At 35.2% G+C, this 54,076-nt stretch overlaps 2 protein-coding genes across 3 annotated transcripts; both read right to left on the bottom strand.

Annotated features, from left to right (window-relative positions):
• Positions 1-4,442: 4,442 nt before the first annotated feature.
• On the bottom strand, positions 4,443-8,964 carry LOC146148577 (uncharacterized). Its single transcript, XM_083387089.1, has 3 exons — positions 7,347-8,964; positions 6,952-7,085; positions 4,443-6,629 (listed from the first exon to the last, which is right to left on the bottom strand). Exons 1-3 carry the CDS (start codon positions 7,453-7,455, stop codon positions 5,133-5,135), a joined length of 1,740 nt encoding a protein of 579 aa, XP_083243215.1. The 5' UTR covers positions 7,456-8,964; the 3' UTR covers positions 4,443-5,132.
• Positions 8,965-16,886: 7,922 nt separating this feature from the next.
• LOC146148576 (prolyl 3-hydroxylase 2-like) lies at positions 16,887-35,123 on the bottom strand. 2 transcript variants are annotated; one of them, XM_083386864.1, is made up of 16 exons: positions 35,030-35,123; positions 33,247-33,352; positions 33,078-33,178; positions 31,422-31,552; positions 29,756-29,924; positions 29,466-29,636; positions 29,266-29,394; positions 27,037-27,158; positions 26,625-26,841; positions 26,356-26,480; positions 26,054-26,290; positions 25,145-25,240; positions 24,545-24,695; positions 23,212-23,402; positions 22,267-22,407; positions 16,887-17,843 (listed from the first exon to the last, which is right to left on the bottom strand). In XM_083386864.1, exons 1-16 carry the CDS (start codon positions 35,091-35,093, stop codon positions 17,787-17,789), a joined length of 2,208 nt encoding a protein of 735 aa, XP_083242990.1. In that variant the 5' UTR covers positions 35,094-35,123; the 3' UTR covers positions 16,887-17,786. The 2 variants fall into 2 exon arrangements, with proteins under 2 accessions (XP_083242990.1, XP_083242991.1); XM_083386865.1 differs by having other exon boundaries at positions 26,356-26,477.
• Positions 35,124-54,076: the final 18,953 nt, after the last annotated feature.

Genomic DNA, 54,076 nt, shown 5'->3' with positions numbered 1-54,076 from the left:
CAGTGTTAAGACGAGGCTATGCAACCTTTTGTTTGGACATACCTAATATGCGCATCACAATGAGACCACGGGCCAAACAACATCACAATGAGACCACGGGCATTTCAAATCAGGGAGTTGAATCGGACCCGAACCGGAACTTTATGAACTGGTTTTGGGCCAATTTTTTTCGAAAAGTAACCAAACCGAAACCGTTTTTTTGTAAGCTTTCAAGGAGCCGAAACGGAACTATTTTAAAAATATCCTGAACCTGACACAAAAGTAAACCGACCGGCGTCCACTGAAAAACAGTACCTTTTCTGATTAAAATGTTGTAAGAAAACGCAATAGTATACTAACACGGATATTACCGAACAACTTATACAATCTAAAGCATGAAGGCCTACATTATGGTAGACCCATATATTAAATGTAATTTTGACGCAAGAGCAAATTATAGAAAACTAACTGGCATGAAATCTATAACAGTGTTCTTCAGCTTTACTTCGTTGCATAGCTTTCCGAACTTCATAATCATACCGTGACGACAGAAAATAAGTATGTTTAAGAACTTGCTGTTTTAAGTCAAGCTCGTGCGCGCTAAAGAATTTGAGTATACAAAATTCAAATGAGAGATATTGTGAAAAAAATACGTTAATAGGTTAAAATTTTTAAACGTTTTGTGTAGCGTAGACGTTAAATATTCCTTTAAGGTTCATAAATAAAAAAAATATATATTTTGTTACAGTTGTGACATGCACTACTAATAAACTGATATGTATTCCCTCTGCCTCCAATTCCCTCCATATACATTTTGTCAGTTGTATACCCAGTATAATGCTCGTTGTGTAGGTGCCCCGGTCTATGCGCAGAACGCTATATGAGGCTATAGATCAGTGATTCCCGAACTGTGATTCCCGAAACGCGGCACACTAGTGTGTGTCGACAGATTGTCAAGTGTGCCGCGAAACTTTTTGTAATTTCGATAAAGAGAGTATTTGTATTACCATTAGGCATACACGCAAGCATTTTAGACTTACGCACCAGTGTTCCCTCTAAGGTGCGCAATTGCGCAATTGCGCAGCCAAACCAGACAAATTGCGCAGTAAAATTTGCTTTTGCGCACTTACATCATTCTCAAATTAAAACTAAAATATCTATACTTTTTTGCCACAACACTTTGAGCATTTCGCATTGGTCATTTTTTCGTTGATGTTTGTAGCTAAAAGCAAGTAAACAAATCAAATCCGCATTGACGATTGTGACGTAATAAATTACTTTGTCTAATCGGCTGTGTATGTTTTTTTTCTCACGTCGAATTAAATGTCTACTCAGGAAATTAAAGAAAAAATAAGTTTAGAACAGTGTCAAACACAGCAGTGGAGTGTTTGACAAATAATTCGGGATCATGAAACCGAAGTGCATCTTTTAGGACGAAAATGTTGAACTTTAACACAAATGCAGTTTTTACACGATTTCCGTGAAAATATCGCAGTGGGGTCAATAATGGACCTCAAAAATTGACAAAGTCATCTTGATGAATGCAAATGAGCGAATAGTTCGTAATTCTTGATTGTGCGCTAAAGGCAGCACGCATCCTATTTTTGAAAATTAAACACTTTGTCAATTTAACACAAATATTCGTATATTTTTTCGCGCGACCGCTTTGTTGCATATCCTTGCACACATTTAACTCGATTGCAGTTGCAGTGCAAGTTTGTTGAAAATATGTTTCATAACGTCACGCTTTGTGACGTCATCTTAAAAATGTTCACGCCTCGCCCCAATACAAAAAACAATGATTTGGCGTGGGCCCCTGCCAGCGCAGCCTGAAAATATTCTTGCGCACTACAAAAAATATTTGCGCAGTAGAAAATTTTCTTAGAGGGAACACTGTTACGCACTATTTCCAACGAATTAATAATTTTGAGATATTTACATATAATTTGTCATGTGTTAAAAGTGTGCGAAATGGAAGATTTTTCTAGTGTGCCGCCAGCTAAAAAAGTTTGGGAATCACTGCTATAGATACTTGTAGTGAAACGCATCACCTATTTCAGCCACAAAACAATCACACACGGTTTGAATTTGAAGCTTGTTGCCGAAATCAAGCAAAGGCAAATATGTTGACACAGTTCACGAAGGAGACGGTTTCTACACAAAAAGCAATGTATCAAATACAATTAACTCGTAGTACAATTTCAAGTATTATTATGCTCACCAACTATTTGGGGAAGCGAGAGAATCTGGAGCAATTAGTGTTGAGTTTGGTTTTGTATCACGACTGGGAAATGTTTGCCTATACCCTTTGTATACAGAATACCCGGTTAACGAGCACTAACCATACTGTCTTACGCGAGAGAGGCTTTTTTGAACGGAAACCATATACGTTTGAACGGAAATCATACGAATATTGAACATGTTAAGTTTTAAATTGTCCAAAAGAAGTTAAATATATTACCCATAAAAATAAATTTTAATTTATTTATAAATCATGTATGTGTGGTTGCACGCAGATTATCTCCTGTAACCCTAGGGGAAGGTTGCCCTAGATGGGACGTTGCCTGAGTCGGGACTTGGCGATTACACCAACGTGCCATTAGGTAGCTGAACCGGAACTTTTAAATTGCTCCGAACCGAAAGTGGAACTGAACCAGATTCCGAAAAAATCCTTGAACCCGAACCGTACCTGAACCGGAAAAGTCAAACGGTTTGACTCCCTGGTCTTAACTGTTGTATTAACACTATTTTTGTTGGCGTTAAACTTGTTTTCGACTAACCGTTCGAATTACGTCACAGTACCCTAAAATTGGCGTGATGTTTTTTACTGCGTTAGAATAGGGTAGGGGTCGGGAACCTTTTTAGCTAAGGGAGCCATATAAGCCAAATATTCTTGGTTGTATTTCCATGAGAGCCACATAATACTTGTTTAACATCTAGTTTTGGGTTGACAAAAAACAGTAAATCGAGCAGGGCCGTTTATTTAGTTCTCTTTTAAAGAACAGAACAAGCTATGCAGCAAAAATTAATTAACTAAGTTTGCGCAACTTTAGTTACGAATTTATGTTGAAAGAATGGGGCCTTTTGGATATTAAGAAATTCCATAAAACGGGATAACAGTCTCGAAAAAAAGCGGATTCGCGCGAAAAGCGCCAAAAAAATTGTGTGTTAAAATAGGAAAAATAAAGTTAGGAAAGCCCCGCGTGCAGTTTTATTTGCGATCATGCTGAGAAATAATAGCTTAGATTTTTCTGAAAGCTAGATTCTTTCATCAAAAGAGCCATATGGTGTCACAAAAAGGGCCATACAATGCGTAAAATAGATGTCAGATCATAGCAGCGCTGCGGAGTCGGACTCGGGGAAGACTACATAAAACCACCACTACATAAAACCACCCATACCGAATTTTGAAACTGATAAGGCAGCAAACTGTAAATTTTTAAGGTGGAAGTATGTGGTGGCATATTTTCTATGAACTTTATGAGTGAATTGCTGAATATCCATCTTATTTTAGTTACGTAAATCGGTAAAATACAGGCTGTAGAGTCGAAGTCGGACTCGGGACGCGATGAACTCTCATATTCGGCCAGAGTCGGACACGGATTGTTTTTAACCGACTCCGCAGCCCTGGTTGCCAATGCAAAACCAAACGTAGAAAAATGTTTGGCACGCGAATTGTTGATATTTTGAAATTATTCATAAACTGGCACACTGTATACGAAAGGTTACCGACCCCTGCTATAAAACGACAATTTAGTGTATCGACGGCTAAGTAGCACCTCTCCAAATTGAAACGGTTAAGGCGCACTGTATACGTTTAGCCATACAGTTGTGTAGTCAATGGCTACACACCCTGCTTGCCTATATCATCTTGATATACCAAAATCAACTAAATAAATGCCATTATATAGAGCAAAATGCGAATTATTTTTGTGTCAGGTCTCATAAATTAAAAGTTTTACCAGTCTATATAAAGCCAATGCAATTTTGTCGAACGTTTTGCCTCTGATGTATTTAGACTGGATTTCTGTTGCAAATTTGCGCACAAGTTTGATAACAGCAGATTTCTTATGGTTACTTGTTTTATGAAGTCACGTTTCGACGTAACGTTTCGACGCCATCTCTGAATTGTTTTATAGTCCAACACCAGACGAAAATCCTAAATCCGCCCTTGGCTATTAATAAAATGCATAAACAAATAAATATCCAGTGTTGTATAACTACCAAACATGCCTAAATCACGTTTCTTACAAAAACTGAAAAAAAGTTTTTTTGGCAGAAGTGAAAAAAAAATGGTCTATAGGAAAAACATTTGGTCACCACTGTTCCTATTAAAGTCTGGTCATTAGAAAATAACGAGAACATATTTCGTTTAATTATTTTGATTCCAACAAAAATATATGGATTACTTTTGTTTTTACCAAAAGGAGCACACATTAAAATGTATTACCATGAATTATATACTAGACTATGAATTATATACTAAATTCTAAAACGATGTTATGTTATTTCGCATACAGTCAAGGCACACAAAATAACATCAACAAATTTGTAACGCCCTAAACTAAGGTCTACTAATAAACCTTCAGGCTATGTTCTACGTAGAAAAAATTCGTATTCCAACACGCCTGACTGATTACCATTTGCCGGAATGTAGGTGCCAGAGACAGCTTGCGCTTACGCTTGTAAACGTTTTCTCATTTTAAGAGGATTTGATGGTTTAATCTGCCGTTGACTCTCGTTGGCGCGTCATACATAAATACAAAAACATAAAGGATAGGCCTATAACCACGCGTCCGTAACATTGTAACTACAAATACGGCCAAAGTTGTTGCTTTTCAGTTTAACAACTAAACAATTAAAATACATGCAATTAAAATACATTTAGGTGCATCGTAAAGAGGATTGAATACATTAATTTATTGTCTATAATTACCAAATAGTTGTTCTATTTAGTGAAAAATTATTTATAGTCAGCCTAAAGCTTGGTAACGTTGGTGGCTGACTGAAATGCTCTTATTTTCTCCCTTTAAAATGTTCCATTTTATATTAAAACTAAATCTTAGTTTCAAAATAATGGTCGTCGGCAAGGTAAAATCAGTGTAATGTATTTTCACAGTGGGAATGATATGTTATCATTTAGTACATGTTTGCTATGTTCCGCTGTAAGTTACAAGTCCTTCGATTGCCGCTTTGGTGTCATTTGCAAGCACCAGATCCCGACTGCCACGTTTCATTCCCAAATACTGACTAATATTTGCCTTGAGGGCTGTTTCATAGCCACAAGTTTGCTCGTCGTCGCAACGCACACCATCAGGCGATAACGAACGTTGATTTGAAAGATTATTGTACATTAACCGCATATTAATTTCTCCTACTTTCTCGTTGCAATATTTTGATTCCATTTCTTTTTCAATACACCAACCCGCATCTTCCTGAATATCTTCCAGTTTAGTCTTTCGTCTACGCTTGGAGGAGTGGGGAGAAGAAGAGAGGGATGAAGGAGATGACGATGAAGAGTGTGATGAGGACCGGTGATAAGATCCATTGCCATGAAGGGCATATACGTCTCCTGTGAGACAATAAGGAGAGCTTTGTCGTTCGTTTTGTTTTGTAGGCGCACGGGGCGAATAACGCTGAACAGCACGGTTAGAACTTGTTCTTTTTGAATCTTTTAACTTAGTGGTACTGCTCTTTTTTCGATGGTAAGGACAAGAACATGCAGTTTCCTCATCAAGTTGTTGTGCTTGACTGGTTTTTTTTAAATCTAAAAACGGAGTTGTAGGAGAAAGGGGAATTACTGCAGGTGAATTTACGTGGTGATGTCGTTTGCATTGCACGTGATCAGTATAACACCATTTACATTGGAACTGGTCGCGATAAATTAAAGAATTTCTAGAAGAAGAGTCCCAAGGAGCATCATGGTAGTCACGATGTGATGTTTGTAACTCACTACATTTTCGTTCAATCATGTGATTTTGATACTCTTTACTTTGACTTAAAGCTGGACAATTCGTCCTATCCGTATTGATTTGTCTATCCTGAACTCTATCGCTAACTTTTTCATTTTGGTGGTCCTTTAGTTTAATTGCTACTAATGGTTCGTTCGACTCACAGAACCTATCGTTAGAATTCTGTGATATGTAATCATTTGAAGATGTTGGTTTTTGAAAAGCATTTACCCTTTCTATTGCAAGAATATCTTTCATTTCAGAAATATCTTTAGGTGTTATGTCACGTGCGACGTCCGGTTTAGATTTAATGGATGATGTAGTGCTGATTGGATGCTTTAATATGTTATGAACCGAAACCAGCACATGTGATGAGTAACTCAGCGAAGGAGACGAACATCGATGAAGAACGACCTCTTCAATATCAGTTCGATAGGCCTTCTGGGGGTTATTTTCGCTATTTTGCGACAAAGACGACACAGCTGAAGTTTGTTGTGTACTATGGTCTCCTTCTGGTGCTGCAAAGCAGTGTACACTTTCTCTTTTCGCCTCCATAGTTGAGACAGAGGAAACCACCATCGTGGTTGTTGTAGGTGTACTTCCAGATGCAAATTTTGCCGCAGAGGTTTTGATTTGTGCTTTGTCTTCTACACATGACAGTTGAAGATTGCTTTCGTAAACGTTGCTGTTTTGGGTATTCTATAAAGAAATAAAATAAAAAAAAGTATAGCGAAGGTTAAGGTTTAAGAGTCACTTTTAGCATTCTCATCAATATTAACTTCTAAACCACAGTTTCAACATATTTTTATTTTTATTTTTAACATGGATCATATAGGGTTTTTTTATACACCGAATAAGATGTTGATTCAAGCATGTCAATATTAAAAAAACAGTACATATGTATGTATAATTATTTTGCTTCGAACTATTTAGCAATATTCCAATGCCACATGAAATAACGTTTAAATAAAATCTTCGTTTTTATTAAGTACTATCATTGCTTTAGTCTCGGGAAACTTACCATTTCGGGCTTACATTTTTCGGATCTTCCATATTTCTTTGCAGCATCCTTAATTTTGATTTTGGTATGTAATGACTTTTTTAACTTGCGCGCTTGTTCTTGAGTGGCACTGTCGCGTGATGCCAACGTGGAAGCTTAAAAAAATAACAATGTTTAAATGCCTCGTATATATAAAACCTCAGGATATAATCTATATTTAGCAACTAGTTTACAAAGTAATAAAGGTATAAGTAATGAAAGCAAATTGTTTTACAAGTTAGTTTTTTTTAATTTATTAATCAACTACAACCGGCTTTTAACGTTTAAAATAGTAGTTTTCTGCTTTTTTATTCTTTTAGCAGTCTGGATTTCGGGCAGTTGTAAAGTTAGGCATGCTAGATCGTCTACAAAATTACCTCTGCTTTTAATTATCGGAACGATGTCGACGCACATACAAATGATTAGTGCTGCAAAGGCCCCGACGAGTAACACGACAGCCGTTATGATGACATGCACATGAATCATTTTTATAAAATCATTTGCCTTGTTTTTAATAAATATAGCATGAATACGTCAACCGAACAAGTGTATAGGAAAATTCGTTAAATTGTTTTTGGAAGAGAATAAAAATTTGACGGATACCGTCTTATACTTACGCCATAAGGTCAAACACCTGCTGTTTTCGATCAAACTCGTGCACAAATAGGTGGGCTAGCTTAAATATACTATAAACGCGAAGAAATTGCGTTTATTTGGTTTAAGTTGAGAAAGCGTTAACCTTAGAAGAATAGTTGACGCAATGGGCTAAAAAAAAGTTTAGCACTATACACATCTGAATCGCTGCACCGAAAATACGTAAAAAGTACGCATGAAGCGCAAAAACATTGTCTATACGTTGCGTTCATCTTTCTTTAAAAGTTAGATAGGCGTTACTCACCAAATACGGGCTATGTAGACTTTATATAGTGCATATAAAACATGTATTAATTTTGCGCTGATTGAATTTCTCAGAGTTAATGTCCACACACTGCTATTATACGCTGTGGCAATATAAAAAGTTTAAAATATTACACACGGCGTCTTAATGCTAAAAACATTGGAATGATATAATGTAAAACATATTAAAAATCGCAGAACATTATCGCAATGCGCGAACTATTTGCATTTACATAGTTAAACATTGGGGGGCACACACAGTAAAGAAATACTAAAAAAGCAGCAATGTGTGGCCTGGCGATATGTTTGCTGGCCAATAAAATAAATTTCGATATTTTATTACTTTATTTTGATTTTATCACTGAGCCTAAATTAGGATCACGTGACCATAAAAAATTCGGCGTTGCCCAGGGTAAATGAGTATTTACCAGTGAAATTCCAACTGGTTAAAGACTACTTGCGCTATAATGGCGATGTAAATCAATCACAATTAAAATAACTATTGCATATCGTCACGCTCATAACCAAAGTGCTTAAGTCATTTTTTCCAGATTTTTAGATTTTTTTTAAGTTGAGTGAAATCGACACCTGTATGAAAAAAATCAGTCTTACTGGTTTCAAAAAACAGAAAAATGCCTTATATATATAGTATCAACAACAAATTAGTAAAACATATATGAAAAAGAAGACGTAACACATTGATCAAAAATATATTCGCACATTGCTTGATTTAATGGCATTTATTAGCATCCTTTTGAATTTACCCAATAGCTACATGGCTGAGGCTGCATACAAAACATGTAAAACGTTATTAAAAAGCGCAAAAAAAGTACAATGAGTTACTTTGTAAAACTTTCAATTTAGAGAAGTGTTACCCAGAAATAAATGGTTATATTGCACCGACAGACGTGATATATTCGGGAAAAGCGAGAAAAACTGCAAAAACTAATTTTTTGCAAACCTTTTAAAAAAGGGCGTCATAGTAGGTTACGCGCCTGTTGAGTAAAGTGATTTTCTTAACACGGGCTAGCAAAATTAATACTTACCAAAAAAGATTCCATTTTTATGCATTTAAGCAGGGGCGGGCAACATACGGCCCGCGGGATAGGATTTTGAGCGGCCCGCAGACAGTTTCCGGTTTTACATGATAATGTGGCCCGCGGCCACAGTCTACCGCAAACGCCAATTACATTCTTACTACGTCAAATAATAGTGGTTGTTAGTTTTGTTTTGGGTTAAAATTAGAGGACTCCACCCATAACATCGAAATAAGAACAACATCAACATCACACAGTTCGGAAATAAAACTAACACACAGTCCCGGTACGGAATAAGACCAAAATTTAAAACCAAAGCGGCCAATGCCATGGCCCCCATCGTCCCACACCCTCTCCCCACAGTTTCAGGCGTGATTTTGGTCATAGAGGCCTTATTTCAAAGAATTTAGGACTTATTTCGACAGATTGGTGTCTTATTTAGACGATGTAGTTATTATTCTATCGTAGATATTACTGCGTGTTTGGCTTTATTATGTCGTTGGTGTTAAAACCATGGTATTATTGATTTTTCTGCTTTAGGTATTGTTGATTTTTAGATCTTATTATGTGTTCCAAATTTAGATTTAGAGTTAACGTCAATATTATTCCTTGAATTTTGCCGAGAAACGTAAAGTTTAACAAAGATTGGATGCCGAAGTACTTTTTCAAGTCAGCAATAAAATATCAGTTGTTTACAGGGCAATGAAAGTGTTGCCGTGTTTAAAGAGTACAACATTAGCCGCCATTATGCGAGAAAACATGTAGGCCATGGCAGTACAATTAATATATCGATCAGGAATCCGGCCCGCCAAGTACTTCAGTTTCCCATATCAGGCCCGCCGACTGGAGAAGTTGCCCGTCCCTAGGTAGTTTAAATAGGCGATTCGGGGACTGGTGTTGGCCCCATTTTAACTTTTACCCCTTTCTTTATATTTTGGGCAGGAGAATAATGAACCCAGATTACGTAACTTCAAATGTTCTACATCAGCCGTGACCGACAAGAACGTCACATTTACAAGATTTAATATTTTAATTGCGAATTATTTACGAAGTTTGCGAAATATTTTGTAAAAGTCAAAATGCCAATATTAGACGACGTAATGTTGCTTCCTTTTTAGATTCTGTGCTGAGGATATGCCCCAAAACGTATTGGCTATGGCCGAATACAGTCCTGATCAAGAAAGGCTATCTCCAATATGGGGATAGATCCGTGTTGGACACGGTGCGAAATTACCACATGTAACAGAAATACTAGGCGAAAAAAATACTCACACAAAGTAGGATTTTAGTCATAGTAAAAGGAGCGAAATAAAATTCGTATGTAACGTAAACCTTTGCATTGACATAAATTGTTTACGACAAAGTGTCGTGACCTTTAAACCTGGCTTCTAATGGGTTGGTCTGCATAGCTAAAAGATATGTTGTTAGGTTTTATCAAAACATCAACGAATGGTTTTCTTCATGAAAATAAAACATTTAATTCGTCGAAATAACAATTTGGGTTGTATTTTGAACATTTTATTTCCTTCCATTGGCTTTAAATTGACATTCTAAACCTGTATGAAAACGTTGTCTATCTAAAGGCAAGAACTTCTACGAAGATTCATGCATGTTATAGAATTACCACTGCAGAACGTACTGAAAGAAATGTGTACAAATTGCCTTTGGTTAGGCTTGGCTGACATGCATTTTAGAACAGCGCACAATTCTTTATAATACAAAGTGTTTATTATTTTAAGTTGTAATGAAATCTTACTAAAAACAAACTTGCTTATTTCTCATACTAGTCCTTACAAAACATTCTTCATTTCGTTTTTAATTCTTCCACTAAAGCTTACTGGTGTGCTAGACAACAACGCGAGACAGTGAACTAGCAGATTTTAGGCCGTGGAGAGTTTGTTTTGACCATATACATTCCTAAAGCCAGGAGTCAAAAAAATGCAACGCAAGAGCGACTGTGCTCGTTTTTTGGAACTTTCACTCGTAGGCCATGTAGCAAATATGCATTTTATGCTATAAAAATATGTACAGCCGAACATAGAATCTTACGGTATCCACTATGCTACACTTTATACCCAATTTTGTAAATAGTGTATTATTGGCGTGTAGTGTTCAACTACAAGTCAAAATTTAATAAAATTTGTGCAATAATACAAAACCGATAGTTAAATATGACTTAATTGTATGTTATTTTAGTTATCTTCAAAATATATTTTATCCTTTTTTATTTTAGTACAGGTATCCCCAAGCTTGAGCACCGGGTGTCGATTTTTTGTGGTTTAAAATACGTAATAAATGAATTTGCAATAATTTAGCAAACTTGCAATACTTGGTAAATAAAAATGCACATATTTATGTTTTATTTTATGGGCTATACTAAATAGCTATAGCTTAGCTAAATCTAAGCTTATTGTACAAACCAAAACCAAAATCTGTTTAAAGGGTCGTAAATTCTAAATGAGGAATTACTCGAGTGTGCTAAGTTTATTGCCGCACAGAAAAAAAATATTAAAGCGTCAAAACGCTGGGTTGGTTTTACAGGCTACTAAAGTTGTTTTGATTTGACTTGAAATTATATCTGCCCACTATAGCTTAATTACAAACCTGGCAGCGGTTCTTAAACTGGGGTCCATGGACCACTTAGGGGTCCGTGAAATAGTTTTAGGGGGTCCGCGAAGGCCAAATTGAAATATTGGTATATATTTAGGAAGTAATCATTTTTTCTAAGGAAAGAGTTTAATTAACAATAAAACGTTTTTGCACTGAATGTCTCTATTTCCATTTTCCTTTTCACATTTTGTGGACCGAAAACTCTACAGTCCATTTTTATTGTGACGTCAATTCATGACGTTTAGGGGTCCGCGGTGAAAAAAGTTAAGAACCCCTGTTCTAAGGCAACAACATGCGTTACCAGAATATAAACTCTGAAAATAAAGGCTAAATATCCAGATCTGACTGTAAGAAATTCTGAGTCAATCAGTGTCCAGTATGTCCCTAACGGGAACACAAAGCAACAATACCTAAAGCAGAAAAATCTTTAAAATTATTGAGAAACAACGATATAATATATAACCGAGGGTTGCTTATCCAGCAGTTTTTACAAAACGTTTGTGGGCCGGGGTCCCACCTGTTATCCGTTTCGCCCACAAAATCGCTAAACAAACTTTCAGAAGGGGAGCAGGATTTCAACACGAAATTTTCAGTTGTACTTTATAGCACAAATGCTAGCCGTAGACCTTTTCGTTTGCTGTCATGTAGGCCTACATCAAAAAATAGTTGCAAAAGTAAAGGAAATACGCAAAAGCTATAATCTTTTGTTTTTAAGTATCAGGGTTCGGCGTATAGGAATCGTCAACCCGTTTAAAAGTGAAGATTGCTTACCGGTACTGTTAAAACCACCGCAATAATAGTGATCTTTTGCAAACTATGTCTAAGTTTTGAGTGGGTAAACATACTGTATTTGACGGCCCTTAACCCGTGAATTAAGCCTTAACCCATGACGCCGCTTGACGGTGACCGTTTAAAAGAAGAATTGCTATGACAAATTCGCTGCTAAAGCGCGCTACACTTGACTAAGTCCGCATCACAAACTAGGCTACTAAGTAAGTTAGCGTCTCAACCTATAGCGCAATACTCCAATAGAAGAAGAGACACTTTTTCTGATAAGAGAAAAATACTTTCTTTCTATTTTAAAATAGCGCGAAGCCTCCTTCCTTTTCGGGAAAAAGCAAGATGTGTAGACAATAGACATGGTAGCGTCTTTCAGCGATATTCTTCATACCGGGTCAAACTAGGAAACCGGCCCACTGTAGAGGCTAACCTTATTACTTTTTCGTGCTTTCAAAAGGTCTGTTTTTCGCGTTATTTTGCAGGAGTTAGTTTATTCGTCCAGCCGATTTTATTTTTACCTGAATTATGACGTCACGCAATGGTATACTTTTGTGACGTCATATCTGAAAAAATTGTGACGTCATATCTGAAAAAAATCCATGGCCCTCCCCAAACTGAAATCTTAGATCCGCGCCTGGCTCGGCCTAATCAAATAAAAAAAAACAGAAAAGAAAAACCATTTCCCTACCATAATCAGAATTGAAGTGCAATCAAGATGAGGATATAAAATATTTAACCCATAGCAAAGTTCGAATTCATGACCTTGGCGCTCTACTAACTGAGCTACACAGGCTCAGACAGGAGCAGGTTAAGAACTTTATGGCAATAAACCAGGGTTTCTCAACCGTGGCCCTTGGCCCCCCCTGGGCGGCCACGGAGCTGTTATTGGGGGGCCAAGAGCATAAGTCTGTAGCAATGTCGTGATATTGCAAAACCGTACAACTATGTTCAATTTTTTCAGGTAAACTTAAACTTGTAGTGTTAAACCTTCTTCGACCTATTGTAACGCATTTTTTCTTACATGTTACTACCTGCTGTTCGTGAAAAGTTTTGCAACAGTCGACCTCGAGCTTGCATTTCTTTGTGTCGCCTAATTGGCAAATATTGTTACGTCACTTACAACCAACATTTGTGTTTTTCTAGTTTACTCAGTTTTTCTTTTGAACGTTTAGCCAGCATTTTAATTAGTTTGTAAAGTTAGAATGATAGCAAAACTAATAGCCTACAAGCATACATTTTTTTTCACAAAACGTTTTGGCTTGTAGAGATAGATTTGTTGTTGTTCCATTGATAAATTTTATTGTAAAATTAATGTGTTAAGTCAGACCTGGGCAACATACAGCCCGCGGACCGGATCCGGCCCGTCAAGCGATTTATCCGGCCCGCGGCTTATTTTTGCTAAAATGCATATAAGCAAAATCAAGGGCGAGTTTCTACACGTTTGGTTGTACAGTATCTTAAACACTCTTTCCAGACTTTTTCCCGCAAAACTCTATTTTTAGCCTGTTTTAGATACTAAAATGGAAATTATTTTCTCCTAAGTGCCACGCGATTTTTTGGCATCTTTGCAGACAAAAAGCGTCCACTACTTATGGTGCTGTCTCCAACGAAAGTTTACCAAACTTATTCTAATATTTATATATATTTTGCGCTTCGGTCGAATGTATTCCGTCTTTAAATTATAAATAAATACCAGCAGTTTTCTAAATTCTGAAAAATACCGATTTACATGTTGTCAACCTGTTTTATTTAATGAACCCGATTTATACCGTCTTTGCAATATGGCCATTGTACCGCAAGTAACACATCGGTAACTTAAAACCTTTTTTGTGAGAAATTTTTAAGTATTTTAATCTTAACTTTTGGGTCAACGCGCCTCACACCTTCATAAATTCCAATATATCAACAAGATATGTAGTCTATATTTGTATCTGTGCTCAATGCGTTACTTCCCCTATAAATCGAAATTAAAGTTGGCATTTTAAAACAAATATATTTGCAATTATTTATTGGTTTTCGCGACATCTTTTTTAAATTAAACTTAAATTGCAAATTTTAGCACAACTACAAACGTAATAACAAGTTCGTTAGCTTATTTGTTTTATCCCGTCAGAGTATGACGTCATAGTGCATGTATTTGAGATCTTATGTTTGACCTGGCCCGCTACAGCATTTTAAGTTTCTCATGCGGGACGCGGTTAAAAATAATTGCCAACCCCTGTGTTAAGAATAGTTGAATTGCACATACGGTACTTTCAGAGGTTTACTTTTGAAAATACGTTTTTACATAAAGCTTAAACAAGGTTTTGTATTATCAAATGTCGAAAATTCGCAAATGGTGCGAGAGTTACGTATCTTTTGGCTTTACAAAAGTTAGACGAGACGGCCATAACTGTGCGCAGTGTCTGCACTGCTCGGTAGTGTTGTCAAATGCGACATTACTACCCTGAAAACTTAAAAATTACCGTGATAAAAAGCATCCCCGAAGAAAGAATGATGCCACCGCCATAAATTATAGCTAATTTTTTTATAATCGTGGAGGGCCACCAGGATCAAAAGCCTTTCGAAGGGGACCTCGGGGCATAAAAGATTCAGAACCACTGCAATAAACCAACTGAGTTATTGACTCCACGTAGGTACGCTATATTGTGTGATCAATTTTGTTGTTGAAAGTGTGGTTTATAGGCAGTTTTATTGAATCAGGGACGGGCCTAAGATTTTGCATTTTTTAGGTTTGAACGGCAAAAAGCTATAGTTCAGAAGGCGACGTGGCGCACTCACAAAACGATGCGCACACGGTGATAAAGCAATATTTATCAGGACGAGTTTGGAAAAACGAAAATTTGTTGTCAAGCCATGATCTAGCCCAGGGGTGTTCAAATGATTTCTGCCATGATCCACCACAGCCAAACCTGACAACATGATGATCCACCAAACACGAATAGTAAACATATTGGACACGCTTTAATTTTGATGGTGCTTTATTTATGTAAACGCGAGTTTAATAGTTAATCTTGATTAGTGTTTATTAACCTTTGTAAGTGGGGGCGCACGTGGCGAGCGAAGCGAGCGCGATTTTTTTAGGTATACCGGCATTTCTTTTAAATTTCTTGCAAGTTTTTATTACATTACCGAAAATACAAAATGTTAAAAAATATATGTCCAACAATTTTTAATGCGTTTTCCATTTACGGTAACGAAGCGCTGATCTAGTTCAAAAAAACGCATAAACAAGCCGGACGCAGAACGATGATTCGCGCAAAGTGGGAAAATTTTTCGCACTTACGAGTTAAAATAGTCAAAAAGTATTTGAAATGGACTCGTATCTAGTTTGTCAAAGAGGCGGCGGACCGAATGAATTACATTGGCGGGGCGCATCCGGCCCGCGGGCCGTAGGTTGCCGAGCCCTGCTTTAGACTTTAGGTCTTACAATAGCATCGAATTGTGGCTTTCTGTCGCTGACTGATATCCTCAAACGCTCACAAAGATTAGCATTTGGGAGTCTCGTTCTATGCTTGATTTTTTACAAAATTCATTAACACTGACAATTGGTATTCACATGAAAACACTGTAGAAAGTTTTTTTTTTTAAGACTATTAGAAGATCCGCACAAAACGCTAAAAAGATCCGGATCCGGATCGCGATCCGCCATTTGAACATGACCGATCTAGCCTATTATGGAACAGAAATTCCGTAAAAAGCTGGCGTTAAACACAAAACAGTGTGTTTATCTTATTAAAATTTTTAGTTAAAGAGGTGTATCTATCGTAACGATAGCCATATTGTAAAGACGGTAAAATTTAGTTTAAATGCTATTACTTAGCATAAAATGTTTTTTAGAGTTCGCGAGTGTTCATGGGTATAAAGAAAAGCTAAAAGTACTTCCGGGAAGCGCCATAAATATAAATGTTTCTCTTGTGTTTGGTGTAATTTAAATAGGACCCCGCATATTGTTTAAATCAGGTGTGGCCAAACCGCGGGTCGCATGCGGCTTTCAAGTTGATAATGTATTTTGAGTTTTTTATGTCAGTTTAAACTCTCATGTGCATAGTTTTTACCTATTTATACGACTTTAAAATAAAAAATGTTCGCGCTTTTCGCAATACTTTATGTTCAAGAAATATTGTTAGCATAAAAACGCCGACTTTCTTTAACAACTAAGGGGCTAAGGATTTTTCGTCCCATCCTTGAGTGTGTTTTGCATGATTTAGTTGCATATTTGCGCACGAGACCTTTTTTAAGGCGTTGTAGCAGACCCCCACTGCGCATTCCTCGACGTACGCTTTAGGATTGCACCGAACCGGACAGATTGCCTTTTTACCCTTCGCTCTTTTCCTTTACATGGTATTTAGTAAGTATCAACCTTATTTGCTGAACACGACGCAACAGCAAGCCTCACTCTCACTTTTGCGTCATATTTTTACCATGCTCCCTAAAACAAAGTCACGGAACCCACCCCTGTTAAGGATCTATTCAGTTTTGCGTAGAGTAAGTTTGGCAGTGTGATGTCATTTATTCGAGAAACTTTGCAATGTGAATATCAATTCGCTTATATGTAGCCTGCGCAAAATTGTTAGTGTGCAAGACTAAAAATCTGGCTGAGAAAAAAAAATGTGAGTAAGGAATAAACAGGATATTATTTATTTCAGCACAAGTGTAAGGCGCGTTTAACCAAGAACAAATAGGTCAATAGGTCTGTTACTGGTTGCCAATCCTGGTCTAGATGCTATGTGATATTGCGTAAATCGATAAAACATATTAATATGTAGACTACGTTCGCGAAACTATCTATGTTAAGAATTCCATGGTTTGCATGTCGCCTTTACACTCGGAAGTTTCCATGAATTTTTTGTGAACAGAGCAAATACATATGGGGCATTGGCTTTGCCTGGCCTCGTTCCCAGTTAGGAAAAGGGACTTCGAAACGGATGACTTGCCCCGTAAGTTCGACTCCTGTTATGAAGGTTGTATATTTTCATTTTTGAAATTGGCATGGCTTATTGGCGCTTTTACCTTATACATAAACTAAAGACAATCTCTTATATAGAGCATAAAACAAAATTGAAAATAAACTATAGTATTTACCCAAAGCACGAAAAACTTTAGAACTTTGTGAAGGGATATGGCCTTTTTTGCAGGTAATTCCCACTTATGTAGGCTACATGTAGGAGTATAAAAAAAATATATTTGTAAAAACTCTGCATCAACAAAAAAAATTGAAGGTAAGCGACCACGAGGGAAAGCGAATCTTTGCATGAACAAGTTAGCGACACGTTTAATCGGCAATTAAAATAAACTGCTGTTGAAATAAACTACGTTCGTCAATTTTTAGTAGGCAAGAAATGCTGTCGTTTTATTAGTTGCATCGAACAAGTTGTCGATCAATTTAAATGAGGACGGTGCAATGTTTCCACTACGTGGAAGCGCAAAACAAAAGCATAATACTGCAGTTGGAGTGGTCATCTTCTATTGCAACGACATATCTAACCAAAATTACAGCTCGTCTTTTCCACCGAGGTTGTCTAGTATCTTCTTTGCCAATTTTCGCAACTGAAAATGATAAAACATCAGAAAATGAGTCGGTGATATCGTAAATTTAGTTATAAGCTTGTAGAACTACATTGAAACATCTTTGTCGGATTAGAACTAACATAGACTAACATCTACGTCGGAATATTTTCAACTCTGGAATAACACCATGATTAACTAGAAAAAAATAAAGGCCAGCGCAATAGCAATTTAGGTATACGCATTTTATAAATATTATGGCTTTAGTATTTTTATTGTAATTACTAAGAAAACGTGCGTCTTGTGTTCCTAAAAAAAGTATAGCTAATTAGTTTATTCCAGTAAAATTTGAGGTATATTTTGGTATTTAAATTGGAAAAAAATAAGAACCAGTAAATTAAAATATTATAATTATACAGTTTGACATTATTTGTAATTAACTTGCAAGCAATTAATTTTTATTTAAAAACTGAAATTTATTCTGGAAAAGGCTGATATTTAATTTGAATGATTACTTTGCCCCTTTTTAATATATTTTAACATAAATATAGCTGTGAAAGCATTGGCACCAACTCTGTAGTCACAGACTAGTGACATTATTGTAAACAAATTTCGCTACAAACTTTTATCACGACACAAATCAATAATTCAGAATCCTAATATACATAATTGTTCATTTAATCTTTTTATGACAGGGCTGTGGTGTCGATTAAAAAACAGAGTCCAAATCCGGCAAATTTAAGAATTTTATCGAGTTTCGAGTGCACCCATTTACGTTACTAAAATGGATATAGCCTTCACCTATAAAACAATTCACGTACAGTGGTGTCGTACAACTCAGTAACATGCAATATGGTGGATGGATATGTTGTACTATATATATCATTATATATAATTATTTACAGTTTGCAGCACAATGCTTTAAATTTGGTACAACTGTGAATTAGGCAAGCCTCGGCTAGTTAAAAAAGCATTTGTTTGGTTCCACACGTCGTCATTCATACTAGTAATGAAAAGTGTGGTAAAATTACTTTGAGGAAACGCGATAACATTTGAAGTTATTCTAACTCAGTGTTTGTTAACCGTTTTAAGCCAAGGCGCATTTGGCGAGCGAAGCGACCGCGATTTTTTTTTGGTATACCGCTATTTCTTTTAAATTTATTTTCTTTTAAATTTAGGTTTTTATTATTGCCGAAAATAAAAAAAATATGTCCAATATTTTTAAATACGTTTTCCGCCACGCACTTGGCAACCTTCCACGGCGCAACGGTAAAGAAGCGCTGATCTAGTTGGGAAAGCAGCATCAAAACCTGAAAGAACCGGAGAATGAACATTTGCGCGAAGCGCGAAAATATTTCGCAATTACGTAGTTAATAGTCAAAGTATGTGAGATGGATTCGTGTCTAGTTTGTCAAATAGGCGGCGGGCCGGATGAATTACATCAGCGGGTCGGATCCGGCCCGCCGACCGTAGGTTGCCGACCCCTGCCCTAGCCCATATTGTAGGTTTGGCGCCCCCACAAAAATAGGTTCACAACGCCCCCTTGTAACTCTTTAACTCCCACAAGGGCATTTTTTTCACCACATGTTGGTTTAGTCCAAAGTATAGTCCTATGGCCGGAATTTTTTGGCCGCCCAAAATATTAAGGATTGGCGACACCTGTTGTTTTGGTCCCAATATTATTACCGATTTCGAAAAAGAAACATAGTCAATTTTTTGTAGAAGTTTTAACAATCAGAATGGAGTTCCTTCCATGGAAGAACCAATAAATCAGACGCAACCAGTGTTCCCTCTAAGGTGCGCAACTGCGCAATTGTGCAGCCAAACCCGATAAATTGCGCAGTAAAATTTGCTTTTGCGCACTTACATCATTCTCAAATTGAAACTAAAATATCTTTAATTTTTTGCCACAACACTTTGAGCATTTCGCATTGGTCATTTTTTCGTTGATGTTTGTAGCTAAAAGCAAGTAAACAAATCAAATCCGCATTGACGATTGTGACGTAATAAATTACTTTGTCTAATCGGCTGTGTATGTTTTTTTTCTCACGTCGAATTAAATGTCTACTCAGGAAATTAAAGAAAAAATAAATTTAGAACAGTGCCAAACACAGCAGTAGAGTGTTTGACAAATAATTCGGGATCATGAAACCGAAGTGCATCTTTTAGGACGAAAATGTTGAACTTTAACACAATTGCAGTTTTTACACGATTTCCGTGAAAATATCGCAGTGGGGTCAATAATGGACCTCAAAAATTGACAAAGTCATCTTGATGAATGCAAATGAGCGAATAGTTCGTAATTCTTGATTGTGCGCTAAAGGCAGCACGCATCCTATTTTTGAAAATTAAACACTTTGTCAATTTAACACAAATATTCGTATATTTTTTCGCGCGACCGCTTTGTTGCATATCCTTGCACACATTTAACTCGATTGCAGCTGCAGTGCAAGTTTGTTGAAAATATGTTTCATAACGTCACGCTTTGTGACGTCATCTTAAAAATGTTCACGCCTCGCCCCAATACAAAAAACAATGATTTGGCGTGGGCCCCTGCCAGCGCAGCCTGAAAATATTCTTGCGCACTACAAAAAATATTTGCGCAGTAGAAAATTTTCTTAGAGGGAACACTGGACGCAACGGCTCCGGGCCCTATTCGCGAAAAGGAATATAACATTAAGAATATATGGACGACATTTGATACCAATACATGATACCCTTTGTTAGAAAATAATAGTCACGCATTACCCCATGCAAAATGTTGTAGCAACGCACAATACGCCTTGGGGAAATACAGTAACTCCGCGCTATTCCGCTGTGTAACGTACTAACGTTTAGTTTCTATAAAATTGGTCATATTCCGGTTGGTTTTTACATTTTTTATATGCGTTATTCGCTTGATTATATGCGCATTTGTTTGCTTTACAAAGCGTATAGGTTTTAATACACACAAGGTGTTAGTCCAACTCTAATTATAACTAAGGTTGATGAAAGACACACACACACATGTGTTTTATTACCAACTGTGATCTAGCTCCTCGGAAGCTGCTTTTTGACCAAAGATTATAGCAGTACACCTAAAAGCAGGGTTACCATCTGCTCAGACCAAAAAATAAGCACGCTACGCAAAAAAATAAGCACTCTACTTAAAAAAATACGCGCGTTACTGAAAACCAGGACCAGATCCAGGATTGTGAGGTGAAATCCAAGCTTTCAGGAATAATATCATAAAATAAAATAAAAACTTAAAAACACCTATTTTTGTATGCGCAAAACATAGCTTAAACGAAAAAATGCGTTTATTTGCTTGAAATTGGCAAGTTTATCACTATTATTTAATGCAAGCTTTGTTAACTATTTTGCGTTAGAGCGCACCTGTATACCTTTTAAAACGTGGTACATGGCAGCATGAAACGCCTGCAGCCTGACCCTGCCTGCCTTGTAGTCAAGTTTAGTTCACTTGGCGGAGTTCAGCTCGTAATAAAATTATTCATTGAATGATTTACTGAAATGCTTGTAGCATTTTTGTTGTTGTAACATTGTGTTTTCCATGGCCTCTGGGCTGATTTCGCAATCACAATAGTAGCAATGATCATAGCTCTTTCCCTTTCGACTTCATTTGATATAAGAAAATTCATTTTCATGTTTATCACAAAAAAACGTGCATATGCTGACTCATTCTCTTAATAATATTTTGTCTGTACTGACACACGTATGCCTAGACCTAAAATGTCAGAAAAATGTCCTCACATCAAGCCAAAAGTTTTTTTGATTGCTAAAGCAAACTACCACACTTCTATAGGCTACAATGTACTTTTTAGAAAAAAACATTAAAATCCATTGTTATTATGTAATTTTATGCACTGTTGTTATAATCCGGGTCAAATAACCTGGTAAATGTACATAAATGAAGTCTCTCACTCTTCCGACAATGCAAAAAAAATGATAAAGAATTTTCTAGAAACCAAAATAAGACAAACTAAGCACACACCTCTAAAATAAGCACGTTTCTTAGAAATGAGCACATTGGTGTTTCCTAAGACACTGCACCCAAAAATAATCACAAATCTTAGAAATAAGCATGGTATGGCAACTCTGCCTAAAAGCCATCGCAGACCCGCCGAATCTGTCGAGGGGCTTTTCGATGTAATAAAATCAAGGTTCTATGATATTTTGCACTTACGGCGTTGTTGGCCTTGTTGAGCAATGTACATATACATATATCTTACTTCGCTGTGACAGTTATTATGCGATTGGACCTAGTATTATGCTTTTACACACAAATCCTCTGTGGATATCGTTACACTTTAGATGTTAACGACAGATCATTACACACCCAGTAAGTGAGATACTCTATATTAAACTGTAAAGACGGAAATACTCTATATTAAACTGTAAAGACGATAGAAAGGAACTGCTATAAACTAAAAAAAATGTTATATCAGAGCTAAAGAGGTTCACGCACCCGTTCATTATGCAAAACATCTTTTGTGAACCAAAGGGCCATGGCGCATCTTCTTCCTCTGGTAATAGGTTTCACACCGTGAAGGCATTCCTTTCCCGCACAGAAGCTTACCATTCGACCACATTTTGGCTTCACTTCAAGCTGTCGGATTAAGAAGAGACAGTGTCATAAAGCAGTATAGTTTGAACGGTGAAGGGTAGTTTCGACTTGTGTTTGTTATTATACTGTGCTCATATTTTATTTGCTCGTTCACTGGAACACACTTACACGGCTCAAGTTAGTATATTAATTGGCATATTACCAACGAGCATTGTTTTAATCTAAAAAATGCCAATTTAAAACAAATAAACGAATAGTTTAGCTGGTAGGAGAACATTTTGAGCAATTCGCAAATTGTATGTGTTCATTGGTGGTTCACTTCAGAATCTTGACAGTGCATGCGTACTCGCAATATTATCTTATTTGTACCTCATTTTTAATGAGTGTTATGACTGAATGGTCGAGTTACTTGTTGACCGTAAAATGTGCTCTGCGTGCTTTTAGTATACCACTATTCAAGTTTTCGTTAAAATATAATCAGGGCATTTAATTTCCCGAAAATACGATATTACTTAAAATCATTCTGCGATTACCAAGCTTGAATTTTTTGGAGGTTGTACTTAGGAATTCAAGGGTAGCTTGTTTATTATGATGACATAATTAAGCTGTTTCTCGCGATTGAGGACTCTTTTCTGAAATAACACTGCTTGACAATTTGGCCTTTCAATTGTTCGAACTAATAGTCTTATTCCGAAGGTCTGGCTAAGTACGTGTTTACCCTATGTGCGTCAACAGAGAAGCAGCATAACGCAGCATCGCTTATTTTTGCTTTTCAAAGAAAAAAATAGAACGAAGGGGACAATTGTAACATTCAGCTAGAAAATACACGTATAATATTTTCTAAACCTTTACTCGGCGTGCCGTTGAGTCGGTCATAACAAATTCGCCGCCATCAAACTCGTTGTTGAGGTACAGAATAGCACTATAATCCCGCCAGGTGTAAGCAGGACTAGCTTTAACGCAAGTGCCGTCTTCGTATAAATTGCAGTTATCACCATGGACAGGGTGGCTCATGTCCGCACGATCTGTATTAATCCCTGAAAAAAGCCGAACGACGTATCATACCTTTAAATGTACAAATTAAACTTGTAATAAAAATATAGTACATAAGTAATATGGACATAACATAAGTAATATGGACAATAAGTAAAATACAACGTCCAGTACAAAAAATGTCAAGATTCCGGATAAAATTGAACAGCGTTTATATACTCTACATATACGTAATTATGAATTTGTTTTAATGGTGATTTCAAGTTCCAAATTATTTTTTAACTTTGCCTTTAATAATATCGCAATAGCGAATTATAAAAAAGTATGTTTTACAAATGTATTTTAGTTTAAACGTAAAGTTTAAAAAATATTAACTCAGGCTTGAATGCAGTTAAAACATAAAGTAGAATTTTTTTTTAAACCCTATAATGGTATGAAGGAGCAAAAACAATAACTATTAGTTAACCAAAAACATTTATTTCAAGATAATTAACTAATGCCACTAGAGGCCTTGTAGAATTAAATATAACTAGGGCGATTATTTTTTGACCTAAATAGTGTCTAGGCGCCTTCAGTCTACGACTACGTTATGAAGGGCATTTCTTGGTGTTTTGTTAACGACCGATGGAGCGCAAATCAGTTGAGTTGTGCCTTGTTAATATTTTTGTCATATAATCTCTCCGCTATCTTGATGAATTAAGTGTTCCCTTTACTTACATACAGGTTAGGCTACACGCCTATCTAAAGCAAAAAGTACGAGTCAAACCTAACGCGATAAATGATCATACTACGGCTCAAGGGTTTATTCTCCAGGGTGCGCATATTGCCTTTAATGAACATACACATACATACACAGTTGATGTTGTCGGATGCAATTCAAGAATAAATTTTGATGAATCAGCTCACTAAAAGTTTAGGTAATAAATTCTTGATATTCTCTTAGATTACCGATAATTGATTAAATTATTAAAGTACGACACAAAGTCTCATATTTGACCCGCGTTTGTCGATCCTAACAGTTATCTTGCTCGGGATAAGATTGTTCAGTATTCCGGTCCTTTATTAAAAAAGAACTAGATAGAAAAAAAACACTTAAGATTAAAAGACACATGTGTGACAACACACCTTTTTAAGACTTTTGGTCAAAAATTAATCGACCTACTTATAACAGTTCACAATTAAAAACCTTTTAATGCCGTACGACACACCAAATGAGTATAGTCGAAATACAGCTCTTCTTCAAGTTTGAAATAAGCTTTTACTTGCATTCGTACACGTTCACTAAGATCGTAGTAAAGCTGTGCCGCACCAAGAGGCAATTTACCACCTTCAGCAAGCTGCAAAATAAATATATTTAGTGATACACGCTTGGCCTTTAATATTTCCAAGGTCACGAAATACCGCCATTCGTCCATACATGGATTAAAAATAGCAATAAAATAGAAAAAAGGTGTCCTATTTAAAAATGCAAATGTAAGTATCAGTTCTTGTCACACGTTAGCGATAGGCAAACTTTCAGCATATCGAATTGCAAAATTCAGTAGTAAGAAGCCGCATGATGCGGATTAAAGTGTGGTGAGTTTTCGTGCAACCACGTCAGAGCGGCAGTTTAGCAACCTCTGTCATAAATAAATTCTGAAGAGTAACCACAGTTTAACTATGCTATGTAAAAAGAGTAACCACAGTTTAACTACGCGATGTAAAAAGAGTAACCACAGTTTAACTACGCGATGTAAAATGAGTAACCACAGTTTAACTATACTAAGTAAGTGATTGTATTATTCACCTCTGCAGCTCGATGAACAGTAAGACCTTCGAATCGCTCATGTTTGGTGTGGGGTGATGAAAGACCACGATATCCATCACCAGAAAGACCGGCAGCCTGTAATTGTGGTAACACTTGATAGCATGGTCGCGGCCGTAGTTGTATATCGTTAAACGGGGGTTGATTTCGCCAAAGGAGGTTTAAAGAGGTAGCTTTAAAGACCAAAGGAGAGAAAGCAAATACATTGTACACCATGACTATCTCCAAAAGTACATGTGTTATCATGTTGAAACATTATACTTTAATCAAGGCTCTTAAATTTACCCATAGGTTAGAGTTTACTGTTTGTGAAAGATGAAACAATTTTTAATAAGTTATAATAAACCAATAATAAACTAAATCAATCTGTTTCAATTTTGGTATTGCCCCCAATGCCTATTGTTTTTATGTGAGTTATCAAACAGATCTTACTTTTGGCAATTTGTGTAACAACCTTGCTTCATGAGGTCTTTAACTGAAATCGATTTTATAATCATACATATATGCGAAGACATGTGAACCTTTAAATATATGGGTGTGGGTAATTTTTTTAATAAATCTTAATAATTAAAAATTCCCAGATTGTTCAATGTGGGTTATTTATTGTCTTTTGTAGGTTATATGTAAACCACATTTTATTATTACAGTTACAACCACTTCCTAAAATGCGTGTTGGTGTCAACTCTACCTAAGGAATTAAACTTATTTATTATAACATGATATCTTTTGTTGGTTGTAAATTATGTTTCAAAATTTTAACTTTATTTATGAGCCTTATGCTTCATCATAACAGCACACCAATCAAAAGAATGTGCTGCTTAGTCACAGTAAAACAACTATATATTGTACACTACAAATCAATTTTATTCCACACAAAAAAGTTGCACTTACCAACTCAAGATCTATAAGTTGTTGGCATTCTTTACTACTTGAAAGACCGTCCAAGGCAAATCTTAAACGACCCAGCATCTGTGTAGAGTTGGCTAAGAGCATAGTACTTTCAAATAATATAGGTCCTTCTGGGATAGGTGGCTGTGGAAGAGCATCAGTAATCACAACCATGTGGTTTGAATTGGTTGTGCGGCGCCCAATTGGGGTTGAACTCAAAAAGCTGATATCAACATCATTCTGATCAAAATAAAATTTCCAAATAACAATATTGTTCTCTCATAAACATACACCATCTAACCGACCAGTTGATCTTCCGCTTGTTGTTTTTTCTGCAAGCTTTCCATTCTTATGTTGTGCTGATCTTTCGAAGTAATAATATCTTCTTTTTTTTGCTTGTCAGACTTATATTTTCTAGATGGACTCTCTGCTATTGCAGGAAATATAAAGTAAACTGACACACTTTAACACTAAATACTTAATACAAAGTTATTGTGGCTTTAGAGATGTTATTAGTGCACATTATTTTTAAATTTATTCCAAATTCTACTGACCAGCAATCAAGATTTATTACCTGAATGTAAATCTTCTTTCTTATCACCATTTAAAGTTTTTTCAGTGTGAGCTATGTTAGCTTGGAAAAAGTTATTACTTTGCATTATTTTAGGTAAATCTTCAGCTTGATAAGGATGTAAAATACTTTGATTGTAATCACTGATACCAAAGTTTTGATAAATGTATTGTAGCAATTTCTTTTGTAGGTCAAAGTGGTCCTTAAATTTTACCGCTTCCTGTAGAAAAATGTGACACATTGCCTGGATATCCAAATTTTTATGGTTCGCGAAACATATTTCACAAGGAACACAACCAAAGCAAATTAAAAGAAATTTACTTTACCAAAATATTTTTTTTAGTTTTATAATTGGTAATATTTAAAACTAAAAAAACATCATAATTTCTAAGGTAATGCTTCAACTAATTCTTACCTCAGCAGGCTTAATAGTTGTGTGAGGTGCCAACACCCTTAAATTTGAAATAACTTCTTGATTGTTTGGATGAAATAGCAGATACGCCTTACAAGATATGGCACTGTCATTCAATCTGCCAACTACATAAATCATTCTAGAGAGTTATTTAGACTTGACATGGCACAAAACCAAGTAGGAGCCAATTACAATGCTCTAGAGCAGAGTTTCTCAATGTAAGCAGTACTGACCCCCTGTTGGAGTTAAAAAGTTACAAAGGGAGCTTTTTCTTCATTGGGGGCAGCAAAGCCACTTTAGGATGTTTCAAAAATTGTTTTTATCAAGAATTATACAATGCAAAAACGGTACAAGCTACAGTTTCAATAAAACACCAAGAGTAATATTTTCGCTATAGTGACCACTATACATAAAAATATGGCTGGCAAGCCTGCTTTTTGGGGCCTGACATGTATATTATCATTATTGCACCCTATTGCTGTTGCATGACCCTGGGAATATCGCTTTGTGAATGTGTAAAATTGCTTAAATAAAATCTGATATTATTGAAATGACAGATCCAACCAGAAAATAGATAAAATAAACAACTATGTATTAAGATACTAAATTATTAATTTATGCATAATAATAAATATTTTTAGCGAAATGTTTTGGCATGACCCCATCACTCTGTAGTTTTCGCCATTTCCTTAACTGAGTTAAGTCGCAAAAGTAAAATTTTCTCATAAAATGTGCAGGCCTTGGAAAAAATGCGCTACAGAGTTACTTAAATCAACTTTAGGCCAATATAAACGAGGTTCAGCATTATGCACAGCGTAATAGTCTAGTATTAGTTATGGCAATAGTAACGTTGTATTCTTTGCAGTAAATTATTTGACTGCATAACAGATCAAGTTAGTCAAAAAAGGTAGTACTGACACGCAACAATGTTTTAAAAAACAGGACCGAATGCTGAAGAGCTGAGAAGAGTTTGTTGTGTAGTATTGTATTGTACTCACTATATTGGCAAAAAATAGTTTCGGAAACAACCTGGACATGTATCACAGTTTACACAACGGCTTGAAATGGCTGTTGTTAAGAATGCTAAACATTTGGTAGATTATCGTTTTACTACAATATACACATTACACATGTTAGCAAATTATTTTGCGATTTATTTCTGTGACTGTGGGAAAATCGAGGTTAAACAGTTTAGTAAAAATATAGTTGGATTCAATATTGTGGATTTGTTATTCTAGATTTGAAACCTTAAGTTCTAGTTTCCCTGGAATTCTACTTCGAACATAAGCCATGTGGTTGAAAACGGAAAGAGTAGTTAACTCACCAAATTGGACAGAGTTGGTTAAGTTAATTGTATCATAGTCCAAAAATAAATATTTGCTGAAATCTTTGCAACCTAGCAGGTCTTAAAAGCTAAAAACACCAAGTTTATGTAGAAGACACAATAGCTTATCTTTGCTATGTACTTAGTCACGTTTATTAGAGTGATGTCAGTGTAAAGAAAACGAAATACATAAGTCATACTAAAACAGAAAAATATGGTGAGTGATGGTGCGACCCCAGAAAAATTTTAGGCGACCCTTGAGGGGTCGCGACCCACAGGTTGTAGACCACTCCTCTAGGTTATTTGGGATGCTGATCATGTGAACCCCCAAACCTATAAAACGGTCAAGCTACGAACCTGGCATAAATTCGTCCCCAAATGTGTTTTAATAAGTTTGTGTTACTATAAGCTGACAAGGGGGCACAATTACAAAAACAGAACACTAATCTCCAGTATGCGCTTCAACTTTTTACAATTTTTGTATGTTTTGTTTAGTTTAGGTATGTGGCCATTTTGCATGAAGTAAAACGCCTAACTGATTGAAAGCATTGCTGTAAATTAAAAAAACAACAAGATAAATAAATTTAATGCAGACACATAGTATCATTCAATCATGTTTAAGTAGATTGTATGCACTTGGGACCTTGTAATTACTCAAAATTGGGTCAAAGACAACTATTGTTTAGCAAATAAGAATAAATATTTCTTATAAATAACCAAATAGTTGGCAATTAATAGTTTATTTTTTGTTATTCTACATAAATAGACCAGGGGATGGGGTGTCAAACTGCGGTTTGCGCACCCCAGGAATAAGCACGATAAATTTTGGGGTACATGTATATTTCACTAGCACCATGTTGGTAAGACTAGGGTAGTGTAATATGACAATTAGTTTAAATCCAACTTACGTTTTTTGTAGGCATATAGCATGTAGTAGTAGTGTTTTGGCAAGTAATTAGGTAAAGTAATTAACTTGGATCTTCTTGCTAACTCAGTTGGACAAGAAATACTACATTCAAGAACAGATCTATAGTGATCTGAAATATCAAGTTGCAAATGTTGTTGTAAACTTAGTTGTTGTAACACAATTACCAACTTTCCCAAATACCTATGATTTGATCATAAAAAGTTGGACTAATATCTGGATACTCAGAACCAACATTGAATTCTCCTTCACACAATACTCTACATTTTGCTTCGGCATGGTAAAATAGTTGAAGAGCTAGTTGAAATTTACTAACAGAAGCAGCATAATTTTCATTATTAAAAGCATCAACACCTGTGTCAAAAAGATAATGCTAAATGGGACAAGTGTAAAATGATAGAGGAAGGTTGTTTCAATTATAAATGTTAACAATAACAAACAACAGAAAAAAGAAAGAAAGAAATAAAATAAACCTTGGTCAAATAACACATGAAATAAATTTTCTTCCAGATCGATAAACATTTCAGGTGTTGTGTTTTTGTTATTGTGATAGTATTCCATGTTTGCTTTCATCATCTTATCTTCTGGATTATACAAAGAAAAAGTATGAGTTGCAGTAACAGAATCTGAGTAACGACCATCCTGCAAAATATGAAAGTTAGAAAAATATGACTTGTGTTAATAAAACAAATAAAAAAACTAATCTGCCTAGTGCCATACAAATTTCTATAACATTTTTCAAATATTCCTGGAATCCCCAGGGTTAAACAGCGAATTTACCAGTTAACACGCGCATCTGTAATACGTGCACTTGCTGCTGTGTTCCCACATTTTGTATTTTAAAGAAGAAAACATACAATAGTCATCCAAACTATGTATAACTTTAAGTATGTATTTAGAGACTTTATTAAACATGTGATTCTTGCTTCAAAAACTTGATTGTTTACATTGCGACTAATGCACAAAGGTAATGCAAAACCATCGACTTTGAGTGTAAGCATAGAAGCTGAGGCATTATGGTCAAGCTCTACAAGCAATAGACAAAACCTACTCATCAACATGTTTAACCAGTCCACTGAACTTCTCAATTAAGGAAGCTATATTTTGGTTTAAGGACCAAAAAATAGAAGTCTGGATAAAACATAGTGCTCAAAGTGCCTAATTTATCAACTAAAAAAGTGCACAAAGCATGCTGCGGTAGACCTTTTTTACTTTTAAAAAATAAAAAAAACTGCCTTCTATCTATCCATTTTCTTATAACTATTTACACCTGACACTCGTCTTTGGTTTTTCTGACGCAAGTTTCTCTTCTTCGTAAATAGCTGGAATAAAACTAATTTGGACGTTCACACTGTATATTCAAATGTGGCTTCGGGCATTCATTTAATAAAACTCAAATAAATCTAACTGGGCTCTTTTTTGGCATGCTCAAATAAACCTAATTAGGCAAATATAATATTCCCACTTTTTTGTTTTTTGAACTTTGTAGAAATAAAAATTGGGATCAGAAAGTATAAAATGTAAACATCATTGCAAAATAGTGATTATGTAAATCCCAGGAAACAATTGGCGATGGCGAACATCTGAAGAAAGTGATGAAAATGTTGAACATATGGCAAATTATGCAAAAAATGCACTTAACGGGAATTCTGCTGGGCACTGTGAGGTTGCACAGATCTAAGCAAAGTTTTTCCATTTTAACAAGAGAACTAAGTTACAACATTCGTAGAGAGTAGTTGTGAGACATAGCATACTCTCAGCCACGCCTGACTGGCTGAGTGTTATTTAAATGTTTTTACACTTTAAATTCCTTGTTGAGCTCAAATATTCCAAAAATTTACCACTTTTATTGCCAGCAATAAATTTGGATCTTTATTACTATCAAGTAACTAAAAAAACTAGCATCTCCGAATTTGGACACTTTTGACACTTATACTAAAACAAATTGATCCCTGAATTCGAAAACTTTTCAATGATTAAGTTTTGTGCTACAAAATTTAAATGTTTTTCAAATTTAAATAATTTGATATGTAAAACGGATTGTGCAATCCAAACACCTCTTTATAGAACAAAGATTTTCCATACCTACTTTAAGGAAAAACATAACTTTGCCATTTAAATATCAATGAACCAACTTACACGAAAGTATGCAAACTGTAAATATTTGTAGATATCTCTGTTTTTAAAAGGATGCTTTGCTTCTTCTGAAATCCTTGTAATTGATCTAGCATCTCCGAATTTTGCCTTTTCACAGGATTCAATGCATATTGCTAAACATACCAAAATATAGTGTCACAGTAATGAAGAAAAATGAAAGTGTTTACTTATAAAAGCAAACATTCTTTTTTCAATCATTTTTAAATTGTTAGGTACTGATAAAAAGAAAATACCAATTTCAGAACCAGGGCTGCTCGGCTGGAGCCAAACTCAGAACTCAAAGAAGTAGGTTTATTTACCTGAAGTAGGACCCCAGACTTAACTTAGTTTACTCAAGTCAAGACTACTAGAGTCCTCAGTCTAGCGAGGAGCAAGTTGGGAACCAATAAGGTGGCACATTGTTAATTGTAAAGGTGGAATAGAATGTGGTGAAATATTTTATAATGAATGAGTTATATAATAGCTAGGGATTTTACAGTAGTATCCTAATATATTATAAAAGTATTGTTTTTTTTTAGATGGCATAACAATCATATAAAATATAAACTTTCAGCCAACTTTTAACTTCAGAACAATGAATGTGCTCCCCTGAAATAAAGAGAAAGGCCTTACAAACCTTACATTTTTTTTAATTTTCCAAAATTTAAACTACCCTTAGCAAGGTACATAATATAGAAAAAATCAGAGCATAGTGTTTTAAGCATCAATTTTAAAATCAGCTTCTTAAAGAGTTCGGAATAGAACTTGGAAAACATTTTCAAATACGCTTGTGCTGCAAAATAAAGCCCTGACAGACATAAAAGCGCTAAAAAAAACTATGTTTCATCTAGTGGCAAAATATTTAAAGTCATATTTTGAAGAAATGCTTATCATAGAATGTCCAATTTAGGCAATCTTGTTTTTTGTATTGAAATCTTCAATTGTTTTAACTATAAAGAAGATGATATGAGAACATGGGTGGCCATGGCCATAATTTGACAAGAATAGAAAGAAAGATGGAATAAAGGTTATTTAAATTGAGCACCTGCACAGATGGTAAAAATCCGTGTGGAAATTCCAAGCAATATTGTTTTTTTTATATTTCATTTGTATTTAGACATATACAATTTCAAAATGTTTATTTGGATAAATTTTTTTATATAATTTTAATTGTTGCTTTTTTATCAGGGTGCTGACGTTAATCAACTACCAAGAAAAAAATAGATCTGGGCAAGAAGTTGGTCACATAATGAACATCGATGTAGCAACCAAACTTTTTCTGTTTTTGACAAGCCATTTAAATACTGGAAATTTTTGACCTTATTTAACTTCATTATTACAAAATGAAAACAAAATTGTCATTTAGTTTAAAATTTCAACGAAATTTTGATTAGGTTTGCTTTCCACAATCATTTTCTTTAATTAAGTATTAATACCCATATTTGGGGTTCATTACGGAAATATACTGTAGGACCGAAAAATGTAAATGGAGGAGTAGATCTGGTCGGCGAGCTGTAGTTTGCTGACCCTTGTACCAAATTAAAAATAAAACGTCATTCATATTCCATTGAATAAAAGTGCAAATAAAATAAAAGAATATTAATTTCCTATGTTAATTTAACATAAACATCAGATGTAAAAATGAACACAAAATAATACCTTTTTCAACAATATACTTGTAGCTGAAAATCACTGGTACTTCTTGTGTTATAGAAATTTTACATTGGGAAGAGCAGTTAAACACTCCATCTTGAATATACCTTAATATTAAATTAGTATGAGACAAAACTAATGTCTATGCCTTGAAATATATGGTAATTAAGGATACCTGTAATTTTGAATAGCTTTTTCTAAATAAGAAATGCAACCCTTCCAATTCTCATTCCAATATGCTTCCAGTCCATCAGCATAGAGCTCATCAAAAGTTTTAAACTCTGCAAAGAAAATAGTTGTTAAAAAAACTAACTCCATTTAAGATTACTAACTAACGATTATGTGTGAAACCCATCTTCTTTGTCTAAAAAAGCTACAAAGACTTGAAAAAAAAACACATTTTTTCTGTTTTTGGTAAATCTGCATTTTTAGCAGTACTATGGTAATATCACTTTGACATTTGTGCTGCCTTATATTAACTAACTTAGAGACACAGATCCAGACTATTGTTGTTAAGGACACTACATTCGCCGTTGCGTTTGGCGTTTTTAATGACTTCTTTCTGACAATTCTTATCGACCTAACACCCCTTGTGTCAAAATAGATGGTGTTTTTTATACCTTTTGCTTTTTTTATTATGGGGGGGTTTTATTTCTGGTAAACTTTGTTTCCCTTCACGATGAATCGTCAAAAACACATTTCCAGCTGAAGAGATAAATTAAAACATTTGCGAACCTCTTACCAGTTTTAGCCTCTATTAAAACTCAATTTGCCCCTTTGTCAATCTACAAAGAGAGTTGATCAACTCTTATTGCAAAATTATAGTAATCTACTTTGCTGAATGATTTTGGATGAAAACAAAATATGCAGTCGTAGTAAATACATATAGCGTAATAAAGAACTGTACAGTGTACACTACAGTCAAAGTTTAATCTTGCTTGCTAAAATGAAATGTATACATTTTGAAGTGGTCTCCGCACATTACTTGCATCAATATATTTCACCTCCCAACTAAATGTGTTTTTTACAGTGAAGTAATGCTCAACAATATCATAGAAATCATACTATTATCCAATTTTCTTGATAGGCATTGTTATTATGCTTACAGCAAAGTTATACATCACATAAGCTGTGGTGACACCGCAAATCCATAGCATTAGCTCTGGCCATGAAATCGCCAATTGAAATCAGTCACCCACCAACTTCTTTTACTGTGGAGATATTGTTTTGTTTGACTCTCGTAACTTTATGGATTGTGTCCCAAACTATTCTGCGACAATTGATGGCCTTATCTGGGATGTTTAAGGGTTAGTCTTAGAGAACTTCTCTTTAAAATTGGGAAAATGTGTGTTGTAGAAGCTATATCGACATTAAAAACATGATTTATTTTAAAAGAAAAGTTAAAATGCAAAACATCCTCAACAAGTTGTGAAAAGCACATTTCCTAAAGATGAGAAATTTAAGATCGAGTAGTGGGGATACCCAGAGGTCTTAAAGCGACTTTACATGTATATGCGTTTTTTTGTAATTGCTTGATTTCATTTAGCCATCTTTCAAGTTTGTGTTTTGTTGAAATGTGTACATCAAAAAGTTGTTTTTTAAAGAGAGGGTACGTTTTAATGACAAGGGATTTAAATTTGCTCTTCATTTTAGTTGAAAGAAAAACACAAATCATTGTAGTTGAAGTAGCTTGCTGTTGCATAATGTAGGGAGCCCATCTAAATCATCATCTGTTTTTAGATAATTATTTTTTCTACACTTCTAATTTTTTTTTTTAACAAGAAAATTCTTAAAAAATATTATGTGTTTTCATACTAAACACTGCATTTTCAGTACAAACCAACTTGTTGTGTTGTCTGATTTTCTATTACAATAAAAGTCTCAAGCACTAAAAAATAGAAATATATTTTCTTAAAAGCATACTTTATTGTCAAAATATTAAAAACATTAAAACATACCATTACAATCCACAACTTTCAACAAAAGTAAACTGAATTGAAGTAAAATAACATATTTCAACATCTCATTCTTGGGGAGATGTCTTACAAAGATTTAGCTAAAAAATAGAAACAAACAAAGTTATTCAAAGCAAAATCTAGATACAGTGCTTAATTATAAATTTCTAAACAAAACATTTTTTTTTTCATCTAAAAGTTAAAAAATATCTAATATAACGTTGGGCTGCTTGCTTTTGTTTTTTATATCATCCTAAGTTCACGAAAATTTTTTAATCAAGTATTGGGATTATTTCTTTCTAACAAAGGCTGGAATTCACACATTTAAGACAAACTTTGCTAACATAGTATGTGTTGATACACATACTTCTGTCTATGCTTTTCTTTCTGTCTGTTGAAAGAGAGAAACAAGCCAGACAAAATAAGTTAATCAAGGTTCCCGCTGATGGCAGAAGACTAAAAAAAAGTAATATTTAATGTTTTCCAAAAAGACTTTTCAGTCAAACGAATAGTAAAAACAAGTTAGTTTGTTATAACTGGAACCAGAATTACCATTTCAAAAAATGTTTAACTTATTAGTACATTGTTTTGAATATCGTTTAACTATGACAAATATTCATCCTGCAGTCAAAAATAATTCAAATGCTAAATCTATCAGATATGTCAGCGCTGCATTCCATCTCTCTGAAACCTTTTTGCATCTATGTTTATCTCAAACATTAGCAAAGAAACACAGCATAATTGCACTAACTGTTGTGCAACGATGTTTTGTTTTATAAAGAGCACTTCAAATTCATTAAATAATTTAGCCAAATGATGCTTTCTGCAACTGCAGTATAACCCAATGGTGGAGGCGGCGGGCTCAAAAAAATGTGAACCTTGTTGACCAAATGTGATTTGGCGAAATGTTTACTGAATATGCACATTGCGCAAATGTGCACTTGCACTTTGTGTTGTAGCAGATGTGCTTGTGCCAGGTTGGAATTGGAAAGTTATACGCCTGTTGCACAAATTCCTAAAAAGCTTTGACACTGACAAGATGTCAATAAAACGTCACAACTCACAATGCCTTGCTTCAAATTTACGCCACTAACCGCAGTATATTTTATTTCCTGAAACTAAATGTAACAAACAAAACTCAATGTAATCACAAACGTTTTTGGCTGGGGAGCTCAAGGCGCTAGCGCTAACCCGTACCCCAACCCAAATAATGTTCGTTGTGGTAGGATTCTGGGCCAACGCCAAGCTCAGTAGTCAGATACATAAATACTTAACACCTCCAGTCCCCTAATTATACATGCACCCTGCGCCGATGGGGAGAATTTGGGGTATGCAGAAATCAAAACCTGTGGTCCCGAATGTTTAACTTAGGGAATTCCCCGATTTCTGTATGACATTAATGCATAATGACGTCATAAAACAATGATTGTAATGCTGTCAGTTATAGCGAAAACATAATCAGAAACAGACAATAACGTCCAACTAAAACGAACCTTTTAAAACAAAGCGAAATACGTGCGTCGTCGAACGCAAAGCGAATACAGCTGTAAAACCGCTTAGCAGTGGTTCTCAACCTTTTCATCTTACGGACCGGTAAAACTTCAAAACAAATTTTGCGGACCAGTGGACCTTCAAAAATCAAAATCAACCCAAAATGCAAATATGACAAAAGTATTCAAGTTAAAAGCTAAGAATGGAAACTTCCATTCAATGAGCAATTTGCTGCTGTCTCTTTGATATTGTAGCACTACGGGTCATTTCAGTTTTTTGTTGAATGTGTATAATCAAAAATGTTGCTACTTTTTCACGCATTTTCCCAAACACTCGCTGTCACTCTGAGAACAAAGCATTTGGCTGTTTCACACATGAATAATGTTATATCGTGACACATATTTCCGTTACAGATAAAAGTATTTCACCTGTGTGAACAAGTTGCTGTCACAGTTCCCGGCTGCCAAAAAGGTTCCGGGTTATAAATCATTTCCGCTTTTTCGAGTCGCCTTTTTTCTTTCATGCAAACTTTAAACTTGTATATGCGAAAGCTCATACCAATATAGCCCAGTACGTCCAGCAACCCAGAAGCAAAAAGTCGAGTGGTTGTTTTCTGAGCTAAGGCTTAATACGAAGCAGAAGATGAACAATTCTATTTGAATAAGTTTCTACCTTGAAGTAATAGTGAGGTTGATTGGTCGAGGCAAAAAACGATTAATGAGACTTCATAATTAACCATCATGCTTCAATATTGTAGCATTTCAAGTCATTTGAAATGTTTATCAATTGTGTATTGTCAAAAGTGCTATGATTTCACGCCTTCACTGCACTCAATAATGTCAGCGACATAGCTTACCAAAGCTCCCGGTTTCACCTGTGAACCAACCACCACAAACAGTTCACATGAAACGATATGAGTAGGGCGATTATTTTTTGACCTAAAAATAGGAAATTTTGACCTGAGAAATTAAAATTTTGACAAATTTTGACCTAAAAATAATTTATTAATTTATTTTGACAAAAAATGTACCTGTTAGAAATACATCGATTGAAATAACCTAAGCGCCGTTAATCACGCGTTTTTTATACCGTATATTGCTCTAATGAAGATATAATACGGTTAAAATGAGTTTGAACATAAATCAAAACTAATTTTTTTTGATAAAATTAAACGATAAATTTCAAAACAACTGAACGACGAATTTCAAAAAGCTAACTATAGTTATATGGGCCGAAAATTGTTTTCGGAACATAATTGTTTTTGCCGTTGTTATATGGGCCGAAAATTTATTTTCGGGACATTTCTTGTTTTTGCCGTTTTTTTATATGGGCCGAAAATTTATTTTCGGGACATATCTTGTTTTTGCCGTTATTATATGGGCCGAAAATTTATTTTCGGGACAGCATTTTTTCGGGTGACCAATTACTTCGCGATAAGCTTCGCCTAAGTGTCAAATAGGGTGTATTTACCGCCGCAAATTTAAATGCGAAATCTTAAGGCAGTCTACGCCTCTCTGTTAGCACCTGTCGTGCATCTTGCTCCAACCAGCATACTACCAACATCAGGCCTAAACATCTATCAAAACTTTCGATTTAATAGTTTGCGTATTGAGAACATAATAGTGTTTTTCATATTGTTTAAAACTACAGATTTAAAGCCTGTTTTAACAGTGATTGCTCGGCCCAAGCCATGGTAAAAAATTACCGAGTAAAAGTTTGCAAAAGTATAGCAAACCATAGGCGTTAAACCATTTTTAGTCTTTAAGAGAATAATAATATTTGCTTTTCAAACACGTAAGCTGGTCAAAATTTAATAAAATGACCATACGCATTATCTACGTAAATTCTATTTATCAAATATATGTTTCGATCATTCCCCAAATTCTACGCCATATTTGAACCCCTTTCGCATCAAAGGCATAAGTTAAGTGGGAAGTTTTCGGCCCATATCTGTTTTTGCTTGCAGAAACAAGTTAAGGAAAATAAAAATAAAATATATAATGTAAAGTACACAATACAAAATATTTAAAAAAAATAAATAAAAAAAAAAAATAAAAAAAAATAAAATAAAGTAAAAATTGAAAATAAACACTAAGCCCTGAAAATATATCCCCTGACAAAATATACAACAACCGCACCCCCGTCTAGTTCTTTTTTGGTTTCCTATGGTTTCCTATGGTATGTTTCAGACCGATTTTTGTCCGAAGCTTTATAGAAAAAGTAGACATCGTAGAACCTTCAAATTTTCAGACATGGCGAAGAGTGGTATGTAGGTGCTTTGTAAAAGTTTATGAGGCTGCACCCCCAGGGGCCTTTGCTTGGGGGGTAAAAACCTGAAATATTGCGTTTTAGTACTTTCTAGCTAACGACTGCCATCTAGCAGCAGAAAAACTTTCATACAGAATTCGTTCATATTCGCTTGCTTTGTCCAGCTTGTGAAGTGACGAAGCGACTTACCGCCTGCTGGGCTTTATTGTCCCGCGCGTGAGACTTCACTGTGCGAAGTGGCACGTCCTAAACTGGACTCGTGCGACTTGCATTTTAAAACGAGGCTTCTCTTTAGTAAAATTACTTAATGCTGTTAAGAAACAACTTATTTTACCGCCGCAAATTTAAATGCGAAATCTGGTGGTAACTCTAATCCAACATATCAACACCAGGCCTACACAACTTGAAATTGTGTGTTGATATGTTGGATTGGAGTAACATACTATACAGGTGCAAATAGCAAATATTCTCCAAATACGATTTTTCCAATATTCTTCAAATCGTATATCAACGTATTGTCGCGGTAATACACAAAGAGGTAAGGCCGTGAATAAAGTTTCACCCACCGTACAATTAACGGAGGGAAGCATTGCGAGTAGAGATGTTCAAAGCAGAATATCGGCGAATCATTTATAATGCTTGCTTTCAATGTGGCGTTAGTTTTTTTTCGGGCGACCAATTACTTCGCGATAATCTTCGCCTAATAATTAAGTGTCAATAGGGTGTATTTACCTCCGCAAATTTAAATGCGAAATCTTGAGGCAGTCTACGCCTCTCTGTTAGCACCTGTCGTGCATCTTGCTCCAACCAGCATACTACTAACATCAGGCCTAAACATCTAGCAAAACTTTCGATTTAATAGTTTGCGTATTGAGAACATATAGTGTTTTTTATATTGTTTGAAACTACAGATTTAAGCCTGTTTTAACAGTGATTGGTCGGACCAAGCCATGGTAAAAAATTACCGAGTAAAAGTTTGCAAAAGTATAGCAAACCATAGACGTTAAACCATTTTTAGTCTTTAGGAGAATGATAATATTTGCTTTTCAAACACGTAAGCTGGTCAAAACGTAATAAAATGGCCATACACATTATCTACGTAAATTCTATTTATCAAATATATGTTTCGATCATTCCCCAAAATCTACGCCATATTTGAACCCATTTCGCATCAAAGGCATAAGTTAAGTGGGGAAGTTTTCGGCCCATATCTGTTTTTGCTTGCAGAAACAAGTTAACGAAAATAAAAAAACAAAATATATAATATAAAGTACACAATACAAAATATTAAAAAAAATAAAATAAAATAAAATAAATAAAGTAAAAATTGAAAATAAAAACTAAGCCCTGAAAATATACCCGCTGACAAAATATACAACAACCGCACCCCCGTCTAGTTTTTTTTTGGTTTCATATGGTTTGCTATGGCATGTTTCAGACCGATTTTTGTCCACAGCATTATAGAAAAAGTGAACATCGCAGAACTTTCGAATTTTTAGACATTGCGTAGAGTGGTATGAAGGTGCTATGTAGAGGTTTATGAGGCTGCACCCCTAGGCACCTCCAATTGGGGGACAAAAAACAAAAGTGTTACGTCATCGTTTTAGTTCATAACAGCTATCTACTACTATCTAGCGGCAGAAAAACTTCAATACAGAATGGTTTCATTCACTTGCTTTATTCAGCTCGCGTCGCGACGAGGCGGCTGCTGACATCCCTGCTGTGCCTCATTGTCCTGCGCGTGCAACGTTTTTGTTCGAAGTGGCTTGCCTAGTAAAACTAGGCGCATGCGACTTGCCTTTCATAAAGAGGCCTCTCTAAGTAAAAAAACCTATTGCTCTTACAACACAAAGTATTTTACCACCGCAAATTTAAATGCGAAATCTTGAGGCAGTGGACACATCTCTGTTAGCACCTGTTGTAATTGTTGCACCATTCAAACATATCAACACCAGGCCTAAACAAATATAATTATACAAGGGCCGCAACAACAAAAAGCTTAAGTTTAACGCATTCTTAACGACGACGTTACAAAGCTACGTCATAACTAGGGTTCCTCTTTCTCCCGGATTTTTTCACTCCCGGGAAACGGGATTGAAAAATGAAACTTCCCGGGAATCCCGGGAATCCCGACGAAAAAATTATACATAAAATTACGTCATTTTGACGTTTGTATTTATTTTATTTTAGCTCCAATAATTGAATTAGGCTCATTTATGGGCGTTCTTTCACTTACGTACGTGGAAAGTTATGCAAAAAAACAAAACAAAGAAATACCGCGTACATCAACGCATATTGTTTGTGTTAGGGTGCGGGTTAGCGTTTGGGTGAGGGTGGGTCAAGTATTATTATGTTTATTATTAATAATAACGCTTGACTCACCCAAACGCTAACACGCAGTCCCGCATTCTAACCCAAATAATTTGCGTTGTGGTAAGCGGTAGTTAAAGACCGTTTTTTTTATTAATTTATACGTTCATAACTGAAGGAGCGCCAGACCTTCTCTAATACGAGTCAGGACCCTTATTTGTTTTTATTTAAAAAAGGCGCATGCATGACGCATTTTTTTGTTAGAATAAATGTAATTAGCTTTTTCCGCTGGTAAGCGCAAATAAAACAACTCAGGCAACGACGTTAACGTGTTTGGTAATATTTTTTTTATTATATTAGTCAAAAACGGTAATATTTTTAAAGTTTTGTTAGGTTGCCGAATTCCCAGGATTATAAAAAAAATTTCCCGGGATTCGGGATTGTTAATTCGCGGGAAATCCCGGGAATTTCCCGTCGAAACATTCCCGGAGAGGAACCCTAGTCATAACATGGCGTCATAAATAAATAAATCTTGCGTTTATTGGATTTAAATTGGCAAAACTTTGAATAAATTTATTTTCGGGACATATCTTGTTTTTGCTCGAATTCTTTTATGTTTTTTTTGGTTTGTTTCAGACCGTTTTTTGTCCAGAGTTTTACAGGAAAACTATAATTTGGACAGACTTCAAATGTCCATACAAGATGGTGGCGTATATGTAGATGAGCCTTTAAGGGTTTAGAAGTCTATTTACCCAGGGGCCTTCAGCTGGGGGTAGAAATTGGAAACAAAATATGACGTCATCGTAAAATTGGTTTTAGCTCTGTACCTAGCGGTGGAAATATTTCCTAAAAGAAGGATCTGGTTAAAACGACACCAGTTATACCGACTGTCTCGCGTTAATACGCGACAAAGGGGCACTGTTTAAGCAGCGAAACAGATTCCGCCAAAGGAGTACATTCTGCTTTGGAACGCCAGACACAAATATGTCAATATTTAAAGCCGAAACCTAAACATATTCCCTGCCATTGGCTGATATATGCAATATGAAAACTGTCCATTATGTTTTTATAAGCCTTTAGATTTGTGTATTTTTATTTTTATCATTAATGCATTAGGCAAACCATAATATAATCAATTCTTTGAAACGTATAACGTCACTCTAAAAAACACGTACTACGGTATGTTATGGATTTTACACTAAAAGCTAACATTGTATAACGTTGTAGCCCTAGTACGATTTAGCTCGTTTTAATGGAATCGTTGCGCAATTCTATAAGATTTACAAAAGTCAACATTGTATCTTTTGCGGCCCTTTGTAACAAACTTGCCCATTTTGGTTTAAACGTTTAAAAAACGATTTTCAATTATAAAATTATTTTTTCAAATTTAATGTCACAATAATATGTCAATTGCAGTCTTAGGATTTTAGGAAAATCATTTTTAAAACAAAATTACAATTTATCAGCGTCTTTCATCTATTATGTCACGGCTGGGCGCACAAACGTTTGACGTATTTTTCGCAGCTGCAGTCTTGGGGAGTACTGCTCTGTTGTGAAATGACCTTTGGTTGGCTGCAATATCTTGAAACTGATGCCTGGCCGCACTAAACAGACACCGCGTAACGCAATCTGATTTCTGTTTATTGTCGCGTACAAACTGCAGTGATGTGGTTCTAGTGATCTCCAATGCAGACAGTGGAACGAAAATACGTAATGAATAGCGAAACATAATAATCACACCGAATTAGGCTACGCTTAATCAGAACCGGAACCTTTTACGCGCTTGCGATTACCCAACAACGTTTATTTATTGCTTCATTACGGTAAAAATATAATTATTCGCAAGGATTAGGAAGAATTTCAATTTTGAATTTTAACTGGAAAAAATAATGACACAAAAACTGCAAAATATTTCGCTTGCAATGGTAGAATATATTGGGCAATTATAAAACGAATTCAGTCTTTGGATATAACGCCACAATTTTTTTGTGGTCTTGGAAATTTCGTTTCCTGTTTTAAAAGAACTAAACGAGTTTGCCGAAATCTATTAAGTGGAACATGCACTAAATGTTATATAAATGTACAGAGCAAAATATTTCACTTTTAGCCAAAATACACACTTCAAAGGAGCATTACAATCTCCATTACCAGGTTTATCATTTAAAACGCAAAGGCTGGCATAAGCTATGTTAAAAGTCGAATTATGGACAAGATCCATTATAAGTGTGGTACAACTTTAATATTTGGTACAGCTGTTTGGATTATAATTTCGATAGCCATAATAGGTTGAAAGGAAAATGTTGTGGAAGCTGTCTCGCGCTAATAAGTGACAAAGGGGCACTTTGATTGCAGCGAAACAGATTACGTCAAAGCGTTGTATTTTGCTTTAAAACGCCAGAAGCGAGTACGTCAAACAAATACAGAAAAAACCTAAAAGTCTCCCTGGCCATCGGATGTCATATGCATTTATTGAAACGGTTTAATATGTTACCATAAGCCTTTATATTTCGCAGTAGGCCTATAACCAGTTCATCGGAATGTATAACGTCTTGAAATTGTGTGCGCATTCTAATTTTTTGTCTTAATAAACAAATACGGAATACGGTAAGGAACAGTCTAATGAATTCTAGACAAAAATCTCACAGTTTTAAGAAGAAAATGTAATTTTTGAAAATCCGCAAAATATTTTGTCTATATTGTTAAAAGCAGTCATCTATTTATACGAAGATGATATAAACGAAGATGATATAATGATTTTATATTCACAAGTAAACAAAACAAAATCTGTTGGGAATACTATTTACTAGGGTTGTCATATTTTTTACATAATCTCTGCTAAACAACATGATGGTTTAAGGGGCATAAAAGGGCCGGAAACGTCATTACGTTTTTTGAATTTTTAAGAAACTTGCTGTTGTCACGCGAAACAGACCGCAAACAAGCAGCTCAAGTTAAGTGTTTTTGCGCAAAGCGCAAAAATGTTTTTTTAATTGTTTTTACCATGTTCATTGTTCTTATTTAAAAATGGATTTTGTTAATTGTGCCTTTGAGGGTCTATAATTATTCTGGTACTCATAAAGTTAACCTTTAAAACTTGACATATTCGGTTTTCATCTTCAAAAATTTATGTTTATTATGTAAATTTGGTTAAAATTATGAGCGAGTCCTACTTTTTCGCAATAAAATAGTGAGACGTTAAATTATTTGAAGCTCTCTATGCCTACCTAGCGACAGTAATATCTAGCAATACATCTCCCTTTATTAAGTGGTCGCCAATATGCTAGTTATTTAAATCAAACCGCTAGTAAACCATAAAAATGATATTACGAATCCCTTGTTTGTTTTTCAGGCCTAAACAACCCAAGATTCGGGTGCTTTTGTGGGAAATTAATAAAAAAAGTTGATTTGAATTTAGATAAAAAAAGATGATGAAGAAGGTTGTAGATTTTTGTGGTTTTGGCCCAAGGGTTGGTGTAGCATTTTTTGAAGGGCGTTTGAAAAAAAAAATTAAAATATTGTTTTGTTAATGAAATATTTACTCCCGGGTGGAGAATGTTAGTTTTCTTTAACGTTTATCTTTCGGGGGAATCAAGCATATCTTTTTAATGGATTGCAGTTTTTTTATTAATAGGGGGGAAATAAATTATTTTTTATTTGGTTTGGGGGGAGAGGTTGAATCAATAGGCATTTTTGTTTTGTAAAAATATTTGCATCTACGTCAGAAGTGAAGGCAGGAAATTTTCGGCCCATATTTGTTTTTGCTTGCAGAAACAAGACAATAGAAAGTACAACTTAATGTAAAGCGTAAAACGAATAAACTAAAGTATAATACGTTATACTACAAAAATAAACCTGGTAGAGAGCTCTATTTATAATGACCCAATTATTGAATCACCCATGAAAATAAGGCCCTGAAAATACCTTATGAAAAGATATACAACAACCGCAACCCCGTCTAGTTTTTTTTGGGTTTCATATGGTTTGCTATGGCATGTTTCAGACCGATTTTTGTCCAGAGCATTATAGAAAAAGTAAACATCGTAGAACTTTCAAATTTTCAGACATGGCGTAGAGTGGTATGAAGGTGCTATGTAGAGGTTTATGAGGCTGCACCCTAGGCATCTCCAATTGGGGGACAAAAAACAAAAGTGTTACGTCATCGTTTAAGTTCATAACAGCTATCTACTACTATCTAGCGGCAGAAAAACTTCAATACAGAATGTTTTCAATCACTTGCTTTATTCAGCTCGCGTCTCGACGAGGCGGCTGCTGACATCCCTGCTGTGTCTCATTGTCCTTCGCGTGCAACGTTTTTGTTCGAAGTGGCTTGCCTAGTAAAACTAGGCGCATGCGACTTGTCTTTCATAAAGAGGCCTCTCTAAGTAAAAAAACCTATTGCTCTTACAACACACAATATTTTACCCCCGCAAATTTAAATGCGAATCCTTGAGGCAGTGGACACATCTCTGTTAGGACCTGTTGTAATTGTTTCACCATTCAAACATATCAACACCAGGCCTAAACAAATATAATTTTATACAAGGGCCGCAACAAACAAAAAGCTTAAGTTTAACGCATTCTTAACGACGACATTACAAAGCTACGTCATAACATGGCGTCATAAATAAATAAATCTTGCGTTTATTGGATTTAAATTGGTAAAACTTTCAATATAAAACGTGGCTTATTAGGCACATAATAGTGTTTGCATATTGCTCAGAACTACAGATTTAAAGTCTGTTTCAACAGTGATTGCTCGGACCAAGCCATGGTAAAATATTACCGAGTAAAAGTTTACAAAAGTATAGCAAACCATAGGCGTTGAACCACTTTTAGTCTTTAAGAGAATGATAATATTTGATTTTCAAACACGTAAGCTGGTCAAAATGTAATAAAATGGCCATACGCATTATCTACGTAAATTCTATTTATCGAATATATGTTTCGATCATTACCCAAAATCTACGCCATATTTGAACACCTTTCGCATCAAAGGCATAAGTTAAGTGGGGAAGTTTTCGGCCCATATCTGTTTTTGCTTGCAGAAATAAGTTAAGGAAAATGAAAAACAAAATATATAATATAAAGTACACAATAAAAAATGTTAAAAAAAATAAAAAAAAATAAAATAAAATATTAAAATAAAGTAAAAATTGAAAATAATCTTTTTTGTTTTTTTTTGGTTTCATATGGTTTGCTATAGCATGTTTCAGACAGATTTTTGTCCAGAGCATTATAGAAAAAGTGTACATCGCAGAACTTTCAAATTTTTTTTCATGGCGTAAAGTGGTATGAATGTGCGATGTCGAGGTTTATGAGGCTGCACCCCTAGGCACCTCCAATTGGGGGACAAAAAACAAAAGTGTTTTTTTCATAACAGCTATCTACTCCTATCTGGCGGCAGAAAAACTTCAATACAGAATGCTTTCATATCACTTGCTTTATTCTGTTTCAACAGCGATTGCTCAGACCAAGGCATGGTAAAAATGTAAACATTAAAAAAAAAAAAAATAGACATGGTAGAACTTTCAAATTTTCAGACATGGCGTAGAGTGGTATGAAGGTGCGATATCGAGGTTTATGAGGCAGCACCCCTAGGGGCCTCTGACTGGGGGGCAAAAAACCTAAAATATTGTGACGTCATCGTTTTAGCTCTTTGTAGCTATCTACTCCTACCTAGCGGCAGAAAAACTCGATACAGAATTCGTTTATATCGCTTCCTTGGTTCAGCTCGCGAAGGGACTAAGATCCTGCTGGCATCTTGCTGCACTTCATTGTCCCACGCGTGCAACATTCATTGTGCGAAGTGGCTGTGTTAGTAAAACACTTGGCGCATGCGACTTGCATTTAAGAAAGAGGCTTCACTTAGTAAAATAACCTACTACTGTTACAAAACAACATATTTTACTGCCGCAAATATAAATGCGAAATCTGGTGGCAGTGTACGCCTCTCTATTTGCACCTGTTGCGCATTTTACTCCAATCAAACATATCAACACCAGGCCTAAACACATTGAAATTGTACAAGGGCCGCAGCAAGCAAAACATAAAGCTGAATGCGGACCAAGCCGCAGGGTAAAATATTACCAAGTAAAATTGGCAAAAGCATAGCAAACTATAGGCGTTAAATAATTTTAAGAGAATTATTATATTTGCTTTTTAAACAAGTTACCTCGTCAAAATTCAATAACATGGCCGCACGCATTATCTACGTAAATTCTATTTATCAAATATATTTCTCGATAATATCCCAAATACCTTGCCGTATTTTAATTTATTATCGCGGTATTACATGAAGAGGCAAGGCCAGTATACAATAAAGTTTCACCCATCGTAAAGCAAGGAGGCATTGCTAGAAGCTTCATTTATATGACGTTCGTGAACTATGTCACCAGATTGAATCATAAGTTAAAAAAGTTTGAAGTTTTCTTGAAGGTAACGCTTTCAGGCGTCAAGTGCCAGTTTGTCACTGTCTCTGGAAATAGAATTTTTGTTTTGAAGCGGCAAAAAAAAAAAATAAATAAATAAAATATTTTCATTGCAAAACGATTCTTAAATTAATTTTGCATAGTCTTTACCAAACTAACGTATAAGAAAATGAAACCCTGGCAACTAGCCCTATCACATCTAAGACATAGTATATATATAAAATCAGGCCAATTAAAAAAATATTAAAACATACCAAATGAAAAAAAAAAAATTTAAAATTAAAAAAAATAACACTAAACCTTGAAAATACACCCCCTGAAAAAATATACAACAACCGCACCCCCGTCTAATTTATCTTAATTTTGGAAGATAAAACAATTCAATTGCTATATGTTGCGTTTATGTTATGTTTTACTTGAGATTTTGCTCATATTCGCACGAGTTCACCAGTTTTAATGTTTAACGTTTACTTTTTGGACAAGGATTTGACTTCAATTTGACATGCTCTAATCATAACTTGACTGAGACTTCACCGGGTATTTATTCTAAAATTAAAACGTAAAGGTGTAACGGCAAGAAACAAAATAGGACAAAAAGTGAAGTGCAGCAAAGCGAAGCAAATTAAACAAAATGAAACCTAAAAACTAATTCAACTGCATTGTGACGTAATACGAAGTCAGAAATGATCGCCATCTAGTTTTTTTTTAATTTTGTAAACGATTTACGTGCATTTTTACTCGATTTTGACTTGAAAAATTTTTGACAAATTTTGACCTAACATGTAAATTTTGACAAAATTTTGACTTTTTTTGCCAAAGTCAAACAATAATCGCCCTAGATATGAGTAATCGCCAGGTCAAACATCCGCACCTTTTGAGAAGTAGGCCGCTGTATAATATTATATTTCCGTGTCGCCTTTTTTTTCATGAAAATTCTCAACTTGTATAAGCCAGAGCGTTATATGAATGTACACCAGTCATGTCTAGTCAATAAACAGAACGGTTGTGGCTCGCTGCTTTGCTTGCTGGCTTTTATGCTGGCTTGCTTAACACCAGCCAACAAAACTGTGTGGACTTGTAATCCGACTCTAGTAAGATGATTCGCGCCTTAAAACTCGAAAAATTTTCCCATTAACACACTTAAAATAGTCAAAAAAGCATTTCAAATGGACTCGGGTCTAATTTGTCAAAGAGGCGGCGGGCCGGATGAATTATATTGGCGGGCTGGTTCTGATACAGATTTGCATTAACACCAAAAAGCTCTCAATTTTACTTGGATTTAAGTTCGTTTATTATATAGTCTAGGTAAGCTTACGGCCACATATGCTGTCGCTGCAAAATCTGAAAAACGCCGCTTTGGTTTTCGATACACAGTTCATAGAATGGCAAAAACTAAACAAAAAAAAGTTCAAACTTTTATTAGTATTTTATTTATTTATTTTTATTAGTACCATACCGTTTTTGTGGTTGTTAAAGAAAAACGTGACTTCAAATTATCGACATCATTTGACGGGACAGCAAAATTGTGCCAGCTGTAGGTATTGGTATCAGGGAGTCGAATCGTTTGACTTTTCCTGTTATGGTTCGGTTCGGGTTCAAGGATTTTTGCGGAATCCGGTACAGTTCCGGTTTCAGTTCGGAGCAATTTAAAAGTTCCGGTTCAGCTTCGGTTCGACAATCGTTATTTCAAAACCGGTTTATTAAGTTTCGGTTCGGATACAATATTAGTTGCGTTAAATCTAAAAATGTGGGTCAAAATTAATGTAGAGAATAATCTTTGAACTGTAAGTCATAATCTAAGTTACGTGACGTATAAAAAAACAACTCATTATTGAAATATCTGAAAAGTAAAAAATCAACGTTTTATTTATTCAATATTCGTATTTTTTTTTATAAAATTTCGAACATGGCGTAACTTGACTAAAATAGAAGTTGTGACGTCATGCTGGAGTGAACCGTTTTTTTTTGACAAGTTTGGGTTCGGTTAAGGTTCAGCTACTTCAAGTCCAAGTTAATTATGAGATCAAGTCAATTTCAAGTCCTGTCACTGACATAGAAGTAAACTGTTAAACCATTAAAATTGGTAAACTTGCCCGATTATGAGCAACAATTTAACTAAAAATTAACACGAACGCAATATACAGCAAGCAAATCGTTATGTGTGAAACTTGAGATAAATTTAGTGAAAAACACTTCCCAGGGTATTTGACAAAATGACTTAAGTCCAAGTCGAGTCATTTGTCCAAAAGACTTTAGTCAAGTTATTTGAAAACTGTGACTTAAGTCAAGTTAATGATTTAAGTCATTACAACACTGTAGCCTACTTTCCTAGTTCAGATCAACTGCTAATTCGAAGCTAGCCTTGTAGCCCATTGATTCTTTATCGTCTAGTGTCGGTAACGTATGCTTCGCTAATTGATACTTTTTTTAGTTTTTTGACAACATCCTTATCTCTTGGTTACTTCATTTGTCGTTGGTAAAAAAACATTGAATATAACTGATGTAATTTATTACTTTCGATTTTGAATAAATGAGCACCACTTTATATATTGGGGGTAAATTTGATACTCATTTTTGTTAAAAGGGTAAAACTTACTAAAAAGATTAAGAGGATTGCAGGGTCCACCAGATACAGCGACTAATTTCCTATTGGGAAATAAATCGGCAATACAATTGTCCTGTTCTATGTTCATGTGAGCCATATTTAATACTACGGATTAAAGGCTAATTGTTAACAAAAATACTTTTTGACAATAAAAATTTGGTAACCATGAGACAAATTTCAGGGCGATATTTAGTAACTATCTATAATGTAGAATTCGGTGAAAACCGCTGTGATGCATATTAAAACAACCATAAACAACATGACATAGGTTTCTAACACCTCTAATTAACCGTTTTACAACGAAATAATATTTTCGAAGCCTAATTATGACCCGAATACGTTATAATTCGGTTGGTGTAAGACAAAGTTGTGGGCAATATCTAATAACTACCCATAATGTAGAGTTCGCGGAAATCTCTATGGTGCAACTTAAAACAATCCTTAACAATGTGACATAAGTCCCTGAAACCATTTAATAACTATTTTACGACAAAATAATATTTTCAGGCCAAAAAGTTGAAGAATTAAAAACGCAGAAGTTTACTTTGCAAAGAAAAATGAATAGGTATAAAAAATGTGGAGCTGTCCCAAGTTCCACCCTGATTCAACACCGGACGCATTGTGTGGACACCGTCCGAAGCAGACACGACCAAGTAAAAGAAAGAAAAAATACTAAATTACCCTATGGTTGGACTTTCTGTAATGATTGTTACCGCAAAATTATTCTCTATAAGCATATCATAGGACCACGTGTTTAGTGTGCAATTGACACAACTTATTTTGCCTCAACCACTGTTGCGCTAATCGTGGCATAATAACACCCGGGAAAACCGATCGTCGTTTAATATTACAGGTGGCGAGAGACGTGCTTGCAATTTAGCGTTGTCACGAACATGGAACTTAGGAAAATGCGATGCTGACAGTCTAAATCTGATTCTACCAAAATCAATCACACATACTTTACCGTATTGGCTTAGTTTTTCGCCTGAAGTTAACGATTGCACAATAAGCGCTCTCGACGCACATGTTCGCTTTGCGTCGTAAAAGTTCGCTTTTGCTGGACGTTAAATGGTTGTGTCTGATTACTTTTATAACGTCATTACAAATCACTATTTTATGACGTCATATCCGTCACTAGTTTATGACGTCTTTATTCATTAACGATAGACGGAAAATAGGGGAGTTCCCTAAGTTGAAAATTCGGGACCCCCCTTTTTGACTTTCTGGAAAATGTTAAGGGATATAGGTTTATAGCTATATGTTATAATTAAAAATGTTTTTAATGGAAAATTAAGGCAACCAATAGGTTAGGATTATTTTTTCCAAGACCAGAAAAGATTAAAAAAGTCAAAAAACTATAAAGTAATTATTTTGTTTGTAAATTTACAAAACAAAAAATAAATTGCATAATTTTTACTAAAAGGCAATCACTGCAAGTGTATCCCTTGGTAAACTCCCCCCTTCACAAACTCCTCCCGTAAAATCATAAGTAAAGGAGGGAAATTTTCGGCCCATTGCTTGCCGGAACAAAAGTCAGGGAAAGCACAATATATGCCCTAAGCAAAAATTGTATACGGCCAGCGATTGACAGTAATCCGTCCCTTAATGCAGTGGTCGACAAAAGCCGGTCCGCGAGGAGTTGGTTACCGGTCCGTAGCAGGGTTGTCAGATTAAAATTTTGTTTAAACACTAACCGTACATAAAAACCTGATAAAAAGTCAAAAAAAATTAAATGTATTTTTGGATTTAAAAGACATTAACTTTAGTTTTAATATAACCTACTACTCCATGGTTGATTGGTATGATAAAAATCACAATTAGTATCAAGCTCTCGTGAGTTTGGCCATATGAGTTACATTGCACGTTCACAAGATCCATAATGCATATTTTCATTACAAAATCTAACTTTAAGCGTGCTCACCTTAAAGTGCAATAGAACAAGTTCATGCAAACAATATTTATAAACTATGTCCCAATAATGAAATAATTTATTATTTTGAAATTGAGGCAGGAAAGGTTTCGAGAATACGTTTGTATATTAATTAGTTTTAGCCTCTATAAAATGACAAAAAAGCCAAAAACACTCATGATTTTTCTGACATCAACCACGTTAAAAAAATGATTTTGTTGTCAAAAAAGCCATTTTGGCAAGCCTTGTACCGTTGTACATATGTCAATGTATATCCTATACTTTCAGGTATCGGTCTGTGGTTCGTACTTTTTTATACTGTTATTACTTTTTTCGTTTTTATATAACGTAGGCTAACTATTGAAAGTGTCGTGTAGGGCCTGGTCAAAAATGGGATCATACATTAATATATGTTATATAAAAGTGTAGCTTCTTTTGAAAGAATGCTTTAAATATCCTTATTTTGACAAGCTGGTAAGAATATAGGAATTGGTAATAATGGTATACATGTGTAATTTAAGAAAAAACGTAAAGGCCTAAAAGTTTTATTGAAATGAACCGCGGACTGGGTTAAATTAAATTGTTTGGCTGGCCGGATGCCGCCCACGGGTTTCGGTAAGTTCAATAATTCCTAGATTGAAGCATCCCTTTGCTGCAAAACAAGCATAAAGTTCGTATTAAAAGTTGTAATTAAAATTTCTTTCCTGAACATTTGTTGTTTGTAAGGCCGGTCCGCGACAATATTTTAGTTTTAAACCGGTCCGCAGTGCAAAAAAGGTTGCCGACCAGTGCCTTAATGGAAAACAATTATGAACCCTGATTTAAACTAAAAGGTATTAAACTTCTTAACATTTTAATTACTCCTCACTCAACCATGAACTATAACATTTTGCTAATTGATAAAGCGAGTATTTTTTCTTGATGCAAAATACGCTTTTTCTAAAAACCTGAACCGGCCCTCATACCTATCTAATAACCGCCGCGAAGTATACCGTTTTGGATGACTGGAGATGCAAGAAGAAACTCTATTCCCATGTGACTTGTTACTCATGAAATGCTATCACGGCTTGATATTTATTGGCACACTGCTGAGATATTTGCTGCAGCTTAGTGATTACTTGATTCGTAGCTATACGTACCAGCGGTCAAAATCACAACAACGTCATTGGCACTCCAGCAGCTCATTAATAATTCAGAGCCACTTTGCAAGTTTCATGAAACAGTTTTTAGTAGCAGTTCTTGCAGTTTGTGTCTTCGAAATGTAGCCAAGCAATGAAAGAAAGGTCAAACGTTTTAGAAAGAGCATTATGTGGCGCCTGCGATAGCTGTTAAATACAGTAAAACGAGGCAGTAAATTATACGCACCTAATTATGTTAGAGAATCCGTAACAAGTCATGGGTAATACCCAGTGTCGCAGCATGTAAGATAGACACAGTGCCCATGTGTCCATTTTGTAGCAGGAGACAGCGTTTAGAAGCATTTACGTATTTGATGTTTGCGAGCGTTGAAAAGAGTATAAAAACATAAACTTATTTTTTATAGTCAATATAGTGCTACATGTAACAGTTTCTGACTATAACTGATTTATGATGGTAGGCCTAAGCGTCTCAGAGAAGGAAAAACTAAAAAAATACAAATTGTCTTGCGAAAAACAAATTAGCCAACACGGGAAATAAATTACAAATTGACTTCATATTAAAGCAATTAGTCCACCAACAGTTTTAAAACCTACTTTAAGCAATCATTTTGCTAAGATAGATATTTGAAAAAAATTATGCATTTACCAAGCATAACGCCATCAGGTTCTTTATTCCAATGAAATGTGTAAATAAAAAATATACATATGAGGTTTAATCAAAATAGTATCTGTTTTTATCGAAATAGCACTGTAGTGTAGTAGCCTACACGTACCTATCGCAATCCCATAAGATTATTATCTTACGGGGCTCTCAAGAGAAATTGAGTTCTTATGAATTTTGGTATTGACCGGTATGTTTGTATGTTCGAGTGGATGAACAGAACAGAACATGTAATACGA

The sequence above is a fragment of the Ascidiella aspersa genome, chromosome 4 (genome assembly GCF_963924565.1).
Source record: "Ascidiella aspersa chromosome 4, kaAscAspe10.2, whole genome shotgun sequence".
NCBI lineage: Eukaryota > Metazoa > Chordata > Ascidiacea > Phlebobranchia > Ascidiidae > Ascidiella > Ascidiella aspersa.
The sequence above is the reverse complement of the archived record's forward strand: the minus strand, read 5'-3'. Positions and strand labels throughout refer to the sequence as shown.

What these genes read in the sequence shown, in the direction of transcription:
- LOC146148577 (XM_083387089.1), bottom strand. Translation starts at nt 7,455, where the DNA reads ATGATTCATGTGCATGTCATCATAACGGCTGTCGTGTTACTCGTCGGG. An exon ending in TCCGATAATTAAAAGCAGAG is followed by an intron (nt 7,086 to 7,346) that starts GTAATTTTGTAG and finishes TATTTTTTTAAG; the next exon opens with CTTCCACGTTGGCATCACGC. An exon ending in AAAAATGTAAGCCCGAAATG is followed by an intron (nt 6,630 to 6,951) that starts GTAAGTTTCCCG and finishes ATTTCTTTATAG; the next exon opens with AATACCCAAAACAGCAACGT.
- LOC146148576 (XM_083386864.1), bottom strand. Translation starts at nt 35,093, where the DNA reads ATGTTGAAATATGTTATTTTACTTCAATTCAGTTTACTTTTGTTGAAA. An exon ending in CTGTTCATCGAGCTGCAGAG is followed by an intron (nt 24,696 to 25,144) that starts GTGAATAATACA and finishes TTTATTTTGCAG; the next exon opens with CTTGCTGAAGGTGGTAAATT. An exon ending in ATGTTTTGCATAATGAACGG is followed by an intron (nt 17,844 to 22,266) that starts GTGCGTGAACCT and finishes TATCATTTTCAG; the next exon opens with TTGCGAAAATTGGCAAAGAA.